Genomic DNA, 72,089 nt, shown 5'->3' on the forward strand with positions numbered 1-72,089 from the left:
ATTTAAGATGGCACAGGGTTATTTTAACCCCCCAAAATAAAGGTGAAAAGTTGATCCCTGATGTGAAATTTCACCCATCTGCTCTACCCTATCTTGACAGGTAAATTATATGTTCCTATGCATATCTGAATATGAATTATTGACAAACAATGGAATTTAACTTTTACACAAACATAGTTTTGATGCATACTTCCTTTAAATGGAGTAACTTAAATTGAAATGTAGTATGCCATCAGTGGGGTGCTCCTAATAAAGTTGCAGATAGAAATCTAATGTGTAGAGCTGACCATTTTTACCCTACACTTAACGAAAAGTAGGTCCTACCTCAAACCATCAATTGTTCCCATTTGAGAACCTTCTGGGGGGGGGGGGGGGGGGGGCGGGTGAAAACCTTTCACTAATAAAATGTTATATGTGGAACCCTTTCACCACTAAAATGTTGTATAACCTTTTTCACCACCAAAGGGTTCTACCAGGAAACAAAAAGCGCTCTCCTATGGGGAAAACGAATAACCTTTTTCTGTTATATACACTCTTAGAAGTAAAGTAGGTCTGTGTCTGTTCTATGCAATACATTTATTTTATCTGAACATTCTGTAATGTTTTCTGGCCATTGAGGACGCCTGGTGGTCAACAAGGATATTATCATAATGTGCAGGTATTAAACACGGGTTAACCATTTCAAGAGTACTGTAGCTTCTCCTCCTTTGTACATCTACATTTTGGGCATCTTTTAATTATACAATATGTTTAATTTATTTATGTCCCAATATTGCAGATATAATGCTGTTATTTTTGGTCAAGGAGTGGATCATTAATGGTGAGGCATCACATTGAAGAAAAATTGCTCAAAACACATCAGAAAAAACCTTCGGAGTAGGCCTACTTTAAATTAAGTTATGGGCACAAAGACACATTCAACTCCATCTTTCATAGAATCAGATGGAATATTCATCATAAAACCATTTGATGTTCCCAATTATTTGAATGATTCCTTCACTGGCAAAGTGGACAAGCTTAGGCAGGAAATGCCAACAATGAACAGTGAGCCATCATGCTCATGCAACAAAATAAAAAGAAAGGAAAAGCATTTGAATTTTGTAAAGTTAGTGTGGGGGAGATGGAAAAATTGTTATTATCGATCAATAACCTCCTGGCATTGACAACTTAGGTGGGAAGCTATTGAGGATGGAAGCTGACTATATGGACACTCCTATCTGTCATATATTTCATCTGAGCCTAGAGGAAAGTCTTGGTCCTCAGACCTGGAGGGAAGCCAAAGTCATTCCGCTACCCAAGAGTGGTAAAGTGGCCTTCACTGGTTCTAACAGCAGACCTATCAGCTCTTTGCAAACTGTTGAACAACATGTTTGACCAAATACAATGCTATTTCTCTGTAAAAAAATTAACAACATACTTTAAGCATGCTTATAGATAAGGGAGTTGGTTTTGGACCAGTAAACAATTTCACCGATCTCTCTCAAATCACTGATGATTGGTTAAAAGAAATTGATAAGATTGTGGGAGCTGTACTGTTAGATTTCAGTGCAGCCTTTGATATTATTGACCATAATCTTTTGTTGAGAAACCTTGTGCTATGGCTTTTCAAACTCTTCCATATCGTGGATGCAGAGCTATCTAATTGAACTCAAAGGGTTTTCTTTAATGGAAGCTTCTCTAATGTCAGACATGTAAAGTGTGGTGTACTGCAGGGCAGCCCTCTACTCTTTTCTATTTTTACCAATGACCTGCCACTGGCATGAAACAAATCATGTGTGTCCATGTATGCTGATGATTCAACCATATATGCGTCAACAACCACAGCTAATGAAGTCACTGAAACCCTTAACAAAGAGTTGCAGTCTGTTTAGGAATGGGTGGCCAGTAATAAACTGGTCCTGAACATCTCTAAAACTAGGAGCATTGTATTTGGTTCAAATCATTCCCTAAATTCTAGACCTCCACTGATTCTGGTAATGAATGGTGTGGCTGTTGAACAAGTTGAGAAGACTAAATTACTTGATGTTAACTTTGATTGTAAACTGTCATGGTCAAAACATACAGATTCAATGGTAATAAAGATGGGGAGAGGTCTGTCTGTAATAAAGAGATGCTCTGCTTTTCTGACACAACACTCCACAAAGCAAGTGCTGCAAAGACCTAGTTAAGCAGCAGCTGGCCTAGAACAGAGCCGCACGTCTTGCTCTTCATTGTAATCAGAGGGCTAATACTAATACGATGCATGCCAGTCTCTCTTGGCTAAGAGTTGAGGAAAGACTGACTGCATCACTTCTTGATTTTATAAGAAATATTAATGTGTTGGAAATTCCAAAATGTTTGCATAGTCAACTTACACACAGCACTGACAAACACACATACCCCACCAGACATGCCACCAGGGGTCTTTTCACAGTCCCCAGGTCCAGAACAAATTCAAGGAAACATACAGTATTCTACAGGGACATGAGTGCATGGAACTCCTTTACATGTCATATAGCGCAAGTGAACAGCAAACCTGTTTTCAAAAAACAAATAAAGCAACACCTCATGGCACAATAACTCTCCCTCATGTGACCTACTTGTTGTGTGTATGCACTGACATGTACAGTGCATTCGGGAAGTATTCAGACCCTTTGACTTTTTCCACAATGTGTTACGTTACAGCCTTATTCTAAAACAAATTAAATACATGTTTTGCTTAATCTACACACACAACCCCATAACGACAAAGCAAAAACAGTTATGACATTTTTGTAAACATATAAAAACAAAAAACAGAAATACCTTATTTAAATACAGTTGAAGTCGGAAGTTTACATACACTTAGGTCAGAGTAATTAAAACTCGTTTTTCAACCACTCCACATATTCCTTGTTAACAATCTATAGTTTTGGCAAGTCAGTTAGGACATCTACTTTGTGCATGCCACAAGTCATTTTTCCAACAATTGTTTACAGACAGATTATTTCACTTATAATTCACTGTATCACAATTCCAGTCGGTCAGAAGTTTACATACACTAAGTTGACTGTGCCATTAAACAGCTTGGAAAATTCCGGAAAATTATGTCATGGCTTTAGAAGCTTCTGATAGGCTAATTGAAATAATTTGAGTCAATTGCAGGTGTACCTGTGGATGTATTTCAAGGCTTACCTTCAAACTCAGTGCCTCTTTGCTTGACATCATGGGAAAATCAATAAGAAATCAGCCAAGACCTCAAAAAAAAAATGGTAGACCTCCACAAGTCTGGTTCGTCCTTGGGAGCTATTTCCAAATGCCTGAAGGTACCACGTTCATCTGTACAAACAATAGTACGCAAGTATAAACACCATGGGACCACGCAGCCGTCATACCGCTCAGGAAGGAGACTCGTTCTGTCTCCTAGAGAAGGACATACTTTGGTGCGAAAAGTGCGAATCAATCCCAGAACAACAGCAAAGGACCTTGTGAAGATACTGGAGGAAACAGGTTCAAAAGTATCTATATCCACAGTAAAAGGAGTCCTATATCGACATAACCTGAAAGCCGCTCAGCAAGGAAGAAGACACTACTCAAAAACCGCCATAAAAAATCCAGACTACGGTTTGCAACTGCACATGGGGACAAGATCATACTTTTTGGAGAAATGTCCTCTGGTTTGATGAAACAAAAATATCTGTTTGGACATAATGACCATCGTTATGTTTGAAGGAAAAAGGGGGATGCTTGCAAGCCGAAGAACACCATCCCAACCGTGAAGCACGGGGATGTCAGCATCATGTTGTGGGGGTGCTTTGCTACATGAGGGACTGGTGCACTTCACAAAATAGATGGCATCATGAGGAATTTACAATTATGTGGATATATTGAAGCAACATCTCAAGAAATCAGTCAGGAAGTTAAAGCTTGGTTGCAAATGGGTCTTCCAAAATGACAATGACCCCAAGCATACTTCCAAAGTTGCGGCAAAAAGGCTTAAAACTTCTTAAGTGTAGGGGGCAGTATTTTCATTTTTGGCTAAAAAACGTACCCATTTGAAACTGCCTATTTCTCAGCCCCCGAAACTAGAATATGCATATAATTGTCAGATTAGGATAGAAAACACTCTAAAGTTTCCAAAACTGTCAAAATTCTGTCTGTGAGTTTAACAGAACTGATATTGCAGGCTAAAACCTGAGGAAAATCCAATCAGGAAGTGCCTCTGTTTTTGAAACCTCTCTGTTCTTATGCATCCCTATTACCCATTTAAAGGGATATCAACCAGATTCCTTTTTCTATGGCTTCCCTAAGGTGTCAACAGCCTTAAGACATAGTTTCAGGCTTTTATTTTGAAAAATGAGCGAGAACGATCACATTGCGTAAGTTGATAGGTGGGGGCTCTCAGAGTGAGTTGTGCGCAACAGAGAAAGGCCATTGTTACTCCCGGTCCTAGTGAAAAACCAACACTCCCGGTTGATATATTATCGAATAGATATTTGAAAAACAACCTGAGGATTGATTATAAAAAACGTTTGACGTGTTTCTGTGGACATTATGGATATTATCTGGAATGTTTGTCTGCGTTGTCGTGAACGCTTTTTCCTGTGAATTTCTCAGCGAAACGAACGGAGGTATTTGGATATAAAAATATCTTTATGGAACAAAAGGAACATTTGTTGTCTAACTGGGAGTCTCGTGATTAAAAACATCCGAAGATCATCAAAGGTAAACGATTACTTTGATTGCTTTTCTGATTTGTGACCAAGTTACCTGATGCTAAGTGTACTTAATGTTTTGTCGAGTGATCGATAAACTTACACAAACACTTGTATTGCTTTCGTTGTAAAGCATAATTTCAAAATCTGAGACGACAGGTGGATTAACAAAAGGCTAAACTGTGTTTTGCAATATTGCACTTGTGATTTCATGAATATGAATATTTTCTAGTAATATTATTTCACTGTGGCGCTATGCTATGCTATGCTATTCAGCGTTGCTGATGACAATTATCCCGGATCCGGGATGGGTGGTTCAGAAAGGTTAAGGACAACAAAGTCAAGGTATTTGAGTGGCTATCACAAAGCCCTGACCTCAATCCCTTTGAAAATTTGTGGGCAGAACTGAAAAAGTGTGTGCGAGCAAGGAGGCCTACAAACCTGACTCAGTTACACCAGCTCTGTCAGGAGGAATGGGCCAAAATTCACCCAACTTATTGTGGGAAGCTTGTGGAAGGCTACCTGAAACGTTTGACCCAAGTTAAACAATTTAAAGGCAATGCTACCAAATACTAATTGAGTGTATGTAAACTTCTGACCCACTGGGAATGTGATGAAAGAAATAAAAGCTGAAATAAATCATTCTCTCTACTATGATTTTGACATTTCACATTCTTAAAATAAAGTGGTGATCCTAACTGACCTAAGACAGGGATTTTTACTAGTATTAAATGTCAGGAATTGTGAAAAACTGAGTTTAAATGTATTTGGCTGAGGTGTATGCGAACTTTCAACTTCAACTGTATGTATTCAGACCCTTTGCTATGAGACTCAAAATTGAATTCAATTGATTGAACATAATTTGGAAAGGCACACACCTGTCTATATAAGGTCCCACAGTTGACAATGCATGACAGAGCAAAAACTAAGCCATGGGGTCGAATAAATTGTCATTAGCGCTCCGAGACAGGTTTGTGTCAAGCCACAGATCTGGGGAAGGGTACCAAAACATTTCTGCTGCATTGAAGGTCCCCAAGAACACAGTCGCCTGCATCATTCTTAAATGGAAGACGTTTGGAACCACCAAGACTTTACCTAGAGCTGGCCGCCCAGCCAAACTGAGCAATCGGGGGAGAAGGGCCTTGGTCAGGGAGGTGACTAAGAACCCAATGACCACTCTGACAGAGCTCCAGAGTTCCTCTGTGGAGATGGGAGAACCTTCCAGAAGGACAACCATCTGTGCTGGACTCCACCAATCAGGCTTTTATGGTAGAGTGGCCAGACGGAAGCCACTCCTCAGTAAAAGGCACATGACAACACGCTTGGAGTTTGCCAAAAGGCACCTAAACGACTCTCAGACCATAAGAAACAAAGATTCTCTGGTCTGATGAAACCAAGATTGAACGCTTCGGCCTGAATGACAAGCGTCACGTCTGGAGGAAACCTGGCACCATCCCTACGGCGAAGCATGGTGGCGGCAGCATCATGCTGTGGGGATGTATTTCAGTGGCATGGACTGAGTGACTAGTCAGGATCGAGGGAAAGGTGAACGGAGCAAAGCACAAAGGGATCCTTGATGAAAACCTTCTTCAGAGTGCTCAGGACCTCAGACTGGGGTGAAGGTTTACCTCCCAACAGGACAACGATCCTAAGCACACAGCCAGACAAGGCCGGAGTGGCTTCGGGACGAGTCTCTGAATGTCCTTGAGTGGCCCAGCGAGAGCCCGGACTTGAACCTGATTGAACATCTCTGGAGATACCTGAAAATAGCTGTGCAGCGATGCTCCCCATCCAACCTGACAGAGCTTCAAAGGATCTGTAGAGAAGAATGGGAGAAACTCCCCAAATACAGGTGTGCCAAGCTTGTAGCGTCATACCCAAGAAGACTTGAGGCCGTAATCGCTGCCAAAGATTCTTCAACAATATACTGAGTAAAGGGTCTAAATACTTGTGATATTTGTTAATTTTTTATAAATTAGCAAACATTTCTAAAAACCTGTTTTTTCTTTGTCATTACGGGTCATTGTGCGTAGATTTGAGGGGGGGAAACTATTTAATCGATTTTAGAATAAGGCTTTAACGTAACTGAATACTTTACGAATGCACTGTAAGTGTGAATGATAGATGCACACACACACTACATGTTAATGTTTTTAAATGTATGTAAATTGTAAAGTATTTCATAATATCTTTTTCGTTTTGTGTCGGACCCCAGTAACACTAGCAGTCGCCATTGGGGTCGGCTAATGGGGATCCTAATAAATCAAATAAAAAAATAAAATCAGCGGCACTGATTGGTCAAGACATAAAAATAACATCAGGCTGACTGAAAAATGGAATCAGTCAGTGCAAATGAATACATGGTCAAGACAGAGTTGATAATTATTTTATTCTGTGTTCATATGTATGCACATATAATCTCTATACAATACAACATACGATCAGAGTAGCATGACAGACCACTAAAACAGAATTCAAACAGTAAAAAAACTAAATCATCAATAAATATAGTTAAATAAATAAACTAATACAAGTATAAATTAGGTATAGATTTTGTATTTCTAATATTGTCTGCATGCTTACAGGAACATCCTCATGTATAATTTCTGTACAAACACACACATGGCTATTTTCAAGTACAAGTGTTGTTTTGACTATGTACAGTATGTTCATGAGGCTACTTGACCGTATTGAAGACAGGCCAACATATCAAACGAGGAAATTAGGAAGCACTTTAAGAGAACCACACTCAAACACACACACACTCACCTCTAAACACTGATGGACACACACACACAAACCGACACACACACACACACACACACACACACACACACACACACACACACACACACACACACACACACACACACACACACACACACACACACACACACACACACACACACACACACACACCACTAGGAGACCCTGATTTGACAGACTGAATTTCCATCTCTTCCTGAGAAATAACAGAGCTAAGCCTGCTCAACCACAGTCACATGGCCTTCCAGGAGTCCATTTGGGATTGAACTAACATACCAAGAAACTGTTTACTAATAAAATTAAGCCACTGAACTTGCTACTGGAAATACATTGTTAAGAAATGAAACAACTTGCATCCCAGAGATGTTTTTAAGTGTCCCTCTCTATGTTTTTAGGGTATTTCATATTGGGTTGCTTATCGCCACAAAGATCCTCACTTGTCATACAAATCTACACTAGACACCTGTCTGACTTTACAGAAGGGAAATCCCCAGGATGAGTCAATTAAGTACATGTATCAAAGAAAAGTGTCTCTAGTTGTCCTTGTACCATTAATGATTCAAATGTTTAAACAGATAGTGATTCTCTAGAATAAGCAACTATGTCTTTAGAATAGACAGCATCAGCAGACAAAACCAACAGAATTGGCTACAGAAAAGAAGGCATCCTTTTTATCTAAAATCTCTGATCTTTACAGATGGGACTTCAAAACCAAAGTGTTCAGTTGTTTTACACATTTACTTGATCTGATTTCAAATGAATATTGCTTAAGCATAATATACCCTGTTCGTTTGCCAATTATGTTACAATCAAAGAAAAAACTATTGAGAAGGTTGAATGGGACATCAAGCAAGGGATTCTGTTTGGCCCATGCTTAGGTAAAAGTAAAAATAGCTAAAGAAACCAAATACTCAAACATACTTATTTGCTTTCTTTTAGGATATCAACAGGTGTCTACATTGATTAAGAATGCTATACAGTTCACAAGATCATGGTGTATGTTACACAGGTGTGGGTAAAAGTGATACACTTTTTAAAAGAAGGATCACGAAGGAGTCATCTTCAAGCGAGGATCTATGTTACATAGATGGAAACAAGACCAGGATCAAATTTGTGAGAGAGACAAGAATATGTAAAAGAAACAACTATACAGTTGGCATTTCTCTTCCCACTACAGAGAAAAGAGTTAGTGTGGTTATATTACAAAATCTGTGTGGGTCTGTGTGCTCACAGGAACCATACCGTTAAAAGCTTATGTGTGCGTTTACCTGTGTGTGTGATCTAGTGGTGTGTGAGATGTAAGTGAATCTGTCTGTGTGGGTAGTGGTGAAGGTGTGCCTGCCGCGGAGCTCATAGCCTGGTCTGGGCCTCAGGGATATAGATCTCGATGCTGTCTGCACTCTCGGTGGCTGAGTTCTGCCGCACCGACGCAGCTCGCTTGGCGGCCATCAAGCGCTTGCGCGCATCCAGCCGCTGCTTCTCTGAGCTCTCCAGGGACCTATCACGGGCCAGGGGAGGGTGACCTTTTGGGGGTTTCTTTGGCACAGGAGGGGGGATCCGTCTCTCCTGAACAGGGATGACAAATAGTCAGTTAGCCCTCGGGGGGAGGGGGGACAGGAGCGTAGACAGCATTAGTACACCTATAGCAGCACACGGCTAGCGCTACAGATAGACAACCACACACGACGCAGCAGCGGGGGGGCGACTGACTGCATGAGGTACGGTGGCCCAGCGAGGTCAGGCCCCGTGGTGCGTGCCAGATGGAATGACTTCTCAAAATCAGCTCACTGTCGACAAGAACAACAGAACAAAAACATGGAGAAGCGGTCAGGAAATCAACAGTATAAAATGCAACAGCCATGATACTGTACAGTAACAACATCTCTACAGTCGCTAATACAACAAATGACAGGAAATGGCAACATTCAACTTTTGGGTGTGATGTGTTTCACTGTGTTAAAGGATTGTGTATAAAACTGAATGAATATGATGATGTATAGAACTATTGATGGCGTATAAGTTGTAATGTGTGATTCACGCCATGTGAAGCACTTAAAGGTATGCGGTACATCTCATAAACCCTCACCATCTAGACCAGTGGTCACCAACCGGTCGATCTCCAAGGTATTCCTAGTCGAGCACCAAACATTTCTGTAAAAACCCCAACGATAAAGCCTTGCGTTCCTATTTTTATTTATTTTTTCATGCTGTTGGCGGTAGGTGCACTTGATTCAGCAGCCCTAGTGCCGGGAAGGCAAAGTGTTCCCATTTTTTAACCATTTCATGTGTCTGAAGGGAGAACGCCACCTACCCAGCAGGCCCAGAGAGCAAATCAAGTGCAACTATAGGCCTACCACTGGCCAATCAGATAGCTCAGATCACTGTGTCTGCACAGTTTCATCAAACCATAGACTGTTAAAAGAAGACTCGATCGCACAGCAAAATCGATACTGTGAGATTTCAAATGGTTTAAAAACATGAGACTCAACGAATACAGCAAAGAGCTGCTGTTTTTATGAGCAAGCTCATGTTTAAGTTGTTATTCAGCAATGTCAACACTTAAAATGCACGTTCTCCCTACTTCCACTTACGCTACAAACAGCACTGCCACTGCATGAAAGGAGTAGCCTCTAGCAAAGTGTTCCCATAAGCTTGCATTGTTATTATTAGCGGCTTGTGTCTTTTTTAATATCCAGGAATATTTCACTTTCTCTGGACATAGGGGTAACATGAATTGGTCCATGAGGCTGAAATAATGCAGTGCCACTTGAGTTTTGCCATCAACTGAAAGACCGAGTCCCCTTTTGTCAGTGGAAGGAGGGACAGCAGAGGGACAGTGATTCGGGTGAGAGGCAGCCTCACTGCTGCTCTCTCCCTCCCCTCAGACTGACCATCAGATGCAGGCCATCACTCAGCTGTGCGTCACAAGTAATACAACAAAGTATCTATTACCAGTGTGATCATATACCTCCATTTTAAAAATATAATTTAACAATAGTCTGAGAAGAACAACATTGGCAGGGCAATTCAAGCATTCAAATTATGCAATGATAATGTATTGGGTGTATAGCCTACTGCACAAATGTCATTGCTACAGAACTGTTTTTAAATGGTTAATGTTGCATAGGCTTATGTTTAAGTCATGTTTAAAAATAATTTGAGCGGTAGATCTCAACTTGTATTTTGACTCATGAAGTGATCTGGACTCAGAAAAGGTTGGTGACCACTGATCTAGACAAAAGTAATTTGTTGCCAAACCAAAGAAAATCATTGATACAGTATGTTAACAAATAATAATTGTGAAGTTACAACAGCGATACTAGATCATGCAATGAGTTAAAGCTACTGATTTGTTTCTGCATGAGCAGTATATCTTGGCTGGTCGGAATGATGAGCTGAGTCTGCATTGACTTAGACAGCACAGACAGATACTAGCTGGTCCTGGACGCCTGTTTTACCTTTCTCTCCGGGGGGTCCAGGGGCTTCCAGTTGTTGGCCCTCAGCTGGTGCAGCTCATCAAACTTCAGGCTGATGTTCTCGATGGACAGCTGGAGCATGTCCCAGAAACCAGCCAGGTCCTGAGAGATGGGCCGCGGGCGGGCGTTGGGGTTCTGATCCCAGATCAGTAAAAAAGGGAAGAATGAAACAGAGTTTTATCTCAGATTTTATGTGAAGAACAGGGGGAGTCAAAGGAAACTGAAGAACTAGAAGAGTCGCACACCAGGTTCTCCTCACAAAGTTCCCGGAACTGCTGGAACTTCTGTGACATCAGGAGCTGAGCACTTCCTACGGCAAGCCTCATTTTCCCCAAGACTGTGGAGAGGAAGATAATGTAAATACAGATCAGATCACACAGGGAGAAATCAGAGGACTGTCTCATTGTAATGGCTGGAATGAGGCCACCTAATTGTACCTATCACAAGTACATTTACGCACAACTACGCGGCACTAGCCTCCACTGCACTCACACAATTGTGATAGGTAGTGGTGTAAATGCTTTTGGACAGGCCAGACTCACTGTCATCCGGCAGGTCGTTCTCCTGTTCGTCCTGCTTCATCTGTCTGCACCAGCCCTTCATGCGGTCCGTCTCGGCCTGCAGCAGCTTGAGGAACCAGCGTCCGTCCCTCTGGCACACAAACTTCTGGACTACCTCCAGGGGATCTTCGGTCACGCTGTCGATCCAGGGGTCAGGCGGGGGCAGGATGGACGGGTCGAAGCACACGTCATCGTAGTCGTCTGAGGTACAGGCGTGGTAGTGGTTGCCCGAGCCCTGGATGCTGACGGTGGAGGCAGAGGCTGGCGAGGTGGCGGCTTCGCGGGAGTACTTGCGGGACACAGAGCCTGAGAAGGGCAGATCTGTTTCTGGGGAGTCCAGGGGGCTGTCTAACATGTCAGGCATGTCCAGGTCTGCCTGTACTGCTGCCGTTACACTGTTGGAGCGGATGAACTGCCGGTATCTGCCAACAGGGGGAGATATACATCAGTGCTCAGTCTGAGGTGACCTGACTAGGAAAAACTTGAACCTAATTTAAGGCTATACATAAGGTGCAGAGTTTTTTCTGGCCAGGTCACAATGTGGTCAGAAAAACTTAAGGCCCTGCATTTGCTCTGAAACTACCAGTACTGCAATATTATATTCTCCATCCATTCTGATGGATGGAAGGTGCATTTTACCACATTTTGAGCCAATCCATGGTACTATGAATGAACATCCCACACAGAGTTTTAGTGTGGGAGGTGTATAGAGACACAGAGTGAGGGAAGGGAAGGCTTCAGTCATCACGGAGCAAGCCTACTACTCTAAAACACCCACCAGCCATGACTATTCCTTTAGAGGGAGCGCCCTTCACTACAGACACACAGCAGAGCTGTACAAGAACTGCCTCACGATGCCGATGACTATTCATGCTATATTTGTCCTATACAACACATAGGGTGGAGCAGAACACACGTAGCACAAGGAAGAAATATACAATAAGGTTTATAACGTGAATCATTTCACTCTTATTCATATTCAAACTCTCACAGTCTTTAGTATGACTAAGCTGCCGTAGTGGGCAGTCAGTGCTCCTCATTAACAGACAGAAGTTGGAGAAACCAGCTGCAGTCAGCTACTTTAAAGTCTACCCAGACTATTTCTCCAACTTCTATCTCCAGTATTAAAAAATTGAGAATAATCTTGTGAGTGAGAGTAGGTGTTTGGTTTGCCTCATCAGACTGCAGTCGCAGGTGAGCTGGAGATGACTCAGCTGAAGTCACTGAAGCGGTGTCACTGAAGAGGTGTCACCGGCGAGGCCAACAGACAAACACAACTCACTCACCATTTCCCTTTCAGAGAAACGGGGCAGGAAATGCCATAGTTCCAAATGTCTGTTTTGCTAGCACAGCTGTTCCACCGCATTAACAACCCTAGGCACAAGCTGCTTCTTCCAGCAACCCCTGACTCACTTAGTAACGGCCTTCATTTGTAAATGGATGCCTTTCTCTGGACATTCACACAAGAAACAGTGAAGGACTGACATTCTGAACTGATTGATAGAAAGCAAGAGAGAGACTCACCCCCTCTCGTCCTCCACCTGGACCCCAATTGATTGGTACTTGGACTGGTCCTCCATCTCCAGAGCTTCCTCTTCTGGCCCGTCCACCTGGACATAAAATTATCCAAAAAACGAATTCAACTATAAACTAGACATCTATTTCTCAGTCACTACAATATACAGAACACCAGGGTGAAGTAAATGTAAACATCTGCCACTAGAGGACAGTATAGAGCAAGAGTAGAACCTGTCAACTCAGAAAGGGGATGAGGATCCAGTCTCTCAAAACCTGGCTCGTGTGTCAACTAATTCATTTCTTATTATTCCCATGTCAGATCAAACAAAATGTCAAACGACACCAGAAAAGTGGTTGTGAGGTAGTGTCTACCACAGACCTGGATGCCGATGGACAGCTGGCACTTGGCCCGCCTGGCCTGCTCCTTCCTGCTGTCCTCAGTGATATGGGCCAGGGCCGAGGTGGTGGTGGTGATGGTGATGCTGCTGTTTGCAATATGCTGGCTAGCAGGGCCGTGGACCTGGACGTTGGCCGCCTCAATGGCTGCCGTTAGGGCCTTCATGCTGTCGATGCTCTCTGTGGAGTTAGACAGGCCTGACTGGATGGTCATGTCTCCCTGCTGGTGACTATCCCTGCCCCCCTGGCCATGGCCATCCATGTAGGCATCCTGGGCCGACTCGGTGCTGCTCTGGGCTGTGATGGAGATGAAGGGTTTGGAGGTGCGGGGCGGCACCGGGGGAGGGGTCTTCTTATAGGTTGTGATGCATGATGACACTGTGGGGAACCATGGGAGAGGTAAAGTACTTGCGAGGGGGATATTTAGCACACACATGTCATAGCTTTCAAACATATCAAAGTAGGAATGTATATTCTACTCTCCCGCTTTGGACAGGTTTTGATGTTCTCATACACACAGTCAAATCTATAGGTGATCAGGGGAGGGCCACAAGTCTCATTGATGAAGAGGGAACATGTTAAAATCTAAAGAGGTAATGGTGATAGTAGTGGTAGAAGTATGTGAGCCAATTAATAGAAAGACATGAATATAACAAGGGTTTTTATTCTGACTCTTTCCACCTCTTTTCTCTACCACACTCACCCTCTTTTTAAAGTTTGTGATGGCTTACACAATCTAGTCAAGAGTTAACTGCTCATTACAAAATGTGCCATTACAGCAAAATAATGAGGGTTAGTCATTCATGCAAAGGTAGAGGGAAACACCAAAGCACAGCAAATGAACAGCCGTGGAGTTTCTCATAGAGCGCGGAACTGTGAGATGGTAAATCATGCAACACAAATTAGCAGACAGACAATGCATCTGTTCAGACTATACAATGCATTCGGAAAGTATTGAGACACCTAGATTTTTCCCCATTTTGTTATGTTACAGCCTTATTCTAAAATGGATTGAATCTACACACAATACCCCATAATGACAAATCAAAAACAGGTTTGTAGACATTTTTGCAAATATATATTTATTTTTTAAAACTGAAATATCACATTTACATAAATATTCAGACCCTTTACTCAGTACTTTGTTGAAGCACCTTTGGCAGTGATTACAGCCTCAAGTCTTCTTGGGTATGACACTACAAGCTTGGCACACCTGTATTTGGAGAGTTTCTCCCATTCTTCTCTGCAGATCCTCTCAAGCTCTGTCAGGTTGGATGGGGAGCGTCGCTGCGCAGTTATTTTCAGGTATCTCTAGAGACGTTTGGTCGGGTTCAAGTCCGGGCTCTGGCTGGGCCACTCAAGGACATTCAGAGACTTGTCCCAAAGCCACTCCTGCGTTGTCTAGGCTGTGTGCTTAGGGTCATTGTCCTGTTGGAAGCTGAACCTTCACCCCAGTCTGAGGTCCTGAGCGCCCTGGAGCAGGTTTTCATCAAGGATCTCTCTGTACTTTGCTTCGTTCATCTTTCCCTCGATCCTGACTAGTATCCCAGTCCCTGCCACTGAAAAACATACCCACAGCATGATGCTGCCACAGCACTTCACCAGATGTGACACTTGGCATTCAAGCCAAGCGTTCAATCTTGGTTTCATCAGACCAGAGAATCTAGTTTATCATGGTCTGACAGTCCTTTAGGTGCTTTTTGGCAAACTCCAAGCAGGCTGTCATGTGCCTTTTACTGAGGAATGGCTTCAGTCTGGCCACTCTACCATAAGGCCTGATTGGTGGAGTGCTGCAGAGATGGTTGTCCTTCTGGAAAGTTCTCCCATCTCCACAGAGGAACTCTGGAGCTCTGTCATCGGGCTCTTGGTCACCACCCTGACCAAGGCCCTTCTCCCCCAATTGTTTAGATTGGCCAGGCAGCCAGGTCTAGGTGGTTCCAAACTTCTTCCATTTAAGAATGATGGAGGCCACTGTATTCTTGGGGACCTTCAATGCTGCAGAAATGTTTTGGTACCTTTCCCCAGATCTGTGCCTCGACGCAATCCTGTCTATGAGCTCTACGGACAATTCCTTAGAGCAAAAACCAAGCCATGAGGTCAGACATGCACTGCCAACTGTGGGACCTTATATTATTTTTTATATATATGTGTGCCTTTCCAAATCATGTCCAATCAATTGAATTTACCACAGGAAGTTGTAGAAACATCTCAATGATGATCAATGGAAACCTGATCAATGAAAACAGGATCAATGGAAACAGGATCAATGGAAACAGGATGCACCTCAGCTCAATTTCGAGTTTCATAGCAAAGGGTCTGAATACTTATGTAAATAAGGTATTTCTGTTTTTAAATTTATTGAATTTGCCAAAATGTCTAAAAACGTGTTTTCGCTTTGTCATTATGGGGTATTGTGTATATTGCTGAGGATTTTTTATTTTTCTTTCATCCATTTTAGAATAAGGCTGTAACGTAACAAAATGTGGAAAAAGTCAAGGGGTCTGAATACTTTCCCAGTACAGTACAGAGAAAAACTTCATACTTCTATCCACAGTAACATCAATACAGGTCCAACTGTACATCAATACAGGTCCAATTGTACAAGAAAAATGCTTTTCAAATGAGTTCTTAAATGAATGTTTCACTTGTGAGAAATATTGGGATCGTCTCCAATACATATTAGATATTTTATTCCATGGCAAGCTAGCAAAGTGAGATGTCAGTGGAGGAATGATCCATGTAGGGCGGCAGGATACTTATGTTACGTCGATGGAGAGACTTTGCTCTGTCTAGGCCCAGCCCCAGGTTCTGTCTGCTTTGACAAGTACTTCAAAACGCAAACTCTGACAGGACTGAATAAATAGCACCATGCCCTCAGACCACACAGAAGCAAAGAACAGTCTCTCTCTCTCTTTATCTCTCATACACAGACACACACCAACTCATGATCTCTTTTGACATCGCCACTTCTAAAACTTTGACGATAGAAATCAACTGTCTGGCTTTGTTTTTGATAAGCGATGGCTGGCAGGGAGAAGGAGCACACAGACACCACCAGCTCTGACTGAAACTGTGGAGCTAATTAGTGTGTAGCAGTGACCCCGCTGCACTCCGCCCCCTCTGCCCCTGAATCCCCCCTGGCCCTGCTGCCTGTACTGTATATATGCCTGGGATGGGAACTAACATTGTTTGAGTCCCGGGTGAGGCGCTGGTTGTTATCTGAAAAGGAAAAGCATGACTGGAGGTCTAGAGTCAGTTTATGGGACTTTGATGTGAAGGGTAGACAAGCACAGAGGCATTTTCTCCACTAGGCCGGGTGGAGATGTTACTGCAACAGCTTGACTGTTGGTGTGTGTGTGTGTACACATTGTGGACCATTAGATGACAAATATCTGTATATTACACACACCTGAAAAATCTATAGCTAATAACAAAACCATAATTTGTTAAACAAAGCCTATTGTAGGCCTCCCGGGTGGCGCAGTGGTCTAAGGCACTGCATCGCAGTGCTAGCTGTGCCACTAGAGACTCTGGGTTTGAGCCCAGGCTCTGTCGTAGCCGGTCGCGACCGGGAGGTCCATGGGGCGACGCACAATTGGCCTAGCGTCGTCTGGGTTAGGGAGGGTTTAGCGGTGGCGGGCCGGGCGCAGTGCGCGCTGACCAGGTCACTAGGTGTAAACGGTGTTTCCTCCGACACATTGGTGTGGCTGGCTTCCGGGTTGGATGCGCGCTGTGTTAAGAAGCAGTGCGGTTTGGTTGGGTTATTTTTCGGGGATGCATGGCTCTCGACCTTCGTCTCTCCCGAGCCCGTACGGGAGTTGTAGCGATGTGACAAGACAGTAAGTACTAACAATTGGATACCATGAAATTGGGGATAAAAAACAAACAAAAAACAAAGCCTATTGTGCTGTAGGAACAATACTCATTGAGGCAGAATACACATATTATGCTGTTAAATCAATAGCCTCCTAGTAGCAGGTCCTTCCAGGGTTGTGTATGACATATACTCCCCTCCATATGTATTTGGACAGTGAAGCTAATTTATTCTTAATTTGGCTCTATACAACACCATTTTGGATTTGAGCGCAAATGTTTCATATGAGGCGGCAGTACATAATGTCCCCATTTATTTGAGGGTATTTTCATACATATCTGTTTTACCATTTAGAAATGAACGCTCTTTATGTATCTAGTTCCCCATTTGAGGAAAACATAAGTATTTAGACAAATTCACTTATAGTGTCAATGCTACATCAAGTTTGCGACTTTCCAAACTTGTTGGATGCATTTGCAGTTTGTTTTGGTTGTGTTTCAGATTATATTTTTGCCTAACAGCAAGTGAATTGTTAATAAATGTATTGTGTCATTTTGGAGAAACTTTAATTGTGACTAACAATAGAAGATGTTTCTGAACACACATTCATGTGTATACTACCATGATTATGGATATGATTATGGATAATCATGGTAGTATCCACATTAATGTAGAAGTGTTCAGAAACATCTTATGAGCGAGAAAGTTATAAAAGACACAAAGATCATTGACCCACCCACCCCACAAAAAACAAACCTCCCGTTATTGGTAATGGTGAGAGGTTTTGTTTTGTTGTAGCCTCTGTAACCTTCTCACTCATCATTATTAATTAATTTATTCCTGATTTGTCTTAATCATGGCATTATCTGGATTAATTCAGAAGTTTTCAGGAACATCTTATCTACTCACTGAGAAAGAAAATTACACCAGTCATTACTCAGTTCCTATTGGGCAAAACATGACCCAAAAGTTTTTAGGACTATCCAATCTAATCATCACATTAGGAATGGCGCACGATGGCGCACGTGTGCAGCCGGTTTAGGTGTAGCCCTGGTCTGTCTTACACGGAACATAAATGCCTAAATGTATTTTGTCTCCCCACACCAAACACGATCATGACACGCAGGTTAAAATATCAAAACAAACTGAACCAATTATATTAATTTGGGGACAGGTCGAAAAGCATTAAACATTTATGACAATTTAGCTAGCTAGCTTGCACTTGCTAGCTAATTTGTCCTATTTAGCTAGCTTGCTGTTGCTAGCTAATTTGTCCTGGGATATAAACATTGAGTTGTTATTTTACCTGAAATGCACAAGGTCCTCTACTCCACCAATTAATCCACACATAAAACGGTCAACTGAATCGTTTCTAGTCAACTCTCCTCCTTCCAGGCTTTTTCTTCTCTTGACTTTATTTTGCGATTGGCAACTTTCATAAATTATGTGCATTACCCCCACCGATCTATTTCGTCTTTCAGTCACCCATGTGGGTATAACCAATGAGGAGATGGCATGTGGGTACCTGTTTGGGAGTTGCAGGACTTGCAGCGCCATCTGTGTCAGAAATAGAACTGACTTCTATTTTAGCCCTTGGCAACGCAGACGCCTGTTTGCTAGCGCGAGCAGTGTGGGTGAAATAATTGAATAATATAGATTTCTACATTTATTTTGCAACGCTCGTGTACACCACGCAAGCGGTGTAGTCAGCCTGTTAGAGGACAGGCTGAATGACACTGACACTACCAAGAAGACTAATCAATCCGGCCAGATAATTAGTCTCCATTTCACGGACAGGCAGCACAGATCTGTGTGTTCCCTCTCTAAAGGCTCACACATCACACCGAACCGAATGTGGATCTAGCGTTCGTCTGGCAATTTTCTCAGCGCACTGTGTGTTAGGGACCACCCAAAATGTTACACGTGATTCTACATGTAAAATCGGTGCGCAGTCGGTTCACAAATTACGTTCAGCGATGCTAAGTACTTTCAACCAGCAAACACCATTGGTGTGTCTGAGCCCTAAGTGTGTGTGTTCCCTCCCTTATACACAAGAACAGACCGAAATACAGAGATGGATGTGTGATATAGCACACGAGCTATGTGGAATTCAATTTTTTTTTTGTATTCAGCCATGCAGGTGGTGTAGGTGGAAGTATGTAAATATTTGTGAGTCATATCGTATGTCTATGTTTATACGTTGCACATCTGGCTTCAAGGAAGAGAACACTCATTAGCTAAGTACAGTGTTATGCACCATGATCTAATCAGGATCTTCCTACAGAGGAAACAATAACCACAGCAACAACAAACATGGCTGCTTACAAAAAAAGTGTTACTTGAGTTATTGATACCATCCTTACCTTCACTATTCTCTGTCACCAGCACAGTGTGGAAATTAAATTAAGATATTATTAAATTAAGACATAGGTAAGAACCCAAGAGAACGGATGGAGAACTCGAGTGTGTATGACTCAGCGTCTATTTATTGAGAGAGAGATCATCAATCATAATTGCGTCAGTAAGAGCTAAATATGAAGATGTAGGTGTAGGTCACATATGCTATAAACCACGCTGAAGATTACTGTGGACCAGGGCATCCATTGTAACACAAAGTACCATGACAACCATTTTACCATGACAACCATTTCCTTTTAATTGCCCACAATGTCGTCACTTTCTTTCTTCTCTGTGCGAGGCCTGGTGAAATGTGAAAAGGGATATGTGCTTTGTTGTGCTACAGTGCTGTGCCTCTATGTATTGTATCTTTTTAAAGATCTCCATGGTACTGTACATGTTCTGGTTCACGATGTGAAGCGGAAAAACATTAGAAGACTTCAAAACACAGCCCCACACCTCCACCACCACTGCAAGAATCTATAAAAGGATCCTCTTTAGCTCCATAAAGCCACTGTGCTAACTGCTAAACATGTTCTGCGGTGCATAGTGAAGATGATCCCATATTACCCCATGTAACATGCTTACAAACCCTGTCAATCAGGAATCTAATGCCATTCCATAACCATTTTCAAATAATAATAAAAATCAACTTCTTCCCATATGCATCTCATCTGTTCCAGTCCGCAGTAGGAAGTAGCTGTCAACAGATTCACAGTTTCAGCAGAATATTCAAGTATTCCTTGACAGGGTCAGAGTGGAGGCAGAACCCCTCTTGTGTGTTTTGGCAGATGCAGCGTCAGCGGAAGGAAAGACGGGCTCATTCATGCCCTGCTAGGCTGGAGGTTAACAGTGGTTGACAGACAGGCAGGAGCCAGGGCAGGGCCGGAGGGTGATGAATGAGGCCTTCTAGCCGTAGAACACAGATGGGTCATCCACCAGCGGTGTTACTCAGACTGCCTTGGGAATGATCTCAGTCCATGGTGGACTTCTTTCTGGGAATGAGGCACGGGGACAGGCCCCACATGACTCAGATCTCCAGCTATAACCAGTGTTGTTTACACGGTACGACAGCGTCTGATGAAGTAATAGTCTAGGGTAAGATGACGGCTATTTGTATTCTACTGCCTTGCTTGGCTTGCTGGAGATGAAGGTCACTATTTTTTAAATAGTTTGTAAGTGTAAAAGCATTGCCTCTTGAAGAATTTATTATTAGCTGGCAGTGTAGAAACACTGTAAATGTCGCTGAAACACCTGACTACACTAGAACAACTAGTGTTTTGAGAGTGCTCTCTTTCCCAAAACACTGATCCCTACACTGAGTAACATCAGTACCTACACTCTATTCTCTAAGTCCAGGGGACATTCTCTTGTAACAGCTCTGACTGCACAACTCCTGAGCTGTAATAGTATCCCCTCCAAATTTCGCTCTCTCTCCTCATCGCTCTCTCCTCTGCTGTATGTATGAGCCAGCAGGAGTCCTAGGGCTCAGCTTGCACCAGTATCACACAGATGTCATGTACAATCACCCATATCTACTCTCAGCAGCAGCACCCACTCACCGCTACACACCAAAGGCCTCTTGGCATCCCATCATCTTAGCTGTTTAGGGAAACACGTCAATCACACACATCAGTCTCACAGATTACTAAGGATGGATGGAAAACACTTTCACAAGTATCATGGGATTAAGAAGCTTTATATCTGATCTGCCGCGTACCGTATGTAAAAATATAGCCTCGCTTTCCAGGCTTCCTCAAGTGATTAACGAGACTTGGAAGGATGGCATCACGAGTCTAGTAAAATATGACACAAATAATCAAGAATCACATGGTAATTCATCAGATAAACAGAACCAATTTTATCAGACCTACAAGGCTTCCTTGTAAATTGCATTCACCTAAAATAACCTAGACACCTGAGTTACAACTTTGAACTATGCCCATCTCCTGCTTTCCATTCCCTTAGGCAGATGGTATGTCTCAGGGAGCCAGACTCAGAGCCACGTACGAGGGGTAGAGGTGCCCTCTGAATGTCAGCACCAACACTCCTCCCCATTAACTCTCCCATAAGTCTCTCTCTGCTCTCTCTCTCGTACAGCAGTGCATAAATCTCTCACAGCACCATGGCGATGAGCCATCACTGGGATCGCCCCCACCCTCCACTGCACACCAAGCGTCAATGTCAGGGCCTCACTCTGATGAGCTTGGCTCTCTTATTTCTGCCTCAAAACCTTGTGGACTTTCTTTTTCACAAAACCTTGAAGACCAAAAACCTTTTCCTCTCAAAACGTTTTGGACAAAACCCCTTTTCCTCACAAAACCTTGTGGACCAAACCCCTTTTCCTCTCAAAACCTTGTTGACCAAACCCCTTTTCCTCTCAAAACCTTGTTGACCAAACCCCTTTTCCTCTCAAAACCTTGTGGACCAAACCCCTTTTCCTCTCAAAACCTTGTGGACCAAACCCCTTTTCCTCACAAAACCTTGTGGACCAAAACCCTTTTCCTCACAAAACCTTGTGGACAATTTCTGTTGAACTGTGTTATTAGGAGAAGAGTCCACAAGGTTTTGTGAAGAAAAGGTTTAGGTTCACACGGTTTTGTCAGGGCTGTACGCTCCGGTTCGATTCCCTATTCCGTCTCTACTCCTCACAAAACAGCTTATGACGTTGTTGCTGCTGTTTTCAATTCACACACAAGCTTATCAAAGGATGTCGCCGCCCTGTGTTCATATTAATATAATTATATATATTTTTTAGGCAGAATTATCTACAAAATTAAACGGCTTGTCTGCCTTTTTGAAATGGGTGGGGAAATTATAAATGGTGGGAAAGTAGGATATCAGAGATGCAGATAAGTCAAAGCACAGAAAGGGGAAGTGATTTGCATGGGCTTTAGATGTCTTAGCCTGGCTCTTAACTGAGGGTGACCTCTTTCAGGGCCATGCTCCCCTAATGCCTAATTCATCTGCTGCCTCATTAGAAATCTTCTTCAACTGCTTTTATTTGATGTGGACAAGGACGTCATAGGTCAGATTATCGAGAATTTATGAAAATGTACAATGCATAGACAATAACATACCTGTACAGTACGGAGTACAAAGAAAACATATACTGCTTCTGTGCCCACATACAATGAAAAATAGTACCACTCTCAAGCCCATTATCTTACATGCAAACTAGATTTCGGCATCATGTTCAAACTTCTGAGAGCAGCCTCTGATCCCCCCCACAGCTCAAATGTCTAGAGATGTTGTGGAGTGCTGACGGCAGAGTCGGGACAGGATGCAAATGCCAGCTTGATGTTTTCACTCAGCCCCAACGGCCATCGTGAAAGATCAAATAGTCCAGAAACTTCCCTACACATTTTCTCATCTAGGGTTGCAAAGCTACCATTAATTTACCAATGTTAGTGGAATCTTCAGAAATTAACAGGTAATCTATGGTAACTTTGGTAATTTATACTTGAATAACTTAAAAGAAGTGTATTCATATATAGTATTCGTTTTTTTACATCTGTGTCCATATTGTCCATCAGTTTCTAGTGGATAGACCATATGGTCCAAGAGAAATTTGTCCAATTAATGAAAAAAGAATCTAAATCAACAATGGCATTCTTTTTTATTAACTCTGCAACTCTTTTTTCTCAACTGCCACCAGTTTGGCACATAAACATTTACAACAAAGACATATTGACATCGTCAAATAAATAATGTGTATAAAATAAATAAACAATATTTCACACGTTTTTCTTTTTCTCTCTTTTGTCCACTCGCTCAAGCAGCTCTCCTGCGGGTCCAGCCCATATGTCTGCCTTGACTACCCCCGGGTGCAGAGCAGCAGGATGGAAGTAGCGAGCGCACATCTTCATTCAGACATGCAGCACCAGCAAAGAGTTGGAGGTAGAGTTAAATAAAGCCCTTATTATTTATCTGTTTCAGATGACTAGCTTGTTTTTCATCAACTATGCATATCTGAAGCCTGTTGTTGCAGTACTGAAGCATTATACGTTTTCAGAGCTAAACGAGAAGATAAGCAAATGGCTCCTTTATTTTCACAAGACAACTCAACATCAGTTAGAGAGATCTGTCCTTAGCAGTACTGTTATTATTTCATTCTACCTCTGCATGGTAACAGTACTTTTCATGATTATCTATAAACTCAACAATTATTTTCAAACTACATGTTGTTTTAATTTAAAATATGGCAAAATGGTCCTGATGATAATTTCCTGGGACTACAGAGATGTCTCTTAACGTTTCATCCTGGGATGTCAAACAGAGCCTTGCTGTCAGTGGATTGCCACTAGAGAACAAGAATTCCCAGAGGAACAGTCAAATTAGGTTGCAGGAAGTTCAACTCAAATCAGCACGGACATCTGGGACTCATCTGATGGGGCAGTCTCTAAGTTTGATAAAGTCCTTTGAAGCATTTCAGTGAAATTATAAAAACATAATTACATTTTTTATAAATAGCTTGATAAGTGAATTTTAGAGGGTCCTTATCATATACACACACTTTATCTCCGAAAATATTGTATTAATTACAGAAAATGTGTTTTTTCTTATAAGTACTACACAATGCCTGGAAGATAAACAATAATAAAAAGGGGATTTTCTTCAGATCCATTAACCACATTTGAGAAATTAGTGCCATTTCCAAGCCTATTACACACACCAGCTTGGATTTAAAATGTTCTGTATATAACAGTGATTTAATATACCAGGGAGAGACGATTATGTTCCTCATGCTGGACTGGACCAGGTAAGCAGCCATGTTTTGACCATAGCACCAATAAAAGTCAGATCTCCTCTCAAAGAGATACAGCGGTGATAAGCCTCAGGCTCAGCTCTACTTCTCCTGCTTAGAGCATCCTCAGGCTTAGTGCTGCTATGATTGTGTGTTGTGTGAGGGTGGTGTATGTTTTGGGAGTCAGGTGAACATACTGTGATGCTGTGGAGAGAGTCTTTCTTGACATTGACCTTTGCTGGTATGTGCTGCCCTGACAGCGTTGGAACAGTAGATCAATGTGCGTTGTGAAAGTGATAAACACAGACCTGTGGTGCTCTTGAGCGTCTCCATAGTGCTGGTGGTGTGAATTATAGGTGATCCAGGGGAGACATTGACCTTTATTGGTCTATGAAACGCTGACAGTAGTGTTTGTTTTTGCTCTTGAGGGTCTAATCGTGGTGGTGGTGGTTAGAGAAGACACTTCCATTTGCTACAGTGGTATGATAGAGCAGTGCGTGTTTTGACTCGCCAGACAAACAGAGCAACAGATCAAATCAAATTGTATTGGTCACAAACACATATTTAGCAGATGTTATTGAGGGTGTAACGAAACGCTTGTTTTCCTAGCTCCAACAGTGCAGTAGTATCTAACAAATCCCAACAATACACACAAATCTAAAGTAAAAGAATGGAATTAAGAAATATATAAATATTAGGACGAGCAATGTTGGAGTGGCATTGACTAAAATACAGTATATACATACTGCTTTACTCATTTCATATGTAAACATTATTAAAGTGACTAGTGTTCCATTATTAAAGTGGCCAGTGATTCCATGTCTATAGGGCAGCAGCCTCTAAGGTGCAGGGTTGAGTAACCGGGTGGTAGCCGGCTAGTGATGGCTATTTAACAGTCTGATGGCCTTGAGATAGAAGCTGTTTTTCAGTCTTTCGGTCCAAGCTTGGATGCACCTGTACTGACCTCGCCTTCTGGATGGTAGCGGGGTGAACAGGCCATGGCTCGGGTGGTTGATGTCCTTGATGATCTTTTTGGCCTTCCTGTGACATCGGGTGCCCCCGGTGATGCATTGGGCAGACCGCACCACCCTCTGGAGAGTCCTGCGATTGCGTACAGTGCAGTTGCCATACCAGGCGGTGATACAGCATCTGTAAAAGTTTGTGAGGCTCTTAGGGGCCAAGCCAAATTTCTTCAGCCTCCTGAGGTTGAAGAGACGCTGTTGCGCCTTCTTCACCACACTGTCTGTGTGGGTGGACCATTTCAGATCGTCGGTGGTGTACGCCGAGGAACCTTGAAGCTTTTCACCTTCTCTACTGTGGTCACATCAATGTGGATAGGAGAGTGCTCGCTGCTGTTTCCTGAAGTCCACAAGCATTTTGTTGACGTTGAGGGAGAGGTTATTTTCCTGGCACCACTCCGCCAGGGCCCTCACCTCCTCCCTGGAGGCTGTTTCGTCATTGTTGGTAATCAGGCCTCCAACTGTTGTCATCTGCAATCTTGATGATTATGTTGGAGGAATGCGTGGCCATGCATTCATGGGTGAACAGGGAATACAGGAGGGGGCTGAGCATGCACCCTTGTGGGGCCGCTGTGTTGAGGATCAGCGAAGTGGAGGTGTTTCCTACCTTCACCTCCTGGGGGCGGCCTGTCAGGAAGTCCAGGACCCAGTTGCACAGGGCGGGGTTCAGACCCAGGGCCCCGAGCTTAATGATGAGCTTGGAGGGTACTATACTGTTGAAGGCTGAGCTATAGTCAATGAACAACATTCTTACATAGGTATTCCTCTTGCCCAGATGGGATTTGGCAGTGTGCAGTGCGATGGCATCGTAGGTGGATCTATTGGGGCGGTATGCAAATTGAAGTGGGTCTAGGGTGTCAGGTAAGGTGGAGGCGATATGATCCTTAACTAGCCTCTCAAAGCACTTCATGATGACAGAAGTGAGTGCTACGGGGCGAACTCATTTAGTTCAGTTACCTTTGCTTTCTTGGGTACAGGAACAATGGTGGAAGTATTGAAGTGGGAACAACAGACTGGGATAGGGAGAGATTGAATATGTCCGTAAACACTCCAGCCAGCTGGTCTGTGCATGCTCTGAGGACGTGGCTAGAGATGCCGTCCTGGCCGGCAGCCTTGCGAGGGTTAACATGTTTAAATGTCTTACTCACGTTTGCCAAGGAGAACGAGAGCCCACAGTCCTTGAGAGCGAGCCACATCAGTGGCACTTTGTTATCCTCAAAGCGGGAGAAGAACGTGTTTAGCTTGTGCGGGAGCAAGACGTCGGTGTCCGCAATGTGGCTGGTTTTCCTTTGTAATCCGTGATTATCTATAGACCCTGCCACATACGTCTCGTGTCTGAGCTGTTGAATTGCGACTCCACTTTATCTCTGTACTCACGTTTTGTCTGTTTGATTGCCTTACGGAGGGAATAACTACACTGTTTGTATTCAACCAAATTCCCACTCACCTTGCCACGGTTAAATGTTTTCAGTTTTGCACGAATGCTGCCATCTATCCACGGTTTCTGATTTGGGTAGGTTTTAATAGTCACAGTGGGAACAACATCCGCTATACACGTCTTGATGAACTCAGTCAACATGTTCGTGTTTACGTTGATGTTGTTCAACCTGGAACATATCCCAGTCCGTGTGATCAAAACAATCTTGAAGCATGGATTGCGATTGGTCAGACCAGCATTGAATAGACCTTAGCACGTTTACTTCCTGTTTGAGTTTCTGCCTATAGGAAAGGATGAGCAAAATGGAGTCATGATCTGATTTGCCGAAGGGAGGGCGGAGGAGGGCCTTGTAGGCATCCCGGAAGTTGGAGTAGCAGTGGTCGAGTGTTTTAGCAGCGCGAGTACTAGTCAATGTCTTGATAGAACTTTGGTAGCGTTTCTCAAATTTGCCTTGTTAAAATCCCCAGTTACAATAAATGCAGCCTCAGGATATGTGGTTTCCAGTTTGCACAAAGTCCAGTGTAGTTCTTTGAGGGCCGCCGTGGTATGACCGAAAAGAATTCTCTTGGGAGGTAATACGGTCGGCATTTGATTGTGAGGTATTCTAGGTCGGATGAACAAAAGGACTTGAGTTTCTGTACGTCATCACAATCACACCATGAGTAGTTAATCATGAAACATACACCCCCGCCTTTCGTCTTCCCCCGGAGAGTTCTTTATTCTGGTCTGTGCAATGTGCTGAGAACCCAGCTGGCTATATGGACGGGGTCAGTATATCCGGAGAGCCATGATTCCGTGAAACAGTATGTTACAGTCCTGATGTCGCGCTAGAAGGAGATCCTCAGAGACTGAACATTAGCGAGTAACATACTCGGCAGCGATGGATGGTGTGCACGCCTCCCGAGTCAGACTAGAAGTCCACTCCGAATACCTCTTCTCTGCCGGTGGCGTTTTGGAGCAGCCTCTAGGATAAGTTCATCTGCCCTGGGGGGTACAAACAAAGGATCCAATTCGGGAAAGGCGTATTCCTGGTCGTAATCTTGGTTACCGCCGCTCTGATATCCAAAAGTTATTTCCGGCTGTATGTATTAACAAAAAACTTTCTGGGCTAATAATGTAAGAAATAACACACAAAAAACATAAATACTTGTCACGACTTCTGCTGAAGTCGTTGCCTCTCCTTGTTCGGGCGGTGTTCGGCGGTCGACGTCACCGGTCTTCTAGCCATCATCGATCCATTTTTCATTTTCCATTGGTTTTGTCTTGTCTTCCCACACACCTGTTTTCAATCCCATCCATTACCTCTTGTGTATTTAACCCTCTGTTTCCCCTCATGTCTTTGTCAGAGATTGTTTGTTGTCAGTATAGTGTTTATTTTGTATAGGTGCGCGACGGGTCTTCGTAACCATATTTGTTTATTATTCATTTTCTATTTAGTGTTATGGAGCATGTTTCTTGGACATTTATTAAAAGACTCCATTTTACACTCCGTTTGACTCTCCTGCGCCTGACTTCCCTGCCACCTATACACACGTTTCTGACAGAATCTCTGACCCTAAATATATGAAGTCAGCAGGAGAGGACACGACGCTCATGGAGGTGGAGGAACGTGTCCGGGAACAAGCGGAAGAGATTGACTGTTTGAGCGCCGTCATGGATCGTATTGTCCAGAATATGGACCGCTGGGAGAGACAGGGAGTTTCTCCAGCGCCTCCACTACCACAACCGGGATCTCCCTTGAACGCGTTTTCCCCTTCTGAACCGAACAAGATCCATTTACCCCTACCCACGGGATACAACGGAGATACTGCCGGCTGCCAGGGTTTCCTCCTTAAACTGAGCTTGTATCTGGCCACGGTCTCCCCAGTACCATCCGACCGGGAGAAGAGTTGCGCCCTCGTCTCATGCCTCACCGGGAAAGCCCGGGAGTGGGCCAGCGCTGTGTGTAGAGAGGAGGATGCGGCGTTGGACCATTTTGAGGAGTTCACCCGCCATTTCCGGAGAGTTTTCGACCACCCACCCGAGGGCAAAGTGGCGGGTGAGCGCCTCTATCATCTGAGGCAGGAGACGAGGAGTGCACAGGAGTTTGCTTTGGAGTTTAGGACCTTGGCTGCCGGCGCTGGATGGAGCGACAGGGCCCTGATCGACCATTACCGTTGTAGTCTACGCGAGGACGTCCGTCGGGAGCTGGCCTGTAGAGACACCACCCTCAACTTCGACCAGCTGGTGGACATGTCCATCAGGCTGGACAACATGCTGGCTACTCGTGGACGTCTAGATCGGGGTCTGGTTGTTCCATCCTCCCGCACCCTCTCTCCCGAACCTATGGAATTGGGAGGGATGGTGCGCAGGGAGACCGAAGGGGGTTCCAGCTCGAGCACCATCTATGATCGCAGAGATCACACTGCTGGTCGGTGCCGGGTTGGTTCCTCTGGGAATAGAGAAGGCAGGCAGGGCACTCTGGCATCACCCCAGGTGAGTAGGCACCATTCTCATCCAGAGCCCTCTGCTGCACTAATGTTCGTCTCTGTCACTTTTCCGGATTTTTCCCTGCATTCCCAGTATAAGGCGCTAGTAGATTCAGGCGCGGCTGGGAATTTCATTAATAAAAATTTAGCTCATAGTTTAGGGATCCCTATTGTTTCTGTGGATATGCCTTTCCCTATTCATGCCTTAGATAGTCGACCAATATGGTCAGAGATTCTGTCAGAAACGTGTGTATAGGTGGCAGGGAAGTCAGGCGCAGGAGAGTCAAACGGAGTGTAAAATGGAGTCTTTTAATAAATGTCCAAGAAACATGCTCCATAACACTAAATAGAAAATGAATAATAAACAAATATGGGTACGAAGACCCGTCGCGCACCTATACAAAATAAACACTATACTGACAACAAACAATCTCTGACAAAGACATGAGGGGAAACAGAGGGTTAAATACACAAGAGGTAATGGATGGGATTGAAAACAGGTGTGTGGGAAGACAAGACAAAATCAATGGAAAATGAAAAATGGATCGATGATGGCTAGAAGACCGGTGACGTCGACCGCCGAACACCGCCCGAACAAGGAGAGGCAACGACTTCGGCAGAAGTCGTGACAATACTGCAAAGTTGCTTATGAGCTAGAAGCAGAGCTGCCATGTCTGTCAGCGCCATCTTGCCAGACTGATCTGTGACTAATCCGTGTGTATTGTAAGAGTGATTAACCGACTGACCTGTGCTGCTCTGGATGGTCCTGACAGTGGTGGTGGTGGTCCTGGGGGGTGAGGCGGGCAGCAGGGACGTCCCCTCATCCTCGGAGCAGCCCTGGTCCATGGCCCTCACATAGCTGTGGCTACGCATGCGGAAGCAGCTCGGCATGGGCAGGTCCAACGCATCCATGGCCTGCGACTCCATCTCGCTGAACATCTGCTCACACACCTGCTCTATCTGCCCGTTCACCTCCACCTCACTCACCTGCAAGGGGACAGGGATTGGTGGACGATGGGGGAGAGAGAGGGGGTGCAGCACAACCAGATATCAAAATATCAGTATACTAATCCTAACATGGGAAACGCACCATAGAATAGCCACTTACCTAGAGTTTAATAGCCGTTAACATTCAACGCTGAGGGGCAGAGTAAACATATCTGGAATCATTAGGAGAAGTAAAGGGAGACAACTACAACAAAAGAAGAGGAACCACAAAATAACAGTAACAAGAGGAGGAAGAGTCAGAGGGAATGGGAGAGTGAGGGTCAATGTTAATTGGAGAACAAGCAAGTGCAGTGGCTAGAGATTGTTTGGGATGAGGAGGTGGCTTCATTCAGGGTCTAAAAAAGAGTCCCTTCTCAATTTGTCTTTCCTCAAATCCTGGCATACTCTCTCCTCGACTGCATTTCAAAAAACATTGGAGGAAAAGGTCAGAGGGGAGTAACCTTGGATCTTCAAGAAAAGACAAATTGAGAAAAAGCCCTAGTCTATGAGGGTGAGGGGTCTTGCAGTGGATCAGCGCAGAAACAGAGAGGATCATGGGAGATGCAGGGGATGGGCTTGACAGTAGGTAAGACAAGTACCAGAGCATCTAAGATGGTTGAATAACATACTGTAGGTTTAGGTGGGACAAGGAGGGTTTGGATACAGTCTAAAGCATACCACTCCTACACAAAAAGATGAGAGTTTGAGGCGCTTTTGGCAAGACTAATGCTGAGATGTTTTGTAATTCCATCTGATTTTCACTGATAACTGAGGGAGGGTATTAAAGAAGAAACAGTTGGTGAATACTGATCCTTCATCCAAATATTTATTGCATTTTAGTTTGGGAGATGATTGTTCAGTGAGTTATATTTGTAATTCCAGACATGAAAAGCAAAGAGCATAAGGTGACTGATTTTGGGTGACTTGTTTACACCCGAAATGTAATGTCCTTGGAATAGTTGAACATCAATAAGAATATGGTACAATACTTTGATTATTATCTTTGAATCAATCTTAAAATTATTATTTAGCTGAGAGTTAATATGAAGTAATGTGCATGACATACAGTACATTATGGAAGTCATATGATAATGGTTTATTTTTTATAATAATTTATTCTGTTATGCTATCTTTGAAATACTATGAAACAATTCACAACTGGCTTTAGAAGGCAGTGGGCTAGGATTTTTATACTGGTTGTAAGGCAGACATCCGGTGCATTTTTCCTGTATCCAATCTCGTGAGAGGTTTAAATGATAAATGGAACGGTAGTTTCATTTTGCTTCTCCTCTTTAGGTTGACTCTTGATGGTTGAGGGCTGAACATTGACATTGGTTTGAAATAAAATTCATCTCATCGCTGGAGAGATGAATTTGTGGCTGAGTTAATGGCTGATTGGACTGGACTTTGACTGGACGTGACTTTCCTCCCTTGCACAGACGTAGCACCAGAGATGGTGACGTAATGCCGGGAGCACCAACCTGGCTGATGGTGCTCATTGCCCTCATGTAACTCTCGTTTCGCGAGCGGTATTGGGGTGAGGAGAGCAGCGCTTTGGGGTCCAGGAGCCCTTTGGGGTCCAGGGTGTCCAGGCTCCTATTGATGGAAACTTCACTCACCGCCCGCAGGTAGCTGTGGCTCCGGATCTGCAGCTTCGGAGAGTGTTCGTTGGAGATCCTGCCAATGAAGACAAGTCAACAGAGTTCAAACAGGTGTTAATAATATTGGCCTCCTGTCGTTAGCCTGATCCCAGATCTGTTTGTGCCATCTTCCCAACTCTTTGTCACTCATTTTGAGTTTGTGTGACATTGAGATGGCAAGATCGCACAATCAGACTACTCTGATGTCATGGGCTCTCATAAATGTGGACGTCATTGATGCATGTTAGTTATAGTCTGATTCACTGTGATCAGCAGTCAAAGGCATGGTGCAGTAGTTATGTCTGATGGACAGATCAAAGAGAGACGTTTCTGGAGCACTGGCAAGTTGTACCGGTGTCATAATTATAGTTTCATGAATCACAGCAACAGACTGGAACATTGTACGAAACAAATATTTTTTTAACACTAAGAATGTTTCTTTAACATGCTGGGCTCGATTTTAACAAACCTAACACAATGGTAAAGCTAAGTGCAGGTGGTAGCGCTATAGATTCAGCTGTGTGTCAGAAATATTGCTATTTTCACCATTACAATTAACGGCGGACTTGCTGGTATTGGTGCGAAAGGGCTGGGTTTTGATGAATAAACAAGTTGTGGGTGTGTTGAGGCTTGGCCCCTCACCGGCCAATCACAACATGCTCCATGGCGAAATACTGTTGGTGGTAGCTTTAAGTTGTGTATTTACGTAATTTTATGTATTGCCCTGGAATCAACTCCAATTCTAATGTTAGTCCGTTATAGTTTGTTAAATGGCTTACAGAATTAAAATAACAATATGTAGACATGTCTTTGCTAAATACGTTAACTTGAACCCATTTGCATTGTTCTAAGTAATTTCATGGCTTCAACAGCATTCACACTGATATATGGGCTCGGCATATTGTAAATTGGATTATGTCTGAGCAAAAACATGCCAAACATGGTCAACAAACAAGATTAAATTAATTATTGATAAGGCCTAAAAAGAGAACAAACAATTCTAAAAAGTCTAAAAACAAAACAACTTGTTTTAAATAGGCTATGTCACACTTACAGGCACCATAATGTATCCCTGTGGGCATATAATATTAAAACAGTGAAGACTATGGAGGGTTTTACACACATCCAAACTTCTCAGTAGCTGGACAAAGATCCAATATAAAGAGAAAGGGAGAATGTCCACTCACTGTTATACTGCTCCCAAATAGGCCTATTTTATGAACCTAATCAGAAAAACGTCTTATAGATCTGATCGCATTCACACATCTCCAGAAGTTCCATAAAACCAGGAAGATGAATCATTCTAATACGTTTGGTTGTAATACAATGTAACGAAAAACAAGCTGTTTAAAAATACAACAATAAATACATGTAATGGTATCATAAAATGGCCAGGATAAAAAAAAGACAGGCATTGCTGTTGAACCAGCCTTCACTATAGTAGGCCTAAGGGAATGCTTGGGTTTTGAACAGATGGAACATAAAACAAGCAATTTTTACAGGTTACAGATAACTTCTAAATACAAGGTTCATCAGTATTCACCGAGGTACTCATCTCTCGTTTCATGATGGACATGGACACGTAGCCTACATCATGGAGGGGGTTTTACGCACGTCCAAAAAGGGACCTGCATGGATAAAATAATGTGGGCCTGCCTACAATGCATAGATAAAAAGTGAATGTCAGCTCACTGTTTTACTCCTCTCAAACTTCATATTTTAATAAAGCTTTGGTGATTAAGATTTATTTCCAAGCGGTCTCAGGAGCCAAACCCTTTAATCGACAGTCTTGACTACTTTGAGATTGCATTGGGCAGACAAAAAAAGCCTTCATTGAGAGGATGGGAGGCTATGCACCAAAAGCACTTTAGGCTACTCTTGTTTCATGTGCATATGGGCAGTGTGCGTCACGGCTGAATACGCTGCGTTTCCGCTGTCAAAATTCATGCCATAACCAGCTTTTGGTTGGTCTTAAATATCCCTATCAGCGCTGCCTGAAATTAGCACTTTGGATCATGTTTTTAAGGACACGCCTAAAATATTTCAACCCTGCCCATCTGAGCGCAAGCGAGCTAATATAAGACAGGTTAATTGCCGAACCTGGCGTTAGGGCTGGAAAATGTCAGAGCGACAGTTTTTACATGACGAAATTGCAAACTAACGTCCAGCCGAAAATAGAGCCAGCTGTGTCTCATTTTCACCATCAAACAAAATCAAACCATGTGAAATTAGATCGTAACAATGTGTCTGATCCCCTGTCATCAAGACGGGCATGCTCAGTGCACATCACGTTCACATCAGATTTGCTTAAACCTCAATCTGAGAAGTTAAATACGTCCAACGAATCTCTTGAATGATTGACTTGATGTTTGTCCACTCTGCTCCTTGCATGTATTATAATATGCATGGTTTTAAAATAGACCCTGGTTACAGCTGCAAAGCCCTACCTCCATTATGCACTCTCCCATAAAGCAAGTCGAGCCAGCCAGCGACCACAGTGCTGAGGAGAAACAGCTAAATTCACTTAAGGCCACCCACGCAACACTCTAAGCAGCAGCAGTGAGGGAAGCCAAGCAGACAAGACAGCTAGGACAGTGCTGGGTTGGGTTGGCACTTGAGAAACTCTGTGTCTAAACTCTGTCTGCTCTGCTGCTGCAGCATGGTTCATTCGGTTCAGAAACTTCTACTGAAACTCCACTGTGGTCCAAAAGCCTTCTGGGAGCTAGACTCCGAATCCAGCAGAACAAAAGAAATGGAAAAAGTTGGGACCTAAAGTGCTTGAAGGGCCAAGCTGCGGCTTCCTCAGTGTTTGGCTCTTAAGGGGGGTTTGGTTATGCATGATGTCACTGGTGTAAAATAAGCCAAAATGTTTCTGCTTCAATCAGAGTTGGGGTTGTGTCGTCCTTTGACATATGTGCTGCGTGCTCTCCTTCCTTTACATTAGCCACCTCTATGACATTCACGGTACTATCAATGGCATGAAATAGCACTGTGTCATAAATGGTATTGAAATCAATGTTCACAGTAGTACAGTAATTGTACCCCATGTAGTAGATCTCACAATATACTTGATGTATTATAGCAAATTAAACACATAAACCAACACACTGGTCATTAGCCATAAGTCTCTTGATCATTCCAAAGCAAATGATATGAGACAGCAATGGGATTCATGACAAAGCATATTTGTGTCTCTGTGGTATTATATCCCTATGACTTCTTGATTACCATTTGGTAACATGAATCATATGACTGTGGTGCATTATCTAACAAGCACTGAAGGAAAACAGGTCAACGTCAAGAATACGCACGCACAAACACATAGAAATGTGGGACACGTACAAAACATTGACTGTTATCAAACATTATCATAACATTATCAATAAATAAATCCAAACCGGCCTATACAATAACTGCATCAAAATGGAAATAACATAAATGAATGACACATATCCTCTGCCTGTAATCCAAGTCAAACAGCAATGAGGTTCCATTCTGTGAGTGCAGAACTTTTAAAGAGAAGTCCCCAGGCTAATTAATGTAATTACTCACCATACCTTCTCCAGCAGTGTGGGTACTTAATTAGAGATAGAGACATGCATGGTGTGTTTCTGAGGAGAATCTAATTCATATCCCTGCTATTAGTGAAAAGTCCAGGGAGCCTAGTTACTACTGTAGGCCTATGTCATAGAGGGACAAAGAAAAAAATGCCAAACTATTAAACTATCTTCTTTTGTGTAATAAGTCAACCTTGTTCTTGTTGATTGGGAAGGTGATTTATCAGTGTAGATTATCACATCATTACTCCACACAGTGAGTGGAGCAATAGGCTGCACCATGCGTTTACACAGGCAGCCCAATTATGATCTTTCTTCCACTAACTGGTATTTTGACCAGTCACATCAGATCTTTTCACATCAAATCTGTTGTTTCAGAGCTGACCTGATTCGTCAAAAGACCAATTAGTGAAAAATATATCAGAATTGGGCTGCCTGTGTAAACGCAGTCCGAGGGCCTGCCAAACTGTTTCTAGCACCTAGTGGAGTTCAGAACTGGAACAAAATAACTAGGAGAGGCACAGTACACTATCAAAGGCCAAGAAGCATGCAGACCTTCAGACAAAAAGGCAATACAAGTAGAGTTCAGAACATGGATCACAGTCAGCCATGTTTTTCACTTATGTTGTCCTTCAACCAATGCCTTTAGTGAAACGTTTGTCAAAGATCCCTTTCACATTGAGATGTTTGTGTTGCTCAAGGATTGACAGATTTTTTCATTGTGCACATTGCAATGAACCAATAAGACTAGAATTAAGATCATTAACTGAAATGTTCATTTACACAGGTGTTTTTCACTTTAGCCACTTCATGTAAAACTAGGAGAACCTTACATTCATTTCCCCTGCTGTTTGAAACGTTAATACTCTTTACTCATTGAGTGGAAAAGGATGCAGAGGGGATGTATAAGCACCAGGCTGGGTTGTCTTTTGACTTGGATGCCGCTTAAATAAATTCACAAATGCGAGCTGTAAGCCCCAGATATGTCAGAGTGATACTGAAGGCTACGAGCAGCCTCTCTATATAATGGTATCAAATTATCCACCACTTGAAGGGAGTCCAAAGTACCATTAAAGCTGGAGGTTGGAGGACCTCATCCTGACACTGTTGTCTGATTTCTTCACGCTATGCTTCTACACCACTGCAGTAAACATTTCAGTAGGTACATCCCATGCCCCAAAGAATGCGACATAAGAACTATGATAGTTAGTTACATTAATTTAAAGTTAAAGTTATTTTGAAATGAGTTAAGGAGAGGAGTCTTACTTTAAGGTGGTCATTTCAGTCAGTGATGGCTGGGTGGCTTTGAGATAGCTGGCCCGTCGACCTTGGGCCTGGATCTTTGGACACAGCTTAGGACTTTCCTCTGAGTCTCCGCTGTCTTCATCCTCTGCCATAGCCTTCACGTAGCTGCCGCTGCGCATGCGCCGACACGGGATATCGTCCTCCTTCCCCTCCAGAGGTGAGAAGCCACTCCACTCATCCTGGGGCACCTGTGGGGATAGGGAAGGTGACAACAGGGCTTCAGGCACCTCCACGGATGACTGCATGGTGTCATGTACCATCCACCTGGTCCAGTCCGGCAAACGAGGCGCCACAACAATATCCAACACAGTCAGATGCACCTCTATTTATCTCTCTGTCTCGTACTGCGCGTTGAAGGTAATAGGTAATTAAGAGACTGGTGTGAGTTCGCATGATTCCACTTAAAACCCCTTCCTGACAACCTGGGCATCTGTTAGCTTGCAGTCTCCCTATGGGCACAGCCTTATCAACAGGATGCTCACAGAGAACTAGGGTGTCAGGGTGGTATGACATTTGAAATAATCTGACTCTGACTACTATTGTGGGTTAAGGAAAATAAAAAATTGAAGGAGAAACAATGAGCTAGCCATATATATGGGCTAAACTAAATATTATAACTAGGGCACAAACACAACCTGGACTGAAACTAGTATTAGTTGCTTAATAGATTAAGTACTAATATGAATACAACTAAATCCATTCCTCCATACTGAGAGAAATTATTGCACCCTTGGCTCAAAAAGGTTAATTCAGACACTTTGATAACATTTGTTACCAGAGAGTATCAATTTATCTTCCAATGATATACCTCATTTGGGTAGTTAGCATAGAGCATACAAAAATACTTTGGAGATTAAGTTGATGCTGGAGAAGAGAGAATCCCACTCCTCTGAAGTCTTAGTAATTACATGAATCACCACAGAGCCTTGGTAACTGAGGAGAAAGCCAGAGCAGAGCAGACTAGGATGCTAGGGCCTTTGACGTCAGAACAGAAATGAGCAGGTTGTTTATAAAAGGAGGCTGTGGAGGCAGAGCGACTCTATAACCGCCAAGCGGCTGTATGCCCACACACTACAACACAGTACACACCGTGCTTGTGCTGCCTCTGTCCCCTGCTCGCCACAGAAATAGGCCTATCTTCACAAGTTCACACAGACCCACATGTACCTTAGCTACCATACTGGATGTGTTCAGTGCTTTGTTGTTGTGATCACTCCACTATAACAGCCCTGTTTACTTTCATCTACTGTACCGAACTGTTCACTGCACATGGTGTGGGGCTGAATAGTTGAAGATCTGAATGTTGTGTTGCTTGGCTACAGCGGTAGCAAATCATTTATGAGTTATAAGAATATGTCAGTAATTGAGTACTGTATGTTTGTGTATTTGTCACTGGGTTAAACCTGTTGAACTGTTTGTGTGGGCATATATGTACAGAATACAGTATCCATAATACTTTAGTATACATAACTCAACAAATCTACTCACAACATAACATCGATGACAAAATAACTACACTAATTTAGAAGTTTTGATTTCAGAAAAGCTGCATAACATTTTGGGCATCAATTCTCCCATGGCACTGAACTTACGGACAAAACTGGTCTCCATTTGTACTAATAATGCAGCCAATGCTATCCTATCCCAGCCTTCGACTCAAACCTGCCAATAATGTTGGTAGGTGTTTCTATGGTAACAGGGTAACTATATTACAGCAGAAAAAGACAGCAGGATATGAGGGAGTAAATGGGAAACATCTATGCAGACCAATACTCCAAGTCCGTATTCACGTAATAAGAAGGAATTCCACTCGACCACGCCCACAAATTGGGAAAACAAACATTCTTTCCTATCGACCCCCATTGTAAAAGAGTCAAATTTGTCGCTGATCTTTTGTTATACAGAAATAACAAAACATGCCGGAAAGCTGCTGTGTTGTTCAACGTACATGCAAACAGGTTAAAAAAATCCCAACCTACGGTTCGCAATGCTCCCACGTAGGGAAATAGAGCCTGCGAGAAGAGCCCTGAGGGTTCAGGCTATTCGGTGTGGGAAATGTGGGGACCATGTGTCCAAGTAGGCTACACGTAGCTATGTGTGTGGAAAACATTTCATCACAGGTAAGACATTTAACTTGTTTAGTATAGTCCGTTTGTAACGCCCTTCACTACTTGTAGCTGTATAGTCTGTTTGTTTGTGTTATTGGTCTTGGCTAGCTTAATGTTCTGGTTGGTAGCTAACTAGCACTCACTCACTCACGTGGCTGCTAGCACCATCATGAAAAGGGGCATGAGGGAAGCCCTACAATTTTCAGTAGTTAGAAAACTTGGGAGCAGGCAATGTTTAAAAGTAATCTTTAGTCATGTTCTACTTTTCTTAAATGTAGTTTTGTAATTCACTAAAACAAGCAGACAAGAAAATTGTGTTCGAAAAGGCGAGGTATTTGCTGTGAGCCAATGTGGTAACCTAGGTTACCACAGGTTATTTTCTGTAATTCTGACTACTGACTGTCCAAACAGCAAGTTAAAAGTGACCAAATCGTATTTGTGTGTGTTCAGACAGCGGTCATCTGCTGACAAGGCTTTGCTAGTTGTCATAGTAACAACAGGAGTGGTGTAGGTTGATTGATGGCGGTGCTCCTGCTTCCTATCCCTCAGAAGTGATGTAGCAAGCTAAGTTGACAACAGTGCCTGCCATGGACGTTTCCCAGTTGCTTTGAATGTTCAAAATCATTGTGTAATAAACACTTTTAAATAGCTTGGAAGATTCCAGAAAATGATGTCATGGCTTTAAAAGCTTCTGATAGGCTAATTGACATAATTTTAGTCAATTGGAGGTGTACCTGTGGATGTATTTCAAGGCCTACCTTCAAACTCAGTGCCTCTTTGCTTGACATCATAGGAAAATTATAAGAAATCAGCCAAGACCTCAGAAAAAAATGGTAGACCTCCACAAGTCTGGTTCATCCTTGGAAGTAATTTCCAAATGCATGAAGGTACCACATTCATCTGTACAAACAATAGTACGCAAGTATAAACACCATGGGACCACGCAGCCACCATACCGCTCAGGAAGGAGACGTGTTCTGTCTCCTAGAGATGAACGTACTTTGGTACGAAAAGTGCAAATCAATCCCAGAACAACAGCAAAGGACATTGTGAAGATACTGGAGGAAATAGGTACAAATGTATCTATATCCACAGTAAAACGAGTCCTATATCGACATAACCTGAAAGGCCGCTCAGCAAGGAAGAAGACATTGCTCCAAAACCGCAATAAAAAAGCCAGACTACAGTTTGCAACTGTACATGGGGACAAAGATCATACTTTTTGGAGAAATGTCCTCTGGTCTGATGAAACAAAAATAGAACTGTTTGGCCATAATGACCATCGTTATGTTTGGAGGAAAAGGGGGGAGGCTTGCAAGCCGAAGAACACCATCCCAACCGTGAAGCAAGGGGGTGGCAGCATCATATTGTGGGGGTGCTTTGCTGTAGGAGGGACTGGTGCACTTCCCAAAATAGATGGCATCATGAGGAATTTAAAATTATGTGGAAATATTGAAGCAACATCTCAAGACATCAGTCAGGAAGTTAAAGCTTGGTTGCAAATGGGTCTTCCAAATGGACAATGACCCCAAGCATACTTCCAAAGTTGTGGCAAAATGGCTTAAGGACAACAAAGTCAAGGTATTGGAGTGGCCATCACAAAGCCCTGACCTCAATCCTATGGAAAATTTGTGGGCAGAACTGAAAAAGCGCGTGCGAGTATGGAGGACTACAAACCTGACTCAGCTACACCAGCTCTGTCAGGAGGAATGGGCCAAAATTCACCTAACTTACTGTGGGAAGCTTGTGGTGTGGAAGGCTACCCGAAATGTTTGACCCAAGTTAAACAATTTAAAGGCAATGCTACCAAATACTAATTGAGTGTATGTAAACTTCTGACCCACTGGGAATGTGATGAAAGAAATAAAAGCTCTATCTACTATTATTCAGACATTTCAAATTCTTAAAAGAAAGTGGTGATCGTAACTGACCTAAGAGAGGGAATGTTTACTAGGATTAAATGTCAGGAATTGTGTAAAACTGAGTTTAAATGTATTTGGCTAAGGTGTATGTAAACTTCCAACTTCAACTGTACATTCCATCCTTGCCTTGTTCAAATGTTTAAAGGATTATAGTGCAGTCTCAGGATACAAATTAAACTATGACAAAAGTGAGGTAATGCCGAATAATATGGATCATGCTACTAATAGATCTTTTTTGATTTCAAATAGTCACAGGAGAGTTTTAAGTACCTTGGTATCATGTAAGGAAATAATGTTATACTTTTGTGAAAGATAATCATTAGGACTCTAGAGATAACTAAGATAGATATCAATAGATGGATGCACTGTTTCTTTCATAGATAGGCAGAGTCAATACAAAAAATATATATATCCTCCCCAAATTATTTTACCTATTTCAGTGCATACCACTGAAGCTACCTGCAAATTTATTACAAAATGTAAATAAAGTAATATCTTATTTTCAATGGCATAAAAAAACTGCCTGTGTAAGCATTCAAACTCTTCAAGCTCCTTATCCCAAAGGAAGGCTTACACTTCCTAATTTTGAACTCTATTATCTAGCCACTCATTTCTGTCCTATACGGCCCCCGGTGGCTATCAATAGAACAGCAATACATTACATTTACTTTGAAAGGGATCCCCTTTGTGGGACACCAAAATAATAGCATTTACAAAGAATCCCATCATCAAAAATAGTTTTAACTCATAGCAGAGAGCTCATAAACTGCTTGGATTCAATAACATACTTTAAAGATCTATTCCGTTAATGAACAATCCACTTATTCCAAAGGCAATTGCTAATAGAACAATACATTTATGGAACTCTAAAGGAATTTCTATTGTTGGGGACGTATATAAGGAAAATACATTCATATCATTTAAACAACTCAAAGACGAGCATGAGCTTCCTCAAACTAGTTAAAAAAAAAAAACTTTAGATACGGCACTGGGTAAAAGAAATGACAAAATACAATTTCCCTAATACTCCTGAGGAATCACTGCTCAAAAATCGTATCCATAGTACTAGGTCAACTCGAGGTCTGATCTCAAGGATGTATAACATACTCAATAATAATCTACCTACATATAATAACCTAACATACAAATGGGACAGAGACATAGGTTGTAATTATGACTCAGTTGACTGGGATGACTTGATTGAAACCTCTCAGAGCTTCTTGATGACAACCAAACATAGACAGATGCAATTCAATATGTTGCACAAGACATATTTTACTGCATATAGACTGAATTTACTTGATAAGATAACTGACAAATATCCTAGATGTGAGATAAATACGGGAGATTATTGCCTATGCTATGGAGTTGTCCCTACCTATAGAATTTGTGGAAAAATATCAGTAAAATTACATCAGAGATATTAGAGACAGAACTTCAAAATTACACCAGGATGTGGGTGTTAGGGAATATAACCTTGTTAAATACAGTATCAGATAGCACAAACAAATATGTATTTCTTCGTGCTGCTACAGCAGGTAAAAAGTGCATCTGAACAAAATGGAAATCAGAACATGCTCCATCAACACGACAATGGTTGAAGGAGGTGATGTCATATTGTACCCCAGAGAAAATATCATGCTCTATCAGGAAAAGCTACTCTCAATTCAGGAAAATCTGGGGTCCTTTAACTTTTTATGGCTGCAGGGGCAGTATTGAGTAGCTCTGATTAAAGGTGCCCATTTCAAACGGCCTCGTACTCAATTCTTGCTCGTACAATATGCATATTATTATTACTATTGGATAGAAAACACTCTCTAGTTTCTAAAACCGTTTGAATTATATCTGTGAGTCAAACAGAACTCATTTGGCACAAACTTCCTGACCAGGAAGTGGAAAGTCTGAAATTGAGGCTCTGTTCTTCTTCCTGCCTATAAATGGGCATGAAACGTAAGAGTCTACGTGCACTTCATAGACCTTCCCCTGGATGTCAAGAGGCTGTGAGAGAAGAAATTTAGTGTTTATCTTGGTCTGAATTGGAATACAAGCTCTTTGTATGACGTGTCCCTCATTTCCGGTACTCTTGGGAGCGCGAGGTGGACAGTGGGATTGCCTTCTGTTTAGCTGCCGTTATGGACGACTACTATCTCCGGCTTTGATTTTATTTGATACATGTGACCATATCATCGTAAAGTATGTTTTTTCAATATAGTTTAATCAGATTATTGAAAAAAAAATTTCGGGAGTTTTGCCGTGTTCCGTTCTCTGACTTTGTTGACGATGGAGAGATCCGTGCCACTTGGCTAGTGCGCGTGCTAAATCAAGAGGGAAAGTTGCCGTTCTAAATCCAAACAACGATTGTTCTGGACAAAGGACACCTTGTCCAACATTCTGATGAAAGATCAGCAAAAGTAAGAAACATTTTATGATGCTATTTCATATATCTGTCGTACATGTGAACTAGTCGTGGGCGCCCAACGTTTGGGTACTCTAGCTATACCGAAGCTGCATATCGTAATGAAGTTATTTTTAGAATTCTAACACTGCGATTTCATTAAGAACTAATGGATCTATCATTTCCTATACAACATGTATTTTTTAGTTATGTTTATGAATAGCTATTTGGTCAGAATATGTGTGTCAGAAAAAGTGTCAGGAAAAATCCGGACGTAGTGGGAAAAAGTAGCTAAGTTAGCACAATGTGTAACCATTGATTTCAGCTCTAAATATGCACATTTTCGAACAAAACATAAGTGTATGTATAACCTGATGTTATAGGACTGTCATCTGAGGAAGAAAATCAAGGTTAGTCAAAAATTATATATCTTTTGCTTGTTTGTTACGATCGCTTACTTTTGCTACTGGGAAATTGCTTGTGTTTTTGGCTATTGTGGTAAGCTAATATAACGCTATATTGTGTTTTCGCTGTAAAACACTTGATAAATCGGAAATATTGGCTGGAATCACAAGATGCCTGTCTTTCAATTGCTGTACACTATGTATTTTTCAGAAATGTTTTATGATGAGTATTTAGTTATTTGGCGTTGGTGTCTGTAATTATTCTGTCTGCTTTCGGTGCAATTTCTGATTGTAGCTGCAATGTAAACTATGATTTATACCTGAAATATGCACATTTTTCGAACAAAACATAGATTTATTGAATAACATGTTATAAGACTGTCATCTGATGAAGTTGTTTGTTGGTTAGTTTGGTTGGTTCTTGGTTAGTTAGGTTGGCTTTGTGCATGCTACCTGTGCTGTGAAAAATGTCTGTCCTTTTTTGTATTTGGTGGTGAGCTAACATAAATATACGTGGTGTTTTCGCTGTAAAACATTTTAAAAATCGGACATGTTGGCTGGATTCACAAGATGTGTACCTTTCATATGCTGTATTGGACTTGTTAATGTGTGAAAGTTAAATATAAAAAAAATATATATTTTGAATTTCGCGCCCTGCACTTGAGCTGGCTGTTGTCATAAGTGTACCGACGTCGGGCTTGCAGCCATAAGAAGTTAATGGATTTTCTTCCTAACATTCAAAACTTTTCTGATTGAGTGGAAGTTATCTGCTGATTGATGTCTCCACCTATTTTATTTTTATTACTACAAAATTGCCTACTTGTTTAGGCTATATTTTATAATGAACCTTCTTTTGGTGTTTTATTTTATTTGAGTTATTTGAATTTGTTTAATTTGAATTACTTAGTCCTGTGGTTTGTTGGTTTTGTTTGCAAAGTAAAAAAGAAAATGTCCAATGGGGATTGTTATGTAAAAATGGAAGAGCCGTATTGATTTTGTTTTGACTGATTTAGAATATAGAACAAGTGAGAAAGAGATGAGAAACTAGCATACTGCACAGAACAACATTTACATATAATTTAGCTACATGAACATCATAATAATTTATAATCCTTCTTTTGATACTGCTGTAAAAACTGAGTGGAAGTGGAGTGCTTAGATCTATTTAGAGATGTGCTATTTGTGCTTCTGTTGGGCCAACTGTCTTGAATGTGGAATTTCAGATTTGATGGGTTTAGCAGCAATCTTAGTGAACAACATCAGGAGAATAGTACACAATCATTCTTGCACACACACACACACACACACACACACACACACACACACACACACACATTAGGAAAGAATTAAGGAACCCCAAAACTGGGAAATCTATGAAATTAAGAGGTTTATAAACAGGAAATAATGCCAGTCACTGATGGGTTTAAAAGAAAAAAGCCTACTAAAGAAAGTAAGGCCACTACTGGGCTTGCACTTACTTCTCTCTTCAAATCAAATGAAAGTGGAGGGGGGTAGGTCCTCTCCAGTGAGGTAACTAGGTGGACGAGGGGGAGGTTTAGGGGTACATTTTAAGAATTGCATACCTGCAAGAACTGGCATGAGCGCTCCTGCTGACAAGCCTCAGATTTCACTAGTGCTTTATGATCTAAGTTAACCGAGGCCTTCTGGTAGACTTGGCGAGCCCTGCTCACCGTTAGACTGGACGACCACAGGCTCTTCTTCATGAGCTGGGCGTCCATGCTTATGGGGATATGGGAGGGGACACAGGTGTGTTTTACTACATCGTTATTACTGCGCGACGTTTTCAGAGCGTGTTCGCTGATGGTGTTGTAGGCCTCCATGAAGTACTGCGACTGGGACTTGTCCGGGTGGCGGCCCATGGTCATGACTCCGGTGGGGCTGTGGAACAGGCTGTGGCTGTGGCAGACGTCTCGGTCATCCAGGAGGTCATCTGAGCTCCAGTACCCCGAGGTGGAGCTCCTTTGCTTTGGCTCTGCCGACTTGCAGCGCTCCCTGCTCTTGCTGCGTTTGCGGTGCTTCTGCGTGGGGGGCGTCTCACTCTCGGGGCTATTCCTGCTGCCATTGATGCTGCCCTGCTTGGAGTGCGTGTGTGGCCCCTCCAGGGAGTGGGACTTGGCGAAGAGTTTCTGGACGGAGTGGACCAGGTGGCGGATGCGTCCGGGGCTGTCGCTGCGTTGCTCCAGAGCCGTCCTCTTGTACTGCAACGTGTGGTACCCATCCCGCGTGAACGACGGCTGCCTCTCAAACTGGTCCAGCAGGTTGACTGGCAGGCGGACGTTTACGCCCTTGTTGGGGACCATGTTACCCACACCAACACCCACACCATAGGGCACCACAGGACACTCATCCTTCCCCATCTGATCCTTCAGCTCGTAGTGTGAGCTGCTGTAGTGTCGTCTGGGGAAGGTCCCATAGGGCACCACACTACTGTCTGAGGGGAAGGCAGCGTGGTTCCTCTGCTGGATGTGGCTCTGGACCTGGCCGTAGTAGGGGTGGTCAGAGGGGTGGGACATGGGCATGTCCATTTGGTTGATCAAGTAGGGCTTGCGATCAGGGTGGTGACCATGGCCTAGGGCATCGTAGGAACCAGGGTCACAGGTGACCACATGGTGGTGACTGCGGCTGCTTGATAGACCCTTCATGGTGTCTGTTCAGTCCACAGACAGTGGGCCAGCCTGGGAACCGCTGCAGATGATGTTCCTGATAGGAGCTGTGAAGACAGGAGGGGAGAAACAACAACAAACTGTTAGAACAACTGGAAATCCAGACGGTAGACATTGTATGCTCCTTTTGTTTATGCGCTTAGTGCTCTCAAAACAATGTACTCAGTAATAATTATTTCTCAAATCTACTCTAATAATTGTGAAGGTTAGGATTGCGTAGGGAGAGCTGAGATCCTAAATCAGTATTTTCAACACACACATAATGTTTTGTCAGTGAAGCATTAGTTTCTGAGAGGTTATTTAAACACTCACAAAACCAGAGGAGTATTGGGTTCCTAGCATAGAGAATGACAGACAAAGAGGACATGTCAAGGAGTAAAAAGCTTCACTTCAAGAATACTGTCACAGTTCAGCTTCGATTTCATAATTCTGCGATACTAGCTAGTTTTCCTGGGCCCATGGCTTAGACTGGCTAACTGGTACTTTGATGTGCTTGTCATTAGTGAATCTCCATGAATATCAATGGTGGAACAGCGGGAGCGGCATCCTATCCCCTGGTGATGTCTCATGGTAGATCATTACTCTACTCGAACCATATGGAGAAAGACCATTTTTATTTTAGGGTTGGATCGAAATTTACAGAATTGGTACCTGGAGGAACATGGGGGAGGGCTTTTTCAATTGCAGTTAAGGGCAGGCTTTAGTCTTTTTGATCTTGTCCAGGGGAGGGTCATGTCATTTGTAATTGATAAAATATATTTCTGTATTTTAGAATCAGTTGCTTATTAGGCTATATATCAATGTGTGCCTGATGCCGCCCTTGATCTCTGATTCTCCACTGGGCGCACAATATCAAGTGTGCCTATAGGCTATAAGCTACGAAATGCATGCTCAGAGAAGCACAGAGCAAAGTTACATTTCTAAGATAGCTGCTGGGATGGTGTAAAAATAACTAGGCTGCATTACACACCACAATGAATATTACAACCCTGAGCCCCGGCCTGCTCTGCCCTTGCGGATAAAAAACGTTTCTGTGTGCTGCCTAACCTGTGCTGCGCTGTGTAGGCCTACATTGGCAGTTCAGTAGGAGAGTCAAAGGCTTCTCTCCCCCCCAACATTTTTTTTATTAGGTCTATCTTGCAGGCAGACTAGCCTATAGCCTATGTTATTTTCAGTTTGAGAAAGAGAGTGCGAAGATGAGGAGGAGGACCGGAGATAAACGTTGATACTATAGCTTGCTACTACTCTAATTTATTTGTATAAAAACAACATGTTTCTTGCCCATGATGTATTTATCAGAGTTATTGACCTCACAACAAGCCAGATTTGAGTAACTGACAATTTGGTGCTGAAAGTTGAAGCAGCAGCCTCGGCAGAATCAATCAGAAATGGACTGCTCACGGTGCTCAAAGTAGGCAAATTCCAGTATACATAATTGAATTAAACAGTCTTAATTTAAAATTAGACGTTACTAACAACAAGAGGGCTTTGTTTTGGAGCCTATTTCTTCTTATTTAAAAAATAAGAGGTAGGCCTAAGAGGTAGGTTTGTCAAACGAAATTGGGCTATTGGCTGCAATATCCATAGATTTGTCTGCCAATTCCTCCACCCACCATGCACTCTTTAAATAACAACCCTTCACTGACACGGAAGTAGGCTAAGTTAAAACCAGGACTCGAATTGAGGGGGTATTTTATTCAAAAGTGATCTATAAGAGCGCTTTGGTCCACGATACTTTATGCTACAAACAAGTTGTAAATACGTGACTCCGATGCATATGGTGAAATCATTGTTTTGTTTCTTTGACATTCAGAGGCTGAGCTACAACCTTCTATAGCCGAGGAGAAAAATTGACTTTGCTTGGGAAGGAGCCTAATTCTGTCACTGTCAATTGATTAAGCTATTCACTTTCTGTACAATGGAATATGTTTTAACCCACATAGTTTAGGGAAACACTTGTGACCTTCTCTTGTTGGGTTACGCCACAGAAGAAGAGTAGCCAGCAGTTAAAGCATTTTTGTGTGTCGGTAGGCCTACTCTGTCTTTTTTTTTTCACTTTTATTTAACCAGGTAGGCCAGTTGAGAACAAGTTCTCATTTACAACTGCGACCTGGCCAAGATAAAGCAAAGCAGTGCGACACAAACAACAACACAGGGTTACACATAAACAAACGTACAGTCAATAACACAATAGAAAATAAAGATTTTTATATTTATGTACAGTGTGTGCAAATGTAGAAGAGTAGGGAGGTAGGCAATAAATAGGCCCTAGAGGCAAAATAATTAAAATTTAGCATTAATACTGGAGTGATAGATGTGCAGATGATGATGTGCAAGTAGAGATACTGGGGTGCAAAAGAACAAGAGGGTAAGCTATTTACAGATTGGCTGTGTACAGGTACAGTGATCGTAAGCTGCTCTGACAGCTGATGCTTAAAGTTAGAGAGGGAGATATAAGACTCCAGCTTCAGAGATTTTTGCAATTCATTCCAGTCATTGGCAGCAGAGAACTGGAAGGAAAGGCGGCCAAAGTAAGTGTTGGCTTTGGAGATCAGTGCAGAGAGACCAGTGCAATATACCTGCTAGAGCGCGGGCTACGGGTAGGTGTTGCTATGGTGACCAGCGAGCTGAGATAAGGCGGGGCTTTACCTAGCAAAGACTTATAGATGACCTGGGGCCAGTGGGTTTTGGCGGCGGATATGTAGTGAGGGCCTGCCCACGAGAGCACAGGTCGCAGTGGTGGGTAGTATATGGGACTTTGGCGACAAAACAGATGGCACTTTGATAGATTACATCCAGTTTGCTGAGTAGAGTGTCTGGGGTGGAAAAGTATGCAAAACTTTTAAAGTACCATGCTCAGATTCTTAATGACATCTCAGATTGAGTTATTTGAAAATAGAGACAGTTTTGTTGCAAACAAGACACACACTGATTTGGCATTAGAGAAATATGATAAGACATATCTCTGTCCATTCTTATACTGTAATTTCAGTAATTTGTGTGGTATAAAAAATATTCTGCTTATATGTAAAATTACGTAGAATTGTAGGACATGTTTATAAAAGGCTATTGTTTCTCGGACCTGCAAATACGATGACAGATTCATGCAATGCACTTACTATAAATTTGATCTTTCCAGCCCTACTCTTGTCCACGGTTGTCAGTGAACCCACAACCTTCTGGCCCACAGCCCTCTGCGCTATAGAAATCCTGTGTTGCCATGTGATGCTTACAGGACAATAACAGTTTTTAATATGGCATATCTAAGCCTCTGGTCTATCCATGAAGTGAGGGTAAATGGTAGGCATGTTCACTGCTATCCACTTTGTTTTAATTATTATTTTGGGTATAGGGGGGTGTCACTTTTATTTTTAAGCCTCCTAGGAGTGTTTAGGTAAAATATATTTTGCTGAGGGGAGGGACATCCATTTTTATTTCAGAGAGGTCTGACTTTTGACACGTAAACCTTTTTATAAATAATGTTCACTCCCTTATTACTTTTCATTCACAGACCCTCTGGAGTGAATTTTTGAAAAAACATGTATCATTGCATTATGCAATCTCCTGACATAAGGTAGGATGGAAATTAAGATTGTTTATTTTTATTTTGAGTGCTTCTGATCGCAAGCTGGGAATAAATGTAATTGTAATATGAACCACAACCCAGTCTAATCACAGTCAAAAGAGAAAAGCCTCCTCCTCTCCACCAACCAACACTGACAACAACAACATCTTCACTGAGTCTTCTTCTAGTTGCACTGTACAACAGAACAGATCATGCTAGGCGCATCATAGTAATTGCAGCAGGCAGAGAGCCCCTCATTCAGCTGTGTTGACTGTGTGAAGTTCGTCAGGACAGGAAGCAGAACCCGCTGGGTCGCGCAGCAGGAAAGAAGGGGGCTCAACGGGTGGCAGAGAGAAAGCAGCCAGCCCTGTTATTATTGGACTATTATTGGCCCCTGTGATCCTCTAATGGCACTGGGGGTTGAACCCCAGGATCATGGCATCACTCACCGTGGAGGGATGGATGTAGTCTAGAAGGCTGTCTCTGCTAGTTGACTGGCTTTAGCTGCCTGGTTTTCAACAAAGTATAAATGCTAACACCTTTAGAGCATTTAGATTTTTATATAACCTATATTTAACTAGGCAAGTCAGTTAAGAACAAATTCTTATTTACATTGACGACGCTGGGCCAATTGTGCGCGGCCCTATGGGACTCCCAATCACGGCTGGATGTGATACAGCCTGGATTCGAACCAGGGACTGTAGTGACGCCTCTTGCACTGAGATGCAGTGCCTTAGACCGCTGCGCTACTCGGGAGCCTCGAGTGTGTAGCAACGGTAACTTTGGAAGCACACAATGACAGCCCACACAGTAATGATTTATATGTTTATGATATAGCCATCATGTCTAGAAATAACACAAATTACACTTGGAGAGGAACTGTCAAGATTGGGAGGCGATCTTCTTGAAAATCATGCTTGATTGTTATATTTGCCTATTGAACATGACAATCTGAAAAATTATTGGAAAAGAGTTATAAAACCTTTTTTATTTACAGTAAGTATATCTGCTCTGCCGTTTAGGGATATTTGTTTTAATCTGAGGTGTTACAGTGGCTGTTTCCCAAACTGCACCCTATTCCCTATAGAGTGCAATACTTTTGACCAGAGCCCTATGGGCCATTTGGGACGGAGACAGTGTGTGAGGGGAGTCTGGAAGTTGGTCTCCTCTACACCTTCAGAGAGAGAACATCTGAAGTACAGTATGCAGCCTCTCTCACCCCACAGAGGACCATCTTTCTGTGCTGCTGGCTTCCCTGACCTACTTGGCCTTCATTAGGCAGCAGGCTGCTTAACATAAGATGACAGCTCCACTAGTACTGTCCAGGCCAACTATAACAAGGTGCACTAGCTTTCCTTCACTGCTGCATCCTAAAGCATGGGGAACTTTGAAGAATAACTTGCAGTTGGTTGCTCAGTTTGTTGCCCAACAAACAATGTAACCAGAGAGCCAGCTACTTGTCAACTCTTTTCCAGATACATTACCCAAGTGGTGCATTTGGTTGTATAAAGCATTTCGCTACACTCACATTAACATCTGCTAACCATGTGTATGTGACAAAATAAAATATGATTTGATTTAATACTGCTTCATCACAGTTTTGATTGAGGCAATATTACAGTAAAGGAGGCTTAATCAGATCTGTATTAAATCAAGTCTCCAAGTGAAAAATAAATAACTCATTATTTTCAACTTAACCACATTGGATACTTCACATTGTATGTTCAGATGGTCTTAATACTAAGGGTCTGTTCAAAGTTGTGGAAAGAGCAGTTTGAATGTCCCAACCTCCAATCACAGTCATTACCAGCAGGAGAAGGCCAACTACAGTTACAGTACATGTATATGTTAAATTACAACAGTGTTGCATGAAAACTATCCATCTGTCTGTTTCATAACTATTAATGAGAGTGGTTATGGTTAGTGAGTAATTGGTCTCTGAGGGAGAAGGGTCATTACACAGAGGCAAGGAGAGCAGATGGAGAGAGAGACAGCAAGCGAGAGAGAGAGAGAGAGGAGGAGAGACAGCAAGCAAGAGAGAGAGACCGAGAGAGAGGAAGAGAGACAGCAAGCAAGAGAGAGAGAGACCGAGAGAGAGGAGGAGAGACAGCAAGCAAGAGAGAGAGAGACTGAGAAAGAGGAGGAGAGACAGCAAGAGAGAGAGAGAGACTGAGAAAGAGGAGGAGAGACAGCAAGCGAGAGAGAGACTGAGAAAGAGGAGGAGAGACAGCAAGCGAGAGAGAGAGACCGAGAGAGAGGAGGAGACAGCAAGCGAGAGAGAGAGACCGAGAGAGAGGAGGAGAGACAGCAAGCGAGAGAGAGAGAGACCGAGAGAGAGGAGGAGAGACAGCAAGCGAGAGAGAGAGAGACCGAGAGAGAGAGAGAGACCGAGAGAGAGGAGAGACAGCAAGCGAGAGAGAGAGACCGAGAGAGAGGAGGAGAGACAGCAAGCGAGAGAGAGAAAGAGGGTGAGAGAGAAGAGAGAGGGGGGATTAAAAGAAAAAGAGGAAGAGAGCATAGAAAGATAAGGTAGTTAGCTATCCCATTTCCAAACATACCATCAAGCATTTGAAACTCCACTGGGAAGCAATTTTCCTAACAAACAGGAGAGAATAGAGAATTGTAATTCAAGTCAGGGATCTGACAGACACACAGAGAGAAGTGCTTGCTTGACAGTATTAGAGTGCTGTCGACAGATAGACCAAGTTGTCTACATTTCAAATGGGACTCAGTTCTCGCCTTTGATCAGTTGTCCTCTACTGCTTTTGTGATGTTTCTTTGGAGCCAGCAACATACGCACATTTGACTACCTGAACAACTGAGAAAAATAACCATACAGTGACAGCATTATCAAAAGCATTCACGGAATCCTGACATCACACTACTGTTTCAGATATTGTCTTTGCATTCCATTGCCCGGGTTCATATTCTGAACATACCAAATATTTCAACACTAGGTCTGCATCCCAAATGGAACCCTATACCCTAGTGCACTGCAGTGCACTGTATATGGAATAGGATGCCATGCCCTCATCTAAATTAGCGCACAATATATAGGGAATAGGGTGCCATTTGGGACAGAGATTATGTTTTGAAGTCTTCCTAATTACAGATAAATTATCAACTTCTGTTACAATCAAGAGTAACCAACCAATCAATCAATGACATAGTCTCTTACTATTTCCTGTGGATTACCGCTCTGTAAAGGGAATCCAACAACAACAACCAACTCTTCCAGGGTTATGATATAAATGAATCATGATATTTCAGGTCTCCTCCACAATAGTAGTGACAGGCAACTGAACGTTCAATATCTTGCTATTATCCCTTCTGAAGTGCAGAGATCCATCATGTGATGTCTCCTGACAATCCTCAGCCAACCCATTAGAGTTCCACCCAGCTCTACCTGTCTGTAATGAGAGGGCCACTTCCCCATCCATCTCCCTGTCACAACAGACGCTGCCTGGGCCTGGGTGACACACAGAGATGAAAACGTGACATCTATATGGCCTTCAAAAGTCTCCAATTCACAGTGCTGTCATGTATGTAGTGAGTGAATTTCCGTCTGGACTTAGCTTTGACTATCATTCACAGTTTTGGTTAGGTACAGTAAGTGAATGTAAAGACCAGGCATTTGACTGGTCTTACTCATGCAGTTTGAGATAGAGAAATGTGGAACAAATAAGAACACCCCACTGTAATACCAACATCATTGAATACAATTTTACACCACCACCGCAGCAGCATATTGTTGCTCTAAGGCTTTTCTGAAATGATGCATGATTTGGTTCATTTGATTTAAAAGGACCCAAGCTGCCTATATCAGGCAGACAGGAAGAATAGAGACACAAATAGGATACCCATGGCCATTAGATTTGTGCATTGTAGTGCTTTGGGGACGACAAAAACAACTCACGTGAAATGCTCAAACTAGCATGTACAGGATATTAATTCTCAAAAACTCACTAAGGAAACGTATCTAAATGTTGGACAAACTGCATTCCCTAATGGAGAAGTGGAGACAAAAAAACACATCAGATTGACAGCTAAAACCTCTCGACGATCGTTTTCAAAGCGCATGTGCCAAGCGCTTTGCTGTCGGTTTATTTTAGAAAGCCGGCAAACAAAAGCCTTTGAGTCACAGAAATGCATGCCAACAGTACTGAGAGACAACATAGACTCTACATATCTCACTATATGGCCATCTCTTTATGGTTTGTGTGTTGCTTGGTAGGACATAATTATTATAATAAATGTGCAATCATTGGATGCTCTCCTGTATTGGAACACTCATTGGTTTAACCATTAGATGCATCACCTATGGAACTAACACATTTCCATAACAGGTACCTCACATTAGATTATTTTATATCAATTATAAAGGAACAAACTGACCAACATGTTACAGTACAAATCTTCATCAATAAATGAGGTCAATTTGACACATTTTAAAGTAATTTGTCACTGTGGACCTCCGTGGCCCATGTTATGCATCTACAGAAGGCGTAAAGAATAAGCAATTCATGGCCAAGGCAACGATTACAATATGTCAATATCAAACAGGAGTCCAGCAAAGTTTTTGAATGAAGCAGGAGACTTGCATCATTTAAAAGTAACTGTCCAGTAAACATTATTTTCTCTCATAACCAAATAATGTTGTTGACTCATCCTATACTCATGTGGCCAAAGCATAAATTGCAGGAAAAAAAACCTTTAAAAAGCCAGTCTCAAACAGACCATTTAAAAAAATGCTTTCCATTTCCTCAAAGAGAATGATATCATCCTCCTGAGGATGATGAGCTGGCCAATCAGCGGTGTACTCACATTAATGTTTTAATGACTGGTATATTTCACTCATATTGTAATTAATTATAGGTCATATTTCATAGAAATATAGAACACTGCACAGTTACTTTAAACAATGGATATATTTTTCTCTCTCTCTGTAACACTAACAATTTAGGTGTTAGATGTTTAATGTGATTATTTGTATTTATTATGGATCCCCCAGCTACTCTTCCTGGGGTCCAGCAAAGGCAGTTATATACAATAATTTAAAAAAACATTACACAACAGATGTGTGCCTGTGTGTGTCTCTTCACAGTCCCTGCTTTTCCATAAGGTCTATTTGTATCTGTTTTAAAAAATCTGATTTTACTGCTTGCATGAGTTACTTGATCTGGAATAGAGTTCCATGTAGTCATGGCTCTATGTAGCACTGTGCACCTCCCATAGTCTGTTCTGGACTTGGGGACTGTGAAGAGACCTCTGGTGGCATGTCTTGTGGGGTATGCATGGGTGTCTAAGCTGTGTGCTAGTCGTTTAAAAACAGACAGCTCAGTGCATTCAACATGTCAATACTTCTCACAAATACAAGTAGTAATGAAGTCAAGCTCTCGTCTATTTTGAGCCATGAGAGACTGACATGCATATTATTAATGTTAGCTCTCTGTGTACACTTAAGGGCCAGCCATGCTATCCTGTGCATTTCCTGAGCCCCTTTTTGTGGCACCTGACCACAGGACTGGACCTTAGTAGTCCAGGTGTAACAACTAGGGCCTGTAGGACCTGCCTTGTTGATAGCTTTGTTAAGATTCCCACTAGTTTATTATTAGCTACTGTTGCAACAATATGTTTTGACCATGACAGTTTACAATCCAGGGTTACTCCAAGCAATTTAGTCTCTTCACTTCTACATTATTCATTACAAGATTTTGGGTTTAGTGAATGATTCGTTTCAAAAACAATGCTTTTAGTTTAAAAAATATATATATTTAGGACTAACTTATTTCTTGCCACCCATTCTGAAACTGACTGCACCTCTTTCTTAAGTGTTGCAGTGATTTCACTTGCTGTGGTAGCTAAACGTGATTAGTGTTGCGTCATTAGCATACAGTGGCTTGTCAAAGTATTCACCCCCCTTGGCATTTTTCCTATTTTGTTGCCTTACAACCTGGAATTAAAATGTATTTTGGTGGGTTTGTATCATTGGATTTACAAAACATGCCTACCACTTTGAAGATGCAAAATATTTTTATTGTGAAACAAAAATTTGAACGTGCATAACTATTACACCTCCCGCCACATACACACCTTTTGCAGCAATTACAGCTGCAAGTCTCTTGGAGTATGGTCTCTATAAGCTTGGCACATCTAGCCACTGGGATTTTTGCCAATTCTTCAGGGAAAAACTGCTCCAGCTCCTTCAAGTTGGATGGGTTCCGCTGGTGTACAGAAATCTTTAAGTCATAGCACAGATTCTCAATTGGATTGAGGTCTGGGCTTTGACTAGTCCATTCCAAGACATTTAAATGTTTCCCCTTAAACCACTCGAGTGTTGCTTTAGCAGTACGCTTAGGGTCATTGTCCTGCTGGAAGGTGAACCTCCGTCCCAGTCTCAAATCTCTGGAAGATATCTCTCAAGAATTTCCCTGTATTTAGTGCCATCCATCATTCCTTCAATTCTGACCAGTTTCCCAGTCCCTGTCGATGAAAAACATCCCCACAGCATGATGCTGCCACCATGCTTCACTGTGGGGATGGTGTTCTCGGGGTGATGGGAGATGTTGGGTTTGCGCCAGACATAGCATTTTCCTTGATGGCCAAAAAGCTACATTTTTGTCTCATCTGACCAGAATATAGAATTCCATATGTTTGGGGAGTCTCCCACATGCGTTGGGGAGTCTCCCACATGTTTGCAAATGTTTTCCTTTATGCAATGGCTGTTTTTTGGCTACTCTTCCGTAAAGCCCAGCTCTGTGGAGTGTATGGCTTAGTGGTCCTATGGACAGATACTCCAACCTCCGCTGTGGAGCTTTGCAGCTCCTGCAGGGTTATCTTTGGTCTCTTTGTTGCCTCTCTGATTAATGCCCTCCTTGCCTGGTCCATGAGTTTTGGTGGGCGGCCCTCTCTTGGCAGGTTTGTTGTGGTGCCATATTCTTTCCATGTTTTAATAATGGATTTAACGGTGCTCCGTGGGATGCTCAAAGTTTCTGATATTTTTTTATAACCCAACCCTTATCTGTACTTCTCCACAACTTTGTTCCTGACCTGTTTGGAGAGCTCCTTGGTCTTCATGGTGCCGCTTGCTTAGTGGTGTTGCAGACTCTGGGGCCTTTCATAACAGATGTATATATATACTGAGATCATGAGACAGATCACGTGACACTTAAATAAAGTCCAGCTGTGTGCAATCTAACTAATTCAGTGACTTCTGAAGGTAATTTCTTGCACCAGATCTTATTTAGGGGCTTCATAGCAAAGGGGGTGAATATATGTGCACGCACCACTTTTCTATTTTGAATTGTTTAGAATTTTTTGAAACAAGTTATTTTTTAAATTTCACTTCACCAATTTGGACTATTTTGTTTATGTCCATTACATGAAATCCAAATAAAAATCAATTTAAATGACAGGTTATAATGCAACAAAATAGGAAAAATGCCAAGGGGGATAAATACTTTTGCAAGGCACTGTACATAGACTTTACACAGAGCCAGTGCCAGGTCATTAGTAAAGATTGACAAAAGGAAGGGGCCTAGAAAGCTGCCCTGGGGAATGTCTGACTTTACCTGGATTATCTTGGAAAGGTTTCCACTAATTAACAACCTCTGTGTTCTGTTAGACGGGTAGCTCTCAATCCACAATATAGCAGGGGATATAAAAGCCATAACACATACGTTTTTCCAGCAGCAGATTATGATCAATGTGAAAAGCTGCACTGAAGTCTAACAAAACAGCTCCCAATCTTTTTATGATTAATTTCTCTCAGCCAATCATCAGTCAATCAAATTTCAATCAATCAAATGTATTTATAAAGCCCTTCTTACATCAGCTGATATCTCAAAGTGCTGTACAGAAACCCAGCCTAAAACCCCAAACAGCAAGCAATGCAGGTGTAGAAGCACGGTGGCTAGGAAAAACTCCCTTGTCATTTGTGTAAGTGCCGTACATGTTGAATGCCCGTCCCTATAAGCATTGCTGAACATCTGTTGTTAATTTGTTTACTGTGAAATAGTATCTGGTCAATCACACAATTATAAAAACAGCTATTATGTGATTTACTGGTCATTTACTGATAATCAATTTTCTAGCTGAAAGAATAAGAACCAGAATGTTACATGGACCTGAATGTTGATGGTTGTCTCATCTAATTGGATACTTCTTCAGTAAGGGTAATATTCCGAAAATATGTTAACAGTCTCAAATTCCCAGGTCTGAATGAGTTAATATGTGGTGCACATAAAAACCAGAAGCCTCTATAGCCCCTAACAACTGTAGCTAAATGCATCCTTGACAAATGGATTTCACCATGTGGCGCAAGCGCAGGATGGGAGGGAGTGACCGTGTGACGCTAATGGATCTAAACAAGGCTGTGAAAGGCTCTATCAAACGTACAAAAATGATATAACACACTACTGTACAATTTACTGTTGATACAGGTCTATTTCAAGTGGATGTTGTTTACAGTAAAGGACACATTACTGCAACATGTTTTCACATTTCCATGGCCTTCAGTTTGGGGTGTTAATATGGGTTGTCAAAGTGAGGCATGCGTGTGTGTTTATTTATATATATATATATATATATATATATATATATATATATATATATATATATATATATATTATATATATATATGTGTGTGTGTGTGTGTGTGTGTGTGTGTGTGTGTGTGTGTAAGCAAATATGCATACTGCTTCAGAAATATCGCTGAAGGAAAGGAAGGACAGGACATGTCACCATGGAAACAAAATTAAACGTTGTTGCAAAATTCATGCAAACATATCTGATACATTCAATAACAGCTTGAACAATGACAAAATCTAATATATAGCCACCAACAGTGGCATTGACTCTTTGGGTGATGTCAATAAAGACACTGGTTGATTTCAATAAAGGCACGGAGGAAGACAGTCCTGGCATACTCAGCCACTGAGAACAGATAGTGCTCTTCTACAGGCTCAATATGCAAGATGGATACTACATACTTAGATAGTAGATACTTGAATGTAAAACCAACAGAGTTTAAAATCACAAACTTAGTGGGAATCTGAGGCTTCTGCGTATGGGAGCAGTGTGTTTTTTTCTTTATTGACTATTGTCTTTGAAGTTGATATGTTAATTCCAACACGTTTTACTGAACTATGTTTCCTAGAGGAAAGCTGCTGGGTGAGTGGAAAGTAAAGCCATGGGGGGAAGACGAGTTTTCTGGAATACCAAATAGGGCATTCTAAAATGCCCAAATCTCACAGCACTGTGAACACAGTTGTATTAATTAAATATTTATGAAATATGACGTGATGCGACTTCTTATTATTTGTCAAACCTTTTTTTAAATTACTGTGACTATCATTGGGATCATATCCACCACCAATACCATGAAGTTTGAATTTGGAGTAAAGAAACAGCGAATGAGCATTCAAGGCTAATTTATAAGAAGCTAACAGTTTTCACTGCGTTGTGTTCCCATGACTGGCTTGTCTGTGAGAATCACTATCAAGCAGGCGGGCTGGCTGTGCAAAAGCCACCCCTGAAGCAGCAAGACAGGCCAGCCACATCTCTAAACTAATCTTAGCATGTATAGTACAGTAGATCTACTATAGAAAACTATCCAATCCACAGGAGTAAGACAGAGGAACAAGAAAATTAGCTATGGGGCTCTCAGTGGCCTACATTCTCCATTCAGCGTTGGGCTGTTTCTTATAAGACATTGAATAACATTCTGCAACACTAACGGTGGTTTGAGGCTGACTCTCCAAGACATTAAATAACATGGTTCAAGGCTGCCCTGACTGACACTCCAAGGAGTGCACTCGAAGAACTCAAATCTGGTGAGGGATAGAAAATTCTCCTCAACTCTGATTGAAAACCCTATATAATTTTGCTCCCTAAAGTAAGGGACTATTGTCTGACCAAGCCAAATCCTCAGATTTATCACAAAATGTCAGTTCATAAATGGTTTAGATGCTAACAGATCAGTAGGCCTATGGCAAATACTCATGGATGGCCACATAGGCGCCAGAGACAGACTATTTATATTCAAAACAGTATTTGATATTCTTTTTAATAGTATCTTTAACTATTAGAAAGATTTAACATCACTTTGCCAAGGGAAACCCTCAAGCTAACACCTTTGCAACACACAGTAAGGTGAACTATCTAGGAACTGTAGTGTAGTGCCATGGTTGTTATAGTTAGTTGTTATCCTGAACCTAGGTATAGTGCACTCACTGCTATCCAATCAGCAGATCCATGTTACTGTAAGGGCATACCAGAGGAGGCAATGCTATTTGTGACACACCAGCCCAACGTGGGTGGATGACGCTAGTTCCTACTTCACAGTAGGGCCTTTAAAAAATATATATATGTTTTTGTGTGCAGAAATGCCTTCTTGAACATGTGAATTGTCATGTGCCTTAAAGACAAAATTTTATGGGATCCTTAAATATGAATACAATTTTAAATTAGGAGCCTAGTTTAGACAAGGAGAAAGCACTGTGCTATATAGGGAAAAAGACAGGATCTTTCCTGGCTAGCCATGATTGGATGAGATAATGGAGTGGTTGACCATGCTGATGGTTGGCCATGTGTTTACATGTGAAATCTTAAAGAGATGGGTGGGTCTATGGCTTAAGAGGGTATGAACGATGTTGAATGGGCGTAAACAAAGAGCTCTCAAGCACTCATCAAAATCTTTCTTGTCTCCTAAATGGGATAACAAGTTTATACATTTTTAAAGCAGCATAACTGTCCCATATGTCCTCCAATCACAATGTATGCCATTTAATTTTGGAGCTCTGAATCTGAACTTTTGTAATCTGTAAAAACAAGCATTTGGGATTTTTCTACATAAACACCAGTTGGGATGGGCCCTCACATTTGTGTTCAGGAGGCAGAGTACTGATGATCACCCAGCTGACAGTGGAAGGAGACACTCTGATGGCAGCTCCATAAATCAAAGCAGACAACAGCACGAGGACACTGCTCAAGTGCTCTCTGGATTTGTATCACGTGTCTTCTGCACACTGACCTCCTTCATTCATCTGCCTCTATGATGAAATCCAGGGCGTACATGTCCCACGTGTACACACCCCACTGTCTTACACCCTCCTCTATCCCATTACAATATATGACCTGTACACTGCAAGTCAGAACAGGTCAGCTTGAGTTCATAGGCTGATGGCGAGAGACTGTATTGTTATCTGTTGCAGGCCATCAATCAATATTTACAGCTTTGTCCAGCCTAGCATCCATATTAGTGTGAAAGGAAATGGTTTGGTACTGTATGGAGGTTGCGGGTGTTTGCAATGTATGCATATACATTTCCTGTCTGCTGTCATAGGTCAACGATGACGTCATCCTGTTAAGAGTACAGACACCCATAATACATAGTCACATTAAAATTAGAAAGTGCGAGAAAAATAAAATGTCAGAGAAAAACCTGCTGGAGGCTGTGTTCTCCAGTGCGCCAGGGATATACGTCAGAGCAGAATCTCTGTCTTTCTGAGGAAAGAAATGCGTTTCCCGCCCACTCACTCTTATGATTCAGCCCAGCCTGCACAGAGCGTGGGCTCAGACTCCTTTCTCTTTCACACAGAAAATAGCAAGCTCCAACACGCTTTTCTCTGCCATTCTGTTCAAAATGCAAAGATGAGCATCTGGACCAAATATATTTTATGTAAAGATTGAACACACAAATGCATGTCTGCGTATATGGACATTGTATGGACCCACCAGTGAACTGGCTGTAAACCATATTTTAATGGTATTCTATATGTAATCCCTCTGTCACATAGAATAGTTAATTGTCGGCGGAGCAACAATGTGAATGCAAACAACAGTTTCAATTCCCATTTCTGGCAATGGAACAGAATGCTGGCTGGCTGAGCCTATAGTCACTGATGTCACCCCAATAGGATGCTCCTATAGGATTTTGATCTATAGATTAAAACATTTTGTCGCTACCATTTGCAATTAAAATAAATCACCATGCATTACCACACTGCAGATGAAGGATATGGATTGGAAAGCAAATTAAAATACAGCATAAAGACATTCATAATGTATAGGTGACAACTCCAACTGCATACATAATCCACTTATGATAATCAGTATTACTTTCAAGAGAGGAAAATCTAATTCCATCATATTTCAAACAACAAGCTTTGATTCCTAACAACCAACACCCTTTGAAACAGAGCTATTTAGGTTGTAAAATAGTTCTGCCTAAATTCTGAGAGAGAGAGAAAGATCCACCATTTGTGTTCCACATGAAAACACGTGCTAGAGGCATGCTCTGTCATTAACGTGCTTCCGTACTTTCCCTCCTCACCAAACAAAGAGCAAGCAAATATCAAAGGCCTGTAGTGCTAACATATTCACTTGGAAAATATGCTAGCTATCTGCCTTGATTTACATTTCCTGAAAGAGCACAAACACTAGAAGCAGAGAAACAAAAAACAGCATTTAAATTCAATAACAAATTGAAGACATACAAGATCTCCTTGGTCCATAATTTGTTCTCAATGAATACATTTCTTCAAGACTGTGAAATCCTATTGAGAATAAACTATTTTACTCTAAGAGCTGAGTCATAACTGCACTTGGTAAAAACTAACAGAAAAACCATTAGTCGTGACAATCCACAGAACATTCTAAAAAAGTAACTTTATGATGAATGTACCACAGCTAATTGTTCAGTGCACCCAACCATGTTTTAATTTTGAAACGGTCATCACATCATTAACATATCCTCCGGCTATATAGCCAAGATAGCAGACAACGACCAAAATAATATACACAGTCTATACATGTCACTGCCCTTTGTGTAAATGCCTCATATTATCTGTGTGTGTGTGTGTGTGTGTGTGTGGGGGGGGGGGGGGGGGGGTTAGAAGCCTTTCTGGTTTTTAGTCTTCAGAGTCTGAGTCAATTACTGCAAACTAAGGAACTCTCTCTCACACACGTACACACACACACAGATACTCCTCTCCTCAACCCTAAAAGTCTGAGTCAGATCTTAATTACATACACTACCTACGGGAAACATTTATTCATCAAATGGCCCGTTTGTTCCCTGTAGATCTACAACAACCCACTCCTCCAGCCTTATCCTCCTGTTCAGTGCACTGCAGGGGGCTCTAAACATCCCTATCTCCCCACTGCAGAGAAACCTGGCTTCCATGAATCCATGTTAGGAATGAACCATGGTGTCTCTAACACAGCACTACCGACTATGTCACATGTTTCTTTTGCTCTGCATCTATCTACTCGCTCAGGCTTTGGATTAATCCATTTCCAAAATAATGGGCAGCTCTGTAGAATGGACTCTGTTCAGCAGCAGTCTGTTGACATAAAAATGTAATCTCTCTGATATTGAACACATCCTTTTGCCCTTAAATTTTTCATATATCTGTATTATTTTTACACACACAGAAGAATGGATTGGGTTGCAAAATAAACCCCAAATAAACCCACTGTACATTATCACAGCAGTTCACAACTGCTGTCCTCTCCATGAAGAAAACCAATGCAGCTTTTCAAGAGACTGATATTTGGAACAGATTCATGCATGTGTAACAGTTTAGCTTCCGTCCCTCTCCTCGCCCCTACCTGGGCTCGAACCAGGGACCCTCTGCACACATCAACAACAGCCATCGCGCCACAAAAGCCGCGTCCCTTGCAGAGCAAAGGGAACAACTACTTCAGGTCTCAGAGCGAGTGACGTCACCGATTGAAACGCTATTAGCACGCACCACCTCTAACTAGCTAGCCATTTCACATCGGTCACACATGGATAATACACTACATAACCAAAAGTACAGTGTCTTGCAAAAGTATTCATCCAACTTGGCATTTATTCTATTTTCTTGCATTACAACTTGTAACATAAATTGATTTTTATTTGGATTTCATGTAATGGACATAGTCCAAATTGGTGAAGTGAAATTTAAAAATTTACTTTAAAAAAAAAAAAACGGAAAAGTGGTATGTGCATATGTATTCACCCCCTTTGCTATGAAGTCCCTAAATAAGATTTGGTGCAACAAATTACCTTCAGAAGTCACATAATTAGTTAGATTGGACACAGCTGGACTTTATTTAAGTGTCACATGATCTCAGTATATATACATATATATATATATATATATATATATATATATATATATATATATACATATATATATATATATATATATATATATATATATATATATATATATATATATACACACACACCTGTTATGAAAGGCCCCAGAGTCTGCCACACCACTAAGCAAGGGGCACCACCAAGCAAGCGGCACCAAAAAGACGTTGTGGAGAAGTATAACTAAGGGCTGGGTTATAAAAAATATCCGAAACTTTGAACATCCCACGGAGCACCATTAAATGCATTATTAAAAAATGGAAAGAATATGGTACCACAACAAACCTGCCAAGAGAGGGCCGCCCACCAAAACTCACAGACCAGGCAAGGAGGGCATTAATCAGAGAGGCAACAAAGAGACCAAAGAAAACCCTGAAGGAGCTGCAAAGCTCCACAGCGGAGATTGGAGTATCTGTCCATAGGACCACTAAGCTGTACACTCCACAGAGCTGGGCTTATGAAGGATTTGCCAGAAAAAAGCCATTGCTTAAAGAAAAAAATAAGCAAACAGGTTTGGTGTTCGCCAAAAGGCATGTGAGAGACTCCCCAAACATATGGAAGAAGGTACTCTGGTCAGATGAGACAAAACGTTAGTGTTTTCCTTGATGGCCAAAAAGCTATGTCTGGCGCAAACCCAACACCTCTTATCACACCGAGAACATCATCTCCACAGTGAAGCATGGTGGTGGCGCATCATGCTGTGGGGATGTTTTTCATAGGCAGGGACTCGGAATCTGGTCAGAATTTAAGGAATGATGGATGGCGCTAAATACAGGCAAATTCTTGAGGGAAACCTGTTTCAGTCTTCCAGAGATTTGAGACTGGGAACGAGGTTCACCTTCCAGCAGGACCATGACCCTAAGCATACTGCTAAAGCAACACTCAAGTGGTTTAAGGGGAAACATTTAAATGTCTTGGAATGGACTAGTCAAAGCCCAGACCTCAATCCAATTGAGAATCTGTGCTATGACTTAAAGATTGCTGTACACCAGCGGAACCCCATCCAACTTGAAGCAGCTGGAGCAGTTTTGCCTTGAAGAACGGGCAAAAATCCCAGTGGCTAGATGTGCCAAGCTTACAGAGACATACCCCAAGAGACTTGCAGCTGTAATTGCGGCAAAAGGTGGCTCTACAAAGTGTTGGCTTTGGTGGGGTGAATAGTTATGCACGCTCAAATGTTCAGGTTTTTTGTCTTATTTCTTGTTTGTTTCACAATAAAAAATATGTTGCATCTTCAAAGTGGTAGGCATGTTGTGTAAATCAAATGATACAACCCCCACCCCCCATTTTTTTTTATTTTTTTTTAAATTCAAGGTCGTAAGGCAACAAAATAGGAAAAATGTGAAGGGGGGTGAATACTTTCACAAGCCACTGTATGTGGACACCTGCTTGGCGAACAGCTCATTTTAATATCATGGGCATTAATATTGAGTTGATCACTCTTCTGGAAAGGCTTTCCACTAGATGTTGGAACAGTGGAGAAGGTTTAGAGCCTCAACTTCCTTGGTGTCCACATCACCAACAAAATAACATGGTCCAAGCACACCAAGACAGTCATGAAGAGGGCACAACAAAACCTATTCCCCCTCAGGAGACTGAAAAGATTTGGCATGGGTCCTCAGATCCTCAAAAGGTTTTACAGCTGCACCATCGAGAGCATCCTGACGGGTTGCATCACTGCCTGGTATAGCAACTGCTCGTCTTCCGACCGCAATGCACTACAGAGGGTAGTGCGTACGGCCCAGTACATCACCAGGGCCAAGCTTCCTGCCATCCAGGACCTCTATACCAGGCGGTGTCAGAGGAAGGCCCTAAAAATTGTCAAAGACTCCAGCCCCCCTAGTCATACACTGTTCTCTCTGCTACCGCACGGCAAGCAGGACCGGAGTGCCAAGTCTAGGTCCAAGAGGCTTCTAAACAGCTTCTACTCCCAAGCCGTAAGACTCCTTAACATCTAATCAAATGGCTACCCAGACTATTTGCATTGCAACCCCCCCCCCCCCAATTCTACACCGATGGTACTCTCTGTTATTATCTATGCATAGTCACTTAAATAACTCTACCTACATGTACATATCACCTCAATTACCTCAACACCGGTGCCCCGCACATTGAATCTGTACTGGTACCCCCTGTATAGAGCCCCGCTATTGTTATTTACTGCTGCTCTTTAAATATTTGTTATTATTATCATCTCTTACTTTTTTAAAGGTATTTCCTTAAAACTGAATTGTTGGTTAAGGGCTTGTAAGTAAGCATTTCACTGTAAGGTCTGTTGTATTCGGCGCATGTGACAAATATATTTTTATTTTATTTGAACATTGCTGCAGGGACTTGCTTCCATTCAGCCACAAGAGCATTAGTGAGGTCGGGCACTGATGTTGGGTGATTAGGCTCGCATTCGGCGTTCCAATTCATCCCAAAGGTGTTCGATGGGGTTGAGGTCAGTGGTCTCTGCAAGCCAGTCAAGTTCTTCCACACCTATCTCAACAAATTATTTCTGTATGGAGCTTGCTTTGTGCACTGGGGCATTGTCATGCTGAAACAGGAAAGTGCCTTTCCCTAAACTGTTGCCACAATGTCATTGAATACTGTAGCATTAAGATTTCCCTTCACTGGAACTAAGGCGCCTAGCCTGAACCATGAAAACAGCCCCAGACTATTACTCTTCCTCCACCAAACTTTACAGTTGGCACTATGCATTGGGGCAGGTAACATTCTCCTGGTATCCGCCAAACCCAGATTCGTCCATTGGCCAAATGGTGAAGTGTGATTCATCACTCCAGAGAACGCATTTCCACTGCTCCAGAGTCCAATGGCGGTAAGCTTTACACCACTCCAGCCGACGCTTGGAATTGCGCATAGTGATCTTAGGCTTGTGTGTGGCTGCTCAGCCATGGAAACCCATTTCATGAAGCTCCCGACAAACAGTTCTTGTGTTGACGTTGCTTCCACAGGCAGTTTCAAACTAGTGAGTGTTGCAGCCGAGGACAGACAATTTTTACACGCTACAACACTTGGCGCTCCCGTTCTGTGAGCTTGTGTGGCCTACCACTTCGGGTGTGGCTAAAATAGCCAAATCCACTCATTTGAATGTCCACATACTTTTGTATACATAGTGTATATCTCATTCATGAATATATCTGAAATGCACAAATACCTATATTTAGCTAATCCTTTCCATTGAAGAATCAGCTGCCACCTACTGTGACAGCTGGATCCATTCCGACTGCATCATCATCCTCCCATACACGAAGGTTGCGCATCCCAAATGGCACCTTATCCCAAATGGCACCATAGGGCTCTGGTCAAAAGTAGTACACTATATAGGGAATATGGTGTTATTTGGGATGCAGAGAGCCTTTCAGCTGGATGGATGATCCCACAGAGCTGATTGTTCCACACTTCACCACTTATTAACTGCAGTGCCAGACAGCTCTGAGCAACCTCATTGGCTTTCACACCAGAGCTTTGGCTTTCACACCACAGCTGTGAGATGAGGTACAGTACCCTCCCTGGGTAGCTGATTCCCATCTTTGGCTGTTTACCAAATGGCACCCTATTCCTTACAAAAGTAGTGCACTACGTAAATAATAGGTTGCCATTTGGTAAATACCCAACGATGGGAATCAGCTTGGGTGTCATTTGGGACGCAAGCTTTGTCTTCCTGCTTATCTCCAGTGAGTGACAGTGGAATTAGAGCATGTGCATCCAGTCCCAGTCACAGGTGGACAGGCTTTCATCTGTGTTGATCAAAGGAGAAGGTCCAAACATGTACAGAAGACACACATCACTTTGCATGAATCTCTTAGTAGTTGCTACCCACATGAATAAAATACTACACTATGGTACTATGGTATAAATAGTAAAAACAATACAGGGAATATTAGTATTCACTGTAGTGTTTTTGCAAACTTTACTGTCGTACTTACTGTAGTATACTGTCATATTTACAGTTAACTATAGTACAATTACTGTAGTAAAATAAAACTGTAGTATATACACTGTAGTAATTAATGTAATAAAAAAAATCTTCACATTTTGCTGCCTTGAACATTCAAATCTAAAAAGGGAATACATTCAATTTTTTCCCTGCAGATCTACACAACCTAATCTACATTTTCAATGTGAAAGAAAAATGTCCAAATTATTGCATATGTCTTCACACCTCAGCGTTAATGGAAACCCCTTTGGCAGCCATTACAGCTGTGAATAATTTAGAATAAGACTAACTTTGCAAAACTCTTAGGTCAACATTTATCCATTGTTTTTGTCAAGCTCAGTACATTTATTCAAGTTCAGTAAATTTGTTTGGGAATCATTGATGGACAGAAATATTCAAACCTTTTATAAGGAAATTGAAGTCAGGACTGAGCCTGGACCACTGAGAAACACTCAACACTTCTTGGAAAGCCATTCTGATGTGCCTTTGGCATTACAAATTGTGTAACTGTCCCGCTGAAAAATAAAACTCTATCCCAGGGTTAGGGTTTCAAAAGACTGAGGCGGGTTTTCCTCTAAGTTTTTACCTGCGGTTTGCTGCTTTCATATTTATTTTGATCCTAACAAACTCCCCAGTCCCTACAGGTGACAAAAATACCCATAACATGATGCAGCCACCACAACACTTGAAAATACAGAGGGTTTAACTCTGTATTGTGTTGTATTGAATTTGATCCAAGCCTGTAGTTTTAAATTTAGGCCAAAAAGTTCATTTATTTGCGGTGTTGTCTTGCAGTATTACTTAACGGACTTGTTGCAAACGTAATGGATGATTTGGAGTAAATATTTTTAACACAGGCTTCCTTCTTTTCACTTTGTCATATAGACGAGTAATGTGTAGTGAATGCAATGTTGTTGTCGTATGCATTTTCAAGTATTGTGTTAGTAAGCTAGTTGCAAGGCCTCCAAATTTGAGATGCCCCTACCCGAGTAAGAACAAAACACAAACATGTTTTTCCACATCTCTAATTTCTCCAATGAAATGGATGGTTGTTTAAAAATACTTAACTGCAAAAGTGGTTCAATGAATAGATATTGTGACACACATAAGCTCAAAAAGTGCAGAATAATGCCTGGCTGGAGAGGGGATGGGCCACAAACACACAGATACAATAGGCAGAAATAACTAATTTGAATATTTATGATGAATGTAAGCTTACTTTTTGGTAGCTGATTAATAGACAACTCTCATTCAGATTAGGGTTAGTGGTACTCAGTGATGTGTTGAATTTACCCCAAACATAACGCTTTGTATTCAGGACATAAAGTTAATACCTTTGCCACATTTTTTTTGCAGTTTTACATTAGTGCCTTGTTGCAAACAGGATGCATATTATGGAATATTTGTATTCTGTAAAGACTTCCTTTTTTTAAACTTTGGTTAGTATTGTGGAGTAACTACAATATTTTTGATCTATCCTCAGTTTTCTCCTTTTACAGCCATTAAACTCTGGAGCTGTTTTAAAGTCACCATTGACCTCATGGTGAAATCCCTGAGCGGTTTCCTTCCTATCGGAGTTAGGAAGGACGCCTGTATCTTTGTAGTGTGTATTGATACACAATCCAAAGTGTAATTAACCATACTCAAAGGGATATTCAATGTCTTATTTTTGTATTTTTACCCATCTACCAATAGGTGGCCTTCTTTGCGAGGCATTGGAAAACCTCCCTGGTCTTTGTGGTTGAATCTGTGTTTAAAATTCACTGCTCGACTGAGGGACCTTACAGATGACTGTATGTGTGGGATACAGAGATGAGGTAGTCATTAAAAAATTATGTTAAACACCATTACTGCACACAGAGTGAGTCCTTGCAACTTGTTAGGGAGTTTTTTACACCTGAACTTATTTAGGCTTGCCATAACAAAGGGGTTGAATACTTATTGACGTAAGACATTTCAGCTCTTAATTTTAAAATTAATTTGTAAACATTTCTAAAAACATAATTCCACTGACATTATCGGGTATTTGTATTAATTATGGATGCATGCTGCAGTTTTGTCGCACAACAATGCCACAGATGTCTCAAGTTTTGAGGGAGTGTGCAATTGGCAAGATGACTGCAGGAATGTCCCCCAGAGCTGTTGCCAGAGAATTGAATGTTAATTTCTCTACCATAAACCACCTCCAACATAGTTTTAGAGAATTTGGCAGTATGTCCATCCGGCGTCGTGTGGGCAAGCGGTTTGCTGATGTAAACGTTGTGAACAGACTGCCTCAGGATGGCAGTGGCGTTATGGTATGGGCAGGCATAAGCTACGGACAATGAACACAATTGTATTTTATTGATAGCAATTTGAATGCACAAAGATACCGTGACGAGGCCCATTGTGAGGCCCATTATTTTTAAGGTATCTGTGACCAATAGATGCATATCTGGATTCCCAGTCATGTGAAATCTCTAGATAAGGGCCTAAAATTGTTATTTAAATTGACTGATTTCCTTATATGAACTGTAACTCTTTGAAATTGTTGCATGTTGCATTAACATTTTGGTTTAGTATATGTTGCCCTAAGAGTTGTACAAAGTTAGTAGAATCTTATTCGTTCAAAATGATTCACAGCTGTAATGGCTGCCAAATATGCTTCTACTAAGTATTAACTCTTGGGTGGGAAGACATACGTAAGCAATCAAGACATCTTCCTTTTTTACTTTTAATTCAATTGGACAATGTTCTATAATTTTTCTTTCACTTTGAAAATGTTGATTACGTTGTGTACATTAAATGTAATACATTTTTTGTGAAAGACTGTGCAAGGGGTGTGTAGAGGGGTGTAAATGCTAAACTGCTTACTGACTATACACTAACGTTACTGCATGATTGTTGAGGGTTTACTAACACGTGAATTCTATTAGCTATGTTGACAATGACATTACTTTAGCTAATATGGTGACAAAGATGTAAGCTGTGTGTAGCGGTTATGATATGTTTTGGCTTGGAAAGTTTTTTTTGCATGGTCAGATACTGCTGATGTGTTGTGCATTGAAGTCCACAAACGAAGGGAAAATGTAAGGAGAAAAGCGCATAGATGCAAGAAGGAATACAACATGGCTGCTTTGAAAGTGAACTGGGGTGTATTTATTCCCCCTGATTCTGTTGAAAAACGTTTCTTAAACAGAAGCAAACGTAACGAAACAGGGATAAACATTCCGGAGATTGTCCAATAGAAACTCTCGTTTGCAACTGTTGGACTAATGATTACACCCTAGATCAGCTAGATGCAGGGAAGAGTGTGCAAGGCGGTATTGAATGTGTCACTGTCTGTCCATGTGTCACTGTCTGTCATCTCAATTTTTTCTCTTGACCTGTGCACCTACGTTGTAAACATTCATTCATAGACTAGGTTGTAGCAACCTCATGATGGGTATAGGGAAAATGTGAGTATCATGTAGTAGCCTAAACCTATCGATGTTACTGGGTGATTGGAATATGAATGACAGTCATCCAATATTGTGTAATAGAAATAAGGCCATGCGCGTGAAAAAAAAAATGTCCTCCCTCATTTTAAACAGAACCGACCGCCACTGGTCTTCAACTATATAATATGTAAGTTATAATCAAAGAAGGGCTATGCGTTCTTTGGAAAATAATGAACGACGTGGACGGTGTGCTCCACGATGCGCTAGTGGAGTGGAAGTAACCTTCCATGGATTTTTTTCCAGAGAACGCATAGAGCCTCGAGTTGATTATCCCTTTGATACCATGGCTATAATTTCACACATTTACCGCTAGAAATGTGTTCAACATCCACTGAAGTAGCTAGCAAGCTTACTAGATAGAAAAGTAGTTGCCTTGGGAACAAAAAAACTCCTGCTAGTTTAGCTAACCAAACCATCAGTCCTAGCTTGCAACTATGAACATTTAATTTAACAATGTTTCCATTTTACTTTTGCTTTCAAAAGCAGCTCAAACATTGAACATGTAAGAATTAACTATACAATTTCCACGAGGGGCGAGGATATTGGAAATGTAATCAAGCCTACTGGATGATAACTTGTTTATAACTAGGACAGATAACTGACTTTTTCCACAGTAACGTAGGTACAGCAGATCCCCTTATTGTATGGGACACTTAAATGTGCCTTTAGAGGCCATGCA

The 72,089-nt window shown here is 42.0% G+C and overlaps 1 protein-coding gene across 1 annotated transcript; it reads right to left on the reverse strand.

The window, feature by feature from the left end:
- Nucleotides 1–8,789: 8,789 nt before the first annotated feature.
- On the reverse strand, nucleotides 8,790–46,253 carry LOC120020156 (disks large-associated protein 1-like). The gene is made up of 10 exons (XM_038963631.1): nucleotides 45,174–46,253; nucleotides 36,723–36,949; nucleotides 31,741–31,936; nucleotides 30,019–30,259; nucleotides 13,373–13,767; nucleotides 13,000–13,085; nucleotides 11,458–11,897; nucleotides 11,161–11,252; nucleotides 10,898–11,050; nucleotides 8,790–9,005 (listed from the first exon to the last, which is right to left on the reverse strand). Exons 1-10 carry the CDS (start codon nucleotides 46,251–46,253, stop codon nucleotides 8,790–8,792), a joined length of 3,126 nt encoding a protein of 1,041 aa, XP_038819559.1.
- Nucleotides 46,254–72,089: the final 25,836 nt, after the last annotated feature.

Source organism: Salvelinus namaycush, chromosome 25 (genome assembly GCF_016432855.1).
Source record: "Salvelinus namaycush isolate Seneca chromosome 25, SaNama_1.0, whole genome shotgun sequence".
In the NCBI taxonomy this organism is placed as follows: Eukaryota; Metazoa; Chordata; class Actinopteri; order Salmoniformes; family Salmonidae; genus Salvelinus; species Salvelinus namaycush.

Coding starts and splice junctions, on each gene's coding strand:
- LOC120020156 (XM_038963631.1), bottom strand. CDS start 46,253: ATGAAGGGTCTATCAAGCAGCCGCAGTCACCACCATGTGGTCACCTGT. Junction 11,253..11,457: donor GAACGACCTGCCGGATGACA/GTGAGTCTGGCC, acceptor TCCTCTCCACAG/TCTTGGGGAAAATGAGGCTT. Junction 11,051..11,160: donor AACTTTGTGAGGAGAACCTG/GTGTGCGACTCT, acceptor ATCTGGGATCAG/AACCCCAACGCCCGCCCGCG.